The sequence below is a fragment of the Lycium barbarum genome, chromosome 6 (assembly GCF_019175385.1).
Source record: "Lycium barbarum isolate Lr01 chromosome 6, ASM1917538v2, whole genome shotgun sequence".
Classification (NCBI taxonomy): Eukaryota; Viridiplantae; Streptophyta; class Magnoliopsida; order Solanales; family Solanaceae; genus Lycium; species Lycium barbarum.
This window is the reverse complement of record NC_083342.1, coordinates 12,693,614-12,752,453: the sequence shown is the minus strand read 5'-3', so window position 1 is coordinate 12,752,453 and position 58,840 is coordinate 12,693,614. Positions and strand designations below refer to the sequence as shown.

The window sequence follows — 58,840 nt, the reverse complement described above, 5'->3', positions numbered from 1 at the left end:
GGGACTTCAATTTGAAATTCCAAACATCTTATTTTGTTTGTTCTTTTATTATTTCGAAGTCGAGTACATGAAAATTCGGGGATTCGACACTGATCGGAAAGATTGGTGATGCATGAATATTTTCTCACAAAAAGTCTTGAGTTTTCCTTTTTCTTTCAAAATCTGGTCTTGAACTTGCTAAACCAGAAAACATTTTGTTAAAACATGAATTTAGTGTCGAAAGGTGAAGGCTTTCGATCCGACTAACTTTCGTCGCTGTCGATAAAAGAACTTTAACTACGACAAAGACATTTTAATTGTCGACTCGAGTCTGTCAATACGAGAGTAGGTTCGAGGCCGCCGACACCCCATTTCACTGTACACAAAACAGGTCAGCAATCCTCTATTTTCTTCTGCCTTATTGCATTTACATTCCTCCGTGTGTTCTAGTGTTTCTATCTGCTTAATTTGGCTTTGCTGCGTCGGTTTTCTGTTGCCTGTCTAATTTAGTTGTCACGTTCTAGGGTAATATTTATCTCCTGTTTAGTTGAGTTATTGGGTTGGAATGATTTAGTCTGATTATCAGTGTTTAGTATGGTATTCATGCCCTGTCAGTTTTGATTATCACATTTAGTTCGTTTAGCTTAGTTGTCATGTAGTCTGATATCAACTGTCCATCTCTGTATTTAGTTTGGTCCTTGTCATTACATAGCACGATGCTGGCTTCCAGCTGCTTGTTCAGATTTCTTGGGATTAAGTTTGGTTCTCATTATTCGAGTAGTGGAGTTCTGCGTATCTAATACTGTGTTCAAATTGTTTGACTTCATTTTAGTTAAAGGCAACTTTACTTGATAGATGATCAGTATCTGTTGATTTATTAGCATTCCTTCGTATTGGTCTTAATATCATCATAGATGCCCTGCATTGCAACTTCATGGAATTGTTTCCCACTTTCCTTTGCGGTATGTTATATAGTCAGTCGGAAGCATGCGATGTTAGTACCGTTTAAGGTTGTGCGCTGTTTGGTACAAATGAGATTTAGTTTAACATGAATGTTAATGTATCTCACAGGATTGTTATGATTTCACGGTTGCTTCTTATTTCTTTCTCGACATCAACAAGGATAGTTAATCCCCTGCATTAATTCTGCTGCTACTGTTTGGTATACTGGTGTATCTAGAAAAGGATGTTTGTCCATTCTTAGATGTATTTCACCTATAAATATGACTCAATATAAGTATGAACAAGAAAGACTACTGTCAGAACAACATGTGAACTTTTCTTTTTTATAAACTTGGTTTGGGCTTTTTTCTGTTCACTCTAACCAGAAACTAGTAAACCTCCATGATTGTACACCTTGGATTATGGCAATATTCATTTTTAGACCACTGGAGACAAAGCTAGGATCACGTTCCCTTAAACCCATGGCTCCAGTTAATTTCTTGATGAGTATCAGTTAAAAAATGTTATCCTTTCAGTTTTATGAGCATTCTGTTTGGGTACTGGAAAACATGAGAGCAATGCATGAATGTTAAATTCACCGAAGGTTTAATGAATTCGTAAGGTTACTCATACATTTGCAACTTCACATAGAGCATGTTTCTTTGTTTATTTTGGTGTGCGAACTTGATTATTTGTACATATCTTTAAGGTCCTCAGTCACATATATGTTGTAATGGCTTTTCTTTAATTTATGGGTTGTGAATTGAACAATAGCGTTACTTTATTTCGCGTACTTATTTTGTAAAAGAATCATATCGTTACTCTAATCCTCTGTTATTTTCTTTGTTTTGACATGTACACCGGAGCCGGAGAGTTTCACTGTGAGACTCAACGACACCGCTTACGGAGTTCACACCCCTCCATCGCCTATACTCTTGTTTCGCTTGACTGAAATTGGCAGAATACCGCTGCCCTTTACGAAGGCCAAATGGCTTCATTTTTTATCATTCTATGTTCCTTTGATTTGCCCAATAGTGTGTTTAAAACTCCTTATATGACTAACCTCTTTATTTCCATTTTTTATGTCATTAATTGATTAACGTGAGGCACTATATAGTTATAGCAAAATTTTACATAAGGTCCACTATAGTTAATAATAGACCGTAGGCGTTTATTTAGAATAAAACGTTTAGAATATAAAAGGAATTGAGCAAATACTTTTAATAAAAATGGCTTTTGTTTTAAGTAAATTTCAACTATAAAATCAGCTTCTAAACAATACCTTACCAGCTAAAGTCACGTTACTAACGCTGTACATTTAGATCCTCTGCCTGGTTAGTAATATTTTCAGAAATGAATGAAGTATTACAGGTTTCATCTTAATCACTGCTTGTTGTTTCTTTCAATGTTCCGTTTTAAAAGAGACCATTGGAATATAATCAATAGACATTCATATATTTTTAAACAATCCTTTAGCATATTTTACACTTAGCCTAATTAAATTTAAGTTCGGTCGGATTAACCATTATTAATGGAATTTAGAGGATGCCTAATACCTTCCCTCTAGGTTAGTTGAACCCCGTACCTAGAATCTTTTGGTTTCGTAGACTTTAAAATAAAATCAACTTTAGATAATTACTTTAATTACCTTAGGTGTCCTAATTCACCATAAATAATTAGGTGGCGACTCCTAACCTTAAAATAAACAATAAATAGGAATCACCAATATGTTGTACTTCTAATTTAACCCGGTTAAAGTGGGGTATAACACAAAGTTCGAAAGATTTCATGTGAAACATGACATTAGTGCATTAAAGCAATATCATTAATACCAAATATTACCTATCTACAAGTTTGAGAGTAGCCAAAGCATCTTAAATTTGATAGTCAAGATGTGTCAATCTTATAAAGGTATGGTATTAATATTGCAATCAATTCATTAGGAAATTAGCCGGCCGCCAAAAGGTACGACTAATATGAGGGAATTGATTGGGGTAGAATGAAACATTTAAATATTAAGAACGAATTTTCCCAGTTGCCCAAAGGTACGGTAATGTTCGAAGGATTCTTGTATTTTGATTGTTTCAGTTCTATAGTTAGTAAATTCCGTGTGGCTTGCAAACTTCTGTCCAAAGGTGATGTTGGATTTTAGTAGTGTCAAGTTTATTTGTCTTTAGCAAAAAAATAACTTTAAATCTTTTGGCAACATTATTCTGCAAAATTTTATTTAAATTTTTGTTGTACTTTTCGGATTTTCTAAAGTAGTGTTGCATAAAGCGAATATCAATCTGCGTTTTCCCAGTGGCATCTTAGGGATGTCTTTTTTTTTTACTATTTTTCCGTTGTGCATAAAAGAAATAGTTATTTCTACTGAGAATGAAATTATACCATGTGCGCTTCTTGTTTCAACTGGAATAGATTAGTCTAATATGTTGCCAAAGTAACCTCTATTAGATAAATTTATTTATGTTGAACATTAATCGTGTTTTTTCTATGCGAAATAATTATCCCAAAGGAAGATTGTTTTGGCCAGATTATGGATAGTCATGAATATGTGATACATATAGTAATATCATGCTGGTAATGTGTCGGTCCAAAGAAAGTCGTATTACTGGGCCGTTTTGGTAGTCAATAGTTGTGAACTATATATAAGAGTACCACTTACAAATTATTATTTATGTCCAAAGACTAAATAATAATGTTGTGTTAGGTATCTTGAGATGAGCCCTTTTGGATATATATGTATTTGAATTACGTATAGCCAGAGTTCATTGAAATCAAAGCATATAGACATTAAATGTCTAATTGTGAAGAAAAAGAGTTCAGAGTCTTCTTGTGCCGATAGAACATATTAATATAAACTCCATTATTGCGACAACTCATGAAAGGTTGCAACCTAAAGTTGTTTTAATGATCATACAACTTATATGGTCTCTACGATGAGTCACTTCAGTAGGAGGTTTTATTTATGCTTTTGACATGTTTAAAAATAATTTCTGTACAAATTAAAGCTTTAAGAATTTTATGTTTATACGTTTATTGAGAACTCTGAAAATAAAGTTATTGACTTTCGACTGCGGTTTTGCATAAAGTATAAGAAAGTGGTTTTGGACTATTTAAAGTCATAAAGTAGGACTAGTTGGAAATAGGCATGATTGAGATCAATTCTACATGTAATTTCCATGCTCTGCATCCATACTTGATCTATGTCATTGATTTTGCTGATATCGTGATCATTGATGGGTTTAGTGATGAATATATGTTACGAAAACCGCTTTGATCCTATATTCGTACGATTGATGGACCAGATTGCTTAGGAATAGCAAATTGTGCGCACTATAAAGTTTTTGGTTATGTACAATTTTTTAGAAGTACAATATATGTGGTCCAAGTGGGAGATTGTTAGAAATTCTCTATCTAGTGGATCCTCATATTTAATATAATTGTACATAGATTGCTATCAAATAAAGACGCCCATTTTTCTGATATAATAAAGTGTTATTTTATTGGGCTATATATAAATCTTATGTTATAAGGTATGGATTTTATTGGGCTATATATAAATCTTCTGAAGAGGTACCTCGCTATTATATATTGGTTGTGGTCCCTAAGTCTGTTACTGATTTTCTTTTCCTCTCTGCCCCATTAAGAGAAGTGTCATAAAGAAAGTAACAAGACTTAGAAGATCATGACTTCGTTCTATCGTTTACAATGAATGGATTGAGGTAAGTGTCCTTACTATTCTTCTTCTAAATTTATGTCATTATCTAATAATTTACTTGCGATCTTGTGTGGAGTTATTAAGTTTTCCATCATGCCTTTCTAAGAATACATAACTAAAGTTTAGAATTTTCTCAAGAATGATTTTAAGCTTAACACATTTTTATTGTTTTTTTAGTCCATTTTTTTTCCCCCAGAAAGAATTCAGCATATTGCCAAAAATCTAGACTAACAAAGGGGATTGCATGGTGGCCGTGACATAGAGCTTCACGAGTATTACTTTTAAGAAAACAACATAACAACTCTCTTAAAGATAAAGAGACTCCAATTAGATGACTTATTTAAGGCAAATGAAATTAATTACTAATGTCTGAAAGTTGCAAAGTCAGTCTCTAACAATCAAAAGAATTTGAACGAATTATGGAAAGAAAATGGACAGTTGTAGGTCGCCAATCTGCAGCTTATACAGCAGTAAAGGGTAACGATCAGAAATCTTAGAAATCGTGGCCATACTGATGTTCAGCCAAATAAAATCAACTGTAGACCACATTGTTTGCTCTCAAAACACCTCTGATTTCTTTCCTTCCATACAGTCCACCATATGCATGATGGGACAATCCTCCATCTCTCCTCCTCCTTTGTTGTATTTCCATCCCTATTCCAACTGTTTAGAACTCCTTTAATGTTCCCAGGTTTCACCCACTTGATCTTCCTCAGGCTGATGAACATCTTCCATAGTTGTTTTGTCCATTTGCAGTGTAAACAGAGATGGTTGATTGTCTCATTTTGTTCCTCACATAAGAAACACCTTGAGCATAAATGGAACTCTTTTTTTCAAGTTGTCATGAGTCAGTACTGCTTCTTTTGCCAAGAGCCAGTTGAAGCAGTTCACTTTGTGTGGAACTTTTGTCCTCCAGATCATCTTCCAGGGCCAATCATCCTCCTGCATAGTGGAGGTGTTCAGGTCCTTATAAGCTGAATTAACTGAGAAAATTCCTTTGCTGTCCTTTTGCCATTCTATTGTGTCTCTTTCTCCTGTCAAATTGTTGAAAGTGGCCATTGTATTATGAAATGCTTCTATCCTCTCTATCTTCCAGTCATTCAAGTTTCTTCTCAAATTCAAGTTCCATCCCTGTCCAGTCCATATCTCAGCAACAGTGGCTTGTTGCATTTGACAGAGAACAAATAGATCAGGGTACAACTGTTTCAGGGTTGTACTATCAATCCACTTATCATTCCAGAATGAAACCTTTAACCCATTCCCAACCTTACATCTGATCCTTGCTAGCATAATAGGCCACAAGTTCCTGATTTCTCTCCAAATTGTATGGTATAGTTACCATGCTTGTTGTCCAGTCATCTTCCATTCCATATTTAACAGTGATGACATCTTTCCAGAGCATGTTCTCTTCTGTAGCAAAATTCCATAACCATTTCATCATTAGGCTTTGGTTCTGGATCTTCATGTCTCTAATGCCCACTTCTCCTACCTTCTTGCTAATTGTCAATTCTTCCCAATTGACCAGATGTATCTTTTTCTTGTCTTCAGTGCCTTGCCAGAAAAAGTTCCTTCTAAGCATGTCAATCCTTTTGACAGGTGTTGGAAAGATGGACATCATGTATGATGGTAAAGCATCTAACACACTGTTGACCATAGTCAGTCTACCCCCAAGAGAAAGGTACTGACTTTTCCAATTGGACAGTCTTTTCTCACATTTCTCTAAAATCCCATTCCATATCCCTATGGATTTGCTTTTAGCTCCCAATGGCATGCCCAAGTAAATAGTTGGGAGCTCCCCCACTTTGCCTCCAAGCTTCTCAGCTAACGTCTCCAATTTTGGCACCTCATTTATAGGATAGATGAAACTTTTCCCACAATTGATGTGTAATCCAGAAACTGCTTAAAAGATGATGAAGATAACCCTTAGCATTAGCATACCATTTTCCTCTGCATCACAAAATACTAAGGTGTCATCTACATACTGTAGATGTGTGATCTCTAAATTGTTTCCATCTCCCACCTGGAATCCCCTTATCCATCTTCTCTCTTGTGCTGTGTTTAACATGTTGCTCATCCCTTCCATTGCAAGAATGAATAGGAAAGGGGATAAAGGGTCCCCCTGTCTCAATCCCCTTTGAGAAGGAAAGAAACCACAAGGAGTTCTATTGACCAAAACTGAGAGTTTTATTGTACTGATGCATTGTTTAATCCATCTAGTACCAAAGCCCATCTGCTCCAGCATCTTGATCAGGAAGCTCCAGTTTAAATGATCATAAGCTTTTTGGATGTCAAGTTTGCATAGAATGCCTGATTTTTTGCTTCTCTGCCTGGAATCCACGCATTCATTAGCTATAAGAATTGCATCCATAATTTGTCTCCTTTTTATTTGCCGCCACCAGTTCTCAAACTTGAAATATGAACTGTTTTTCTCCCATTCCCCACATTGTAACATCAGTGGGGAGTGATCAGAAGTTACCCTGTGAAGTATAGTCTGCTTGATGTTTCTGAAACTGGCATTCCATTCTTCTAATATGAGAAACTTATCTATTCTTGATGCAATAGTATTCTGTCTCCCTTTTTCCATGTGAACTTTCCTCCAGACATCAAAGGAAGAAAGGAAGAAGGAAGTGAGATTTAAAGCTGAAACACATACCTAACAGTAATAAAATTGAGAACCAAGCAACGAAAATTGAAGCTGTACTTAACGTGACGCATGAAATATTTTGGGACTAAATGTTCTCCCAATTTTTTTTGGACTCAGATTCGCAAGAAACTCTAAAACCTTCGTGGATAAATCCCCAGGTAAATTTACCTGCAGATTTGAAAATCCCCAAGTAAAAATTTGGTAGAAATTCATAGTAGGAATGTGCTTGCGGATTTTCACGCAGATAAATCCCCATGTAATTTTGCATGAAATATTATAATTCTTATTTCCAAAGAAATCAGGAATTTCACATCACCCATCCACACTCAAAACGGCCCCCACATATTCTAATTTGTATTTCATTATTTTTTATGACTTGAAACCTCAGAAGTTACCCTGTGAAGTATAGTCTGCTTGATGTTTCTGAAACTGGCATTCCATTTCTTGATGTTTCTGAAACCTATCTATTCTTGCTGCAATAGTATGTCTGTCCCCCTTTTTCCATGTGAACTTTCCTACATTCGCAAGAAACTCCAAAACTGCGAAACTCCAAAACCTTGTGGATAAAAATCCCCAGGTGTGTGCTCACCAAGAACCAGCAAATTCCCTTTTAGGCAACCACCTCCAAATTAATTCGCCGAAGCAGCACGTTTTCCCACGCAATTCCCGCTGCTGCGCCGAGCTTTCCGTACTTTATCTCATCTTATAAAGTGTGGAACTTTTATGTTTTTAACCGATGTGGTACTATTTGTCTTCAACCCTCATTTCTCTGCTTATTTGTATTTACTCAATTTGGCCTTGAGAATTTTTGATCTTTTTCCGGAAAATTATTTTATTTTGTTTGAAAATTAGCGTTTGGCCATAAAAATTTTAACAACTAAATATTCTTTGCAAAAACTATAACCAAACACAACTCCGTTTTCAACTTCAACTCCAAAATTTCAAATAAAGTGAAAAATATTTGATTTTCATGGCCAAACGCCTACTCAATAAGTCCTATTTTGTACTCCATCAAATTAAGACTTACACAATCCACAATAAAACGAAAGAGTTCGAGTGAGAGAAAGTGGATTAAATTATGACTATGCTACTTTTATTTAACCAAAGGAACTCTCAGTTATTTTCCAATTTACATTAGCACGATAAATTCTTTTTCAATATAAAAAATATCTTAATTAAACACAACCCAGTGTTCAAAAGTGGTACACCAATTCTAATAAAGAGTACACGATCAACATTTTTATGATGTTAAAAGTTATAATTAAATGATGTTTGAAAAGAGTACGTATAAGAAGATCACTTGATACTTAAATATCAATACTAACATGTATAAACTAATATAGTTCAAGTTACATGCTATAGTTAAATCATGTCATTTTAAATACACGTGGACAATTAAAAATAGTTAAATTATTTTGATCAAGTTACTTCAATAATATTAGAAGTTAATTGAAAAGATGGGTGATAATAAAATTATTTGATCACTTGATACTTAAATCTTATCACTAATATGTCACGCCCCGAACCATGGCCTGGACGTAACACGGCACTCGGTGCCTGACTGCGTGTGACCGAGCGAACCACATGGCTTGCTGAATCATCATGATACATACATGAGCGGAAATATAACGTGAATGCATCAGCCTTTATAAAACGTAGTAAGTCATAATACTTAATAAAAACACTTGTTTAAACATGAGTGCGGAAATAACATGAATGAGCCAAAAATGGCTATACGACTCCGAATGTCTGACATAACATAACTGACTTGTCTAGTCTATGAAACCTCTATCATGAGTCTGACTGGAAAACATACTTACTGGGACAAGGCCCCCAGCGTACCTTCAGATGCATAACTAAGCATAAAACAAAAGTTGACTAAACCCCGAATGAGATGGGGCTCACCAATAAGCTGATACGAATGCTGTCTTACTGAGCAGATGTGTCGTCCTGTATATCAGTACCTGCATCGTGAAATGCAGGCCCCCGGGCAATAAAAAGGGGACGTCAGCACATTGAATGTACTGGTATGTAAAACAACTGAAAGAAATAACATGGGACATGGAATAACATGATAAGAACTGAAACTGAAAACCTGGACATGAACATGAGTGCATACATATATATATAAAACATGGTAAAAATATCATAAGTAGGGAGAGCAATAACTTATAACCGATCCATGGTATGGTGCTTGCGTCCCGCCAGCAGAACACTCAGTCTTTGCCAGGGAACATGAGATTTAATAAAATATGAAAGGATCCAGTCATTATGAGAGATCGTCCGGGACATGGGTGGAGTGATCCTCATCCTACGGTGGCTACGTAGTTTCAGGCTATCTGAAGCCCTCCTCGGTAATTAATGCAACTCCCAAAACATGAACATGAAAATAGTGGCACTTGCTGCCCATGTTATATCATGAATCGTAACTTGCTTGTACATGGTATTCATGATCATAACTTGCTTGTACATGGTTTTCATGAATCATAACTTACTTGTACATGATTTTCATAAATCATAACTTGCTTGTACATGGTTTTCATAAAAAATAACTTGTAAATATAGTTTCATAAGATAACTTGTCATAGTCTTGCAAAACATGTTTTTGATGCATGAGTAATAACAATAGTTCATAATCATATATATATACTTGACTTGAAAACATGCTTGTAACTTGCTGGATGAAATCATAAAGTTTCATATAAACATAATGAGAACACATGAGGAAGAATTCATGATTCATGGATTTAGCTAAGATTCCTAATATCCGTAATGGAAGATTAGGAATACAATAACGAACATAGATACAAAATTCATGTACATACATACATAATTACGGGCTACCAATATGTTGGGTTTAATGCCCTAGGATTTGAACTTCATATATTTTACGAAGCGAATCATGGGGAAGAACGTAGAGATTCCCACATGTGGATGGAAGTTCTACATACCTTAACTTTCCGCTTTTGAGCGTATCACAATGTCCTTCAACCCTTTCAACTTCAATCTATAGCAATACAAGTCATAGGGATCCTATATTAGCAACAATATCCATGTTTTGTTCATCTAAGCATTTTATCAAACACTTAGTGGGCATGAAGCTCTATAACCCTCATTAATGGTGTTTTCTTCACCCAATCTCCATTCTTTTACTTCTAGCTAATGCTAAAATCTCAATTAGATGTAATTAACATCATTCTTCATCACCCATATGAATACAACAATCCCAAATCAACAATCCAACAACTCTAGCATAGTTCATATAATTCTCTTCATCCAACCCAAATATTATTCTCCCAAGAATTCATCAATTCACAACTATAAATGATTAGGGATAAAAACATTACCTTTTTGAAGTCCAATCCTCTTGAATTCGGGTTCTAGGGTTTCCACATCCAACAAAAATGTTCCAATCCTAACTCTATGGATTAGAAGAGTTTTACTCAAGTTAGAAAGGGATTAGGGACTTAAATTCAACTTAGAATCATGATAAAAACTTACCTTGGAAGATCTTGAGGTTTGGGATTTGTTGTCTCTGAGTTTAGAGAGAATTTTCGTGAATGGGGTGTTGGGGAAATAAACCCCAACCCCAAATATAACAAGAAAACGCGTAAACCCGACTTTTGACCCGAAAACGTACTTAACGGACCAAACGACGAACCGTCGATCAGATTGACGGAGCGTCGATCTGCTCCGTCGAATTGGTCAAATTTCCAGTGAACAATGCACAATCGACGGTTCAAAGGACGAACCGTCGATCAGATCGACGAACCGTCGATCAGATCGACGAACCGTCGATCAGATCGACGAAACGTCGATCTTCCAGTCGAAGTCACCCATTTTCCAGCGAAGACAGGCTTCAGTAAAACGGGCATAACTCTTTGCAAAGATGCCCGTTTGACCTCCATAATATACCGTTGGAAAGCTATTTCAAAGGGCTACAACTTTAATCAAGGATGTTTTCCCAAATTCCAAATTAATAATGGGGTTATAATCGTTGGAAGTATGACCTTCTATAAACTCTCTTGCAAACATGTTCCGTAGAGTGGTTTTCATCTTTGCTTTGCCCAAAGACATTTCTTATGACTTAATTGGTTTTCAAAACACTTCCTATAATCCTCATATTGGTTCCATTATATTATCATCTTATGAGTCAAACTTTCGTCCGAAGTTACGAGGTGTTACATAATATTTACAAATTAATACTAATCGTTAAGTAATTAACATACTTTAGTCAAAATGACATCATTTTAAATACTTGTGAAGAACTACCATATAGTCCTATACAACATAGGTTTAGCTGAATGTCTGATGTAATCATATCTTTGTTTGCAATATTCTTTTACAATACAATATAAAATTTTAATTTTAAATATAATAAGATTTATGACTATTATTTTTGTTACTCCCTCCGATTTAAGTGGACTTACTTTTCTTTGAATCTGTTTAATTTAGTAAGTTTTTAATTCAAACATCCTACATGATAAGTTTAAGACAACAAACTTAAAACTAAAGAGATTTTGATAAATTACATACATTTTTAGTTTAAAATTACAAGATTCAAAAGTCTCTCTTTATTACTAATCTATGTGTTTAGGATGAAGTAATGATTTACACCCGGCCATTATGTTTAATGAAATGTAATATTCAGTATAAATAAATATAGTATTATTAACCTTTATATGGGATGAATATTTTAACTGCATCTACCGTAAATGAATTTAAAAAATATAGAAGAGATAGAATTATTAGGAAAAATAATCTTAGTATATAGAACTCTAGGTAGCTCCTCAATAAACCATTGGGAAGTCGCAGTAACAAATCTCCAATTAATTCCCTAGGTAATAAAACTCTTATATAAACCCCAAGGAAATAATCCCAGCTTTAATTGTAGCAATAAAAGCCCCATGTGATTCTCTAGGTAGTAAACTTCCTAGATAAATCCCCAAGAAATAATCCCAGTTAAAGTTGGTGAAAAAAAAAAGGTAATTTTCTAGGTAATAAAATTCCCAGATAAAGATCCAAGAAATAATTTGCAACTAAAATCGCAGCAATCAAATTCTCAAGTAATTCTCTAGGTAATAAAATACTCAAGTAAATCCCCACAAAATAATCCTTTGGCAAATCCGCAAAAACAAAATCCCGAGTAGTTCCTAGGTAATAAAATCACTAGATAAATCCACAAGAAAAAATCCCCAGCTAAAATTGCTGCAACAAATTCCGTAGGTAAGGAAATCCCCAGGTAAATCCACAAGAAAGAATCCCCGGGTAAATCGGCAGCAACAAAATTCCCAAGTAATTCCCTAGGTAACAAAATCACCTTATAAATCCCTAAGGAAAAGTTCCCAGCTAAAATCGCAGTAACAAAATCCCTAAGTAATTTTCTGGATAATAGAATTCCTAGGTAAATCCCCAAGAAATAATCCCTACATAAATTTGCAAGTATTGCTACATGGGGAATTTCTTGCGAATTCACAAAGGAAATAAATTTTTCATAGTTTTGATCTTTTACCCGCGGAATTACCTACAAAATGATACTTGGGGATTATTTTCCTCAAGTAAATCCCCATGTAAAATTTTGGCACTAAATGGCGCCAAATTTACCTGCGAATTTACCTGGGGAAATCATATCCGCAGGTAAATATAATAGAGTTTAGAAATTTTTAGATTTCCGCATGTAATTTGAGTTTTGTGAAAAAAATCCCTAGGTAAAATCCCCATGTAATTTGAGTTTTTCTGGTAGTGAGATTTTTACATAACTTTAGATAGCTTGAAACCCGAAGTTCAGAACTTTGGACCTAGAGAGAGCTTAGAGCTGCCGTGGAGGCTGGAGTTACAGGGTTTTACCTTCTCTTCTTTGTAATAATTGTTTTTGCATTTTTATTCGCATGATTTGTTATTTCTCCTCCATGTGCATGTGGAGCTAAACTCTTTAGTTCTAGGGTTTTGGCTCAAATATGAAAGTTGATGTTTGATTATTGTTTATATCTATTGATTTTTCATCTTTGGGTTATTTATTTATTCGTGATCTTAATTGTTTGACTATTTGATGAAATAGTTAGACACTATCTGTGGCGTGTGAATTGAACTAGGGATAGGGAATTTGCATGTGTAATAAGAATAAATAGAGCTTGTTCGATTAATCATTTCGCTAATGAGGATAGGAATATACCCTTTAGCCTTGTTTAGTTGAATACGGAAAAGTAAATGCATTCTTGTTACCTCTGGCGACAATAGGAATAATATAGGTGTTATAGTAGCATCTACAGGCTTGTGAGCGACTCAGAAGGTACTCATAAAGTTAACATCAACTTGTCAACTAGTAACCCATAGGTAGAACGATTTGAAGACTCAACTAGATTGTTAGTGGTCATAGCCCGAGATCTATCTCTTCTCCGATAAAAATCCTCTCTTTCTTGGTTGAAGTTCATTAGTTGCTTTCTTTTATTTTTATTTAGTTTATAAATATAACTTTGGATTTTATTTCTTGTTTAGATAATTATCATTAGTTTAATTTAGTAAATAGTTAATTATAAGTCTCTGTGGGTACGATATCTGGACTGTAATTCTATATTACTTGTACGACCACGTATACTTGCGTGTGCGTTTGGGAGCAACAACATCATCCTTCATTTTCTTGACATCCAGGGCAATGTGGGTGCACTTAGATTACTTTTTTAGGAAAGGCTAGTGAGCAATTAAGATCTCAACACAAAGATTCCTAATACTTGCTGAAGAGCTTTCTATTTTTCCCTTACTGAAGTCTGGCTGTGAATAATAATTTCAGAGCAAATTTTAGTTTCTTTTTTTCAGGGATTATTTGAGTGAGTGCATGCAAATATTGTGTTGTTTCTTTTTCAGGGATTATTTGAGTGAGTGCATGCAAATATTGTGTTTCATAGTAAATTGACAAAAGCTTACGGTAGACGGTAGTTATACCTTTATACTTTCTGGTAGCTTGACTGAAGTTTATTCTCGGTTCATAATATTGAAGATTTTGATCTCAATTAAAATACTTATTTTTCAGGACCAGCGCGAAGAGAATTTTATGGGTTACTTGCTACTTTCCACCGATTCAGTCCATCTAATTCAGATTTGCTCGGGGTATGACCCATATAGAAATAACATGAATTTTCATTCTCAGGATTCTCAATCTAAAACTTTTGGTTAAGGGTGGATGAATCTCATCTACCATACTTGTTGATGGTCAATATTACTCCCTCCGTCCCAAAATATTTGTTACTTTTAACTTTTTGAGATTCAAACTACATAATCTTTGACCAACATTTTAAGCTGTATTTTTCCACAAACAACAGGACGTTCAAACAAAGAGTTAATGAGGAGCAACAATCACTTGGTAAGAGTAATAGGAGGCTGTAAGAGACTTTTTATCCATTCATTGGTATGTCTTGTCTGTCTTTATGTTCTTTTCTGTCAACCTATTCCACCAAACATTCAAGCTAAAATAGTTGATTTCTACTATATCATAGTTGACTTAGGAAGAGTATCATAGTTGATAATTTTCAGTGGCATTCCCACATTTACCAGACTTTTCTTTTGGTTTCATTCTTCAAAGAGTCACTGGAAGCATGCACTTAATTTTATCTCACTTAAATTTACCACAATCATGTTAGTTCAATGTGCTATTCAAATATTAGCTGCAATGTAAATTATAAATTTTCTTGTGTTGATTGCAGAGAATGAAAAAGGTACATTCTAGCAGAAGAAGCATTGAGGATTGTTGAGTACGATATTGATGATGATAAATAAAATATCCTTGTCCTGATTGTGTTTTATTCATAGTTTGTCAAGAAATAATAAGGATACAAAAAAAGCAATTTAGCAATAGTTGATTGTCTGGTAGGATATATTTGTTGCTAAATTACTATGAGTAAGTATCCTATATTATTATTGAGTTTTCATCTGCAGGGATTTATCAAAAAGGAGTTGGAATTGAACAAGGAGTCAACAAGATCCGAATTAGATAAGGAAAGGAATTTGGTTTAACTTCTACTTGTTATTCCTCTTCAAGTTGGAATCTAACAAGATGGAACAAGCGTATAATCTATAAATAAGGTCTATCAACGTTCTGAAGAGTCCATACAGATACAAATATTTCAGCAGCCAGAGTTTCTTTGAATTCCAAGGAAAGAAGCCTGAAATACGAAATAGAATTGGGTCAGTGTCTATGTATGTTTAAAAGTCTGTTCCATAGGTTGAAACATATTCTCTTTTGTGTCAACTCTAGTGAATGTAATAGGTTTTGATTTGTAATCTTTTATCATCTTTATTATAAGCATTAGTTAAGGTTATAACACTTTCTAAGTTTGTTGTTTTCGTTTACAAGTTAAAGGTAGCTTGAAAGGTAGTAGCAATTTAGGATTGTTGTAAAGGGCTTAGGAGTTGGTCCTTTGGATTGTGAGGGGTAATCCAATTTGGCTTGGTGTTTTAGTGAAGTTTAGTTGAAATCCTACAGCTCGTGGTTTTTACATCCATTCGAGCCTAGATGGTTTTTCACATATAAATCTGTTGCACGATATTTCTTTTCTTTGTTGTTTTAAGTTTGAAAAACTAAGGAGGATCACACTTAAGAAACTGTGTCTATGTATGTTCATTAAAATAAGAAAATTCAGTAAAAATTTAAGTTAGATGAAAATTGTTGTAGACCCAATTCCCCCCCCCCCCCCCCCCCCCCCAACTCTTGTGTCTATTTAGGAGTCAAGTTTATTAATTGGTATGAAAGCGGGTTGCTCGTGTCTAGGTTAACCCCTTCGAAAGATCCGTAAAAATGAATTCTGAAATAGCACTACCAGAGGGACAATCCAGTGCTAGGCCTCCTTTATTCAACGACCAACACTACAATCTGTGAAAAAAGTCGTATGGAGATTTATTTGAAAGTTGAGGACTATCAGCTTTGGCAAATCACAATGAGAGGACCATTAATTCCCACCAAGACCAAAACTGATGGCGCAAAAGCTCCCAAGACCGAAAAGGAATTTGATACTATGGATTTTAGAATGATGGAAAAAATGCAAAAGCTATCAAGACTCTATATTTTGGTTTGGGAATTGACGAGTACAATAAAGTTTTAGGATGTAGTAGCGCCAAAGAAATTTGAGACTCTTTGGCACTAGCTTATGAAGGTACGTCTCAGGTAAAACAATTCAAAATTGATATGTTGATAAGAAAGTATGAATTATTTGCCATGGGTAAAAAAGAATCAATTAAGGATATGTTACTAGATTTACTCATGTTACTAATGAACTTAAATCTCTTGGAAAAGAGTCAACTACTGAAGACCATGTCAGGAAAATCTTGAGGATTTTACCTTCTTCATGAGAGCCCAAAGTCACAACAATTAAGGAAGCTAGGTAGCTGAGCACAAGGAAAATGGATGATTTGATAGTAACCTGCAAATATACAAACTCAAGAAAATTGATCAGATTAAATAGGAACCCAAGATGGAGCGTAGCTTAGTCTTAAAACCTACAAAAATAATTCTGACCTCGAAGATGTAGAAATGGCTATGTTTGTTCACAGGTTAAAAAAGCACTTCAAGAAAGAAAACTTTGGAAAAAAAAACAGAGAGACTCGCAACAAAGGAAAATCAACTGAAAAGACTCAGTTCAATGGGTGTTTAAGTGTGAAAAACTTGACCACATATTAAAGATTGTCCCTTGTTGAAGGAAGAACAAAAGAAGAAACGTTTAAATTTTAAGAAGAAAAAAAATATTGCTTCAGAGGCCTTTAAAAGAGCTATGATGGGAACTTAGGGAGAAACCTGTGATAATGAATCAAGCGATGAAAGTGAAGGTGATGGAATGATAGCTCTGTAACACCTCGTGCCTTCAGGCTAAGGTTGGTCTGTAAGATGAGGATATAATGGAACCAAGACGGGAAGTGTTTGAGACCTATAAAAGGTATAAGAAGAGTCTTCGGGAAAAGTAAAGTCAGAAGCTACTCGACGGAGCATGTTTTCAAATGTGTTTGCACCAGGACTCGCATAAAGTGAGTATTCAGAAAAGTCTATAAGGAATTTGAGAAACTTAAAACATGAAAGTTGTAGCCCTTTTAAATACCCTTCCATCCATATAAGCTGGAGCCCAAACGAATCTATGTACAAATATTTATGTACGTTTTACTAAGGAGTTGTTAGTGGTACTCGTCCACGGGCTTGCAACCGAGAAGACTGGCGTCCTAGGGCCATGTCGTGCACATCTGGGCAGCGAAATAATGCCATTGCATGTGCGAGCGCAAGCACATGCTTGCACAGGCAAGGCAGCGCATGCTGCTGGGCACGCAACGTGTCCTCCATGGTGTGTTATCCCTATAACCTTTTTAAGTGTGTTGTTTTCCTGATTTTTTATTCTATTCTTCAATTCTTCGAGCCCTACTACAAATTTTCTCTCCTCTCCCACTTCAAGGTAAGTTTTAAAAATGACTCTAAGTTGATTTCAATTCCCTAATACCTGATTAATTAACATGATTAAACCTTTCAAATCCATAGATAATCGATTGAGACTTCGTTTGGACGAAAGAACCCTAGAATCCGAATCCAAGAGAATTGAATGTCAAAAAGGTAATACCTTCATCCTCTAATCAATTATAGCTTTGTATTAGTGATTATAGACTATAAGTTCATGAGATATGAGTTGATGGGTTTGATAAAAAAGTATGAACGATTATATATTTGGGTTATTGATTAAGGGTGTTGTTTATCTTATTGGTGATTAGGGATGATGATAATTGTAGCCGAGGACACAGATTTGTGCACTTACTTTTTTGGGCTTGAGGTCACAGAATATAACTTAGTTAAAACAGGTAATTTCCCATTCAGAAGATGGAGTACTTATGATTGTACTTCTCTTGTTTAGTTCATGCATCAATATGTTTTAGTTTCAGGTTTAGTATGTTCATGTTTATTAATTTAGGCTGCCCTTCCCCGAGCACCCACAGCTATTTATTTCTTTTAGTTGGATTTACATACAAGTACAATTCAAATCTACTTGCATCCTTTTTTCCCGGGGACTGCATTTCACGATACAGGTACTGATTTATAGGACGACTGATTTGGTCGCTAGGATTCTCATATCAGTTACTTGGTGAGTCCCAGATTATATTATTTACAACCTTCAGTACATTAAATAGTCAGGTATGTTAGAGGACTTGTCCCGATAAATAATCAGTACTTCGTTATTCTTTAGAGGCTTCATAGACTAGATCATCAGTCAGTCAGTGTTTAGCAGGCTTTTATGTTTGCCAGGTTGGCTACATTTCTACACTTCAGACTTATTTCGCATTTATGATTATTCAGTTAGATTTTTTAGCAGCTCAGTGTGTTTATATATTATATTTCCCATCGGTATATGTCCCTTGTTGATTCAACCAATCATGTGGTTCGCTCGGTCACATGCAGTCAGACACCTAGTGTCGTGTTACACTCAGACCATGGTTCGAGGCGTGACAAGCTCTCATAGCTAGGAGAGACTCCGCGTCTGATGATGAATCCTCCGAGGTAAGTCTTGATCCACTTAAGGCTCAGGTTCACAACTTATAGAAGAATAAAGTAGTGAAGCTTTTACTTTCATTAATGGATGAATTTCACCTTGTGACTGTTGAAAGAAATGATCTGGCTAAAACTCTTTCAAGTTTAAAATCTGATTGCAAAGATTTTCAAAAATATAAAACTGAACTTGAAAACTCTAATGGAACACTCACAGATGAAAACATCAAATCAGATGCAACATTGTTACCCTAAGACCTTGCAGTGGAACACTGGAAAGAACAGAGTCTGCAGTGTGTTCTGTCCCAGCAGGTAAGGCTTCTCCTGAAGCAGTCCTATTTTTTCCTCTGGTCACATAATAATCAAAACCATCATAAGGAGCAAAAGAGATGAAGGATGGAATAGGAATAGAAAGTATCTCAAATACTTTGGTGAGAAGAAATCCATAAGGCAATAAATGGTCCTTGACATCCGTAGTAACTTCTTCAGTCAATGAAATCATTGGACCTGAAAGGTTAATTGATAGGCCACTATCCAGCAACTCCATAAAAGTGAGATCAAACAAGGAAGGTGCATCACGACGCTCTTAGTGAGGCACCAGATTCTGTATGACAAAGGAAAAGAGCAACTTATGATAAGTAGTCATGTGTCCCTGTTTGGATGGTGGTTTCCTGTGGTTCATTAATGCATGGTTTTGTATAAAACCATGTTTGTTTCTATTGTTCTTAAAATTATGTGGTATGGTGTTGTAAACCCGTGGTTCATCCTATGGTTATCTAACCATGAAAAATCTCAATTTTTGTAACCACGGATTTGGTGATTTTTCCGTAGTTACGTATTTTATTTCCCTATTATACCCCACTATCCATCCTACCCCACCCCCACTATACCACTCACACTCACCCCCACCCCTGCCCCACCCTCCACCATCCACCCTTCCCCACCCTGCACCATCCACCCCACCCACCCTACCCTACTACTCACCCCACCCCCAATTACCCCACTCCTCTGCCACCTATCCCCACCACGCCAACCATCACCCACTACCCCTCACCACAGCCCAACCCCACCCCACAACAACTCACCCTCACCTTACCACCCACATCACACCATCCACCCCTCCACCACCCTCACTCACTACCCCTCAACACCACCCAACCCCACAACCACTCACCCCTACCCTACCACCCACTACCCTCACCCTCATCCCACAACCCCCCACCTCACACCACCCACCCCTCCACCCACTACCTACTTATTTTTTAAAGTTCCTATTTTGTTTTATTAATATATATAAATTAATTTCTAATTAAGAGTTAAGGGTATTTTAGTAAACTTACAAGTTATTATACAGTACCATACAGTCAAACCAAACAATACAAATGTCATTAAACCACAACAAACGATACAGTCTATCCAAATATTGTGTTCATTAATACAGTATAATACAATACAACACCATACCGTACCATACTATATTGTACATTAATGAACCACGGGAAACAACCATCCAAACAGAGGGTTAAGAACTTTGGCAACCTTGGACCTGGCAGGATTACCATAAAACTTTCTGGATATGTCCAACGATGTGTATGGGCCAGGAAGTGTAAGCTAGTGATTCTTTTGGCAATCAGAAAATGCAGCCCAAGGAATTTGTAGCAAACTGCCTAATAGCTGCATATCGAACTCAATTGCGTGTCCACCCACCCAACTTTTCATACAACCAGCAGAAACATAGCAATGTGCAAATAATTCAACTACAACTTTGTGAGAGAACTTAACATTCAAATCAGCAAATCAAGTTCCCAAACCTTGCTCACTCACTTTTTAACTCAATTCAATCATCGAAAGATCAGATTAAGAACAAAGTATCTTACCTTTCAGAACCTATCGCTAGGAAAGGCATTTCATTGGAGCTTGCCGGGTTTCCTTATTGTTGCCTTCATAACATGGCTTTTTGCCTTTGTCTTTTGTTGCTGGCACAAGCACTCTTTTGTCCTTTAGGGTACCGAAATTGTTTCAATAAAGAGATTAACCTTCATTTTTCTCATTTTTAGAGTTGATAAGGGCATCAAATTTGTCGTTCTCGTTTTCACTAACACTATCACTATGCTCAAATGACAATATTTTTGACATCGGAACCAAGTGATATCGGTTGCAAGGTTTCATCATTTTAGAATCATTATCACGAATCAAATTAGTGTCTACATCTAGGGAATTTTCCCCCTCAACCGAAACCCTAGGCTGCTTCTTCCGTTGAACGGTGGGATAGGTTTTCCGACGGAGTTTTACTGGCGGTTTGGATTTGAGAGGTTTCGAACGGGTGGGAATGGGTTGGATGGCTAGTTTGGGAGTGGAAGAGGAAAGGTTAGTTGGTTTCTTCGGGGGTGGAACCGTATTGCTACGTCAGGAAAATGCACTGTACCGTCAGGAAATTGATAATCTTCGGGCTCAAATTGTTCAATTTGATGAAAATAGTGCAAAGAGGAGAAGCATACTGATAATTTTCGGGCTCAAATTGTTCAGTTTCAAGAAAATAGTGCAAAAGATGAGAAGCAAATTGATAATCTTCAGGATCAAACTGTTCAGTTTCAAGAAAATAGCGCAAAAAATAAGAAGCGATACAATGACTTTCTTGCCCTATTTCAAAGCTTCACTGTCACACCCCTACCAGGAGTATGACGGGCTCCGACCCGTAGGCCGGGAACCACCTGACTTATCCGTTACTTTGAACATTATAAACCATAACTCAAAGAACACCTGCACGCAGAAAAGGCCTAACAAAGGAATATCCGATCATTCGGTACATATGTTCATACGCGGACCGACGAGGTCACCACAACATAACGTATATCATAAAGCCGGAAATACTAACAGTAAAGTATCATTAGCGCAAAATAAGGCCGACAAGCCTACTTATATTTTATACAACAATATGAACCGGTGGAGCTATAAAACATCTAACTGTACACACACGTCTACGAGCCTCTACATAGAAGACAAATGATCATAAGGACAATACCAAAAAGACTGCGGCTCCGAATTACGTAGAGTGCTCCTGAGAATTCGTTGATAGAACACCTACGGGTCTGATCTTTCTCTCTGCCTACCTGCGGGCATGAGCGCAGCGTCCACAAGAAGGGACGTCAGTATGAATAATGTACTGAGTATGTAAGGCATGAATAACAACATAATATAGATATGGAAGGTAACATGGAATATGAGAGATAACCTGTACATCTGGATGCCTCATAAGGCGGTGTCATGCATGCTTAGCCTTTTAAAAAATATATATACATATATATAGCACCATGCCTGTCCATTAAGGCTCGGTGTCATATATATAGTATCATGCCCGACCATTAAGGCTCGGTCTTATCATATATATAGTATCATGCCCGGCTATTAAGGCTCGGTGTTATCATCATTAGCCCGCTTCCGGGTCTCCCGCATCCAAGGCAATATCATAACATGCCCACTGCAGTGGTGTGCACATCTATGTGCCATGCCCGGTCGACTATAGAGCGGCGCGGTGTGAGAAAATACATACATATATATAAGGCATGCATGAGAGCCCAATTAAAAGCCACAATTATATCGGAGTGACGTAAGGTTGGTAGCCTCTGATTGTATTATGGATTAGTCATCATCATTTATCCCACCTTGAAGGAACGATTATTATAAGGTGAGATCAACAACAATGAATAAAATCGAGAAAGTCATGAAATAAGCTCAATAATCTCATAATAGCATTAAAATCATAAACTTTGGAATTTCTAGAATTAAGATCTTCATTATCATGTTCATCATAGAAAACATCTCATCTTAAGTATCATAAGAAGTTTTTAAGAATCATAAACTTCTAACTTTTAGAAATAAGAGAGTTATGGAAACATATATGGAATCATAAAATAGGAATCATGCCTTTTGAGCAAAATCATAAGATGAGATCAATATCAACAAATATAATCAAAATCTTGAAACCAGCTCAGTAATCTCATAATGACATTAAAACCATAACTTTGGAATCTCCAGAAATGGAATCATCATAATCCTCATCATTGTCCTTATAGAAAACATTCGTCTTTAGCATCATAAGGATTTTGAGAATCATGAACTGCTAGTGTTTTCAGAAATAAGGTATTATGAAAGGCGTGTATGTGTTCATAGGAAATGAATCATGCCTTTAAAAGAAAGAGGAATAGCCTTAACATACCTTTTTGTCTCCTTAACTACTCAATGTTTATCCTTCCAAGCTCATAAATCTACATGTAAACCATTCATATTATTGTTAGGCACATCGTTATACGCTCGTCTTAAACCCTTAATTTAAATCCATTTAGAATCTGCCGAAATTCGGGCAGTATCTCCCCTGTTTATATGCCTAGCCCGAAATCATAATATCAACAACCAATCAACAACGACAATACCAACATCATCAAGACCATTATCCATACCAATATATTTCCTAAAACATCCCACACGATATTTTTCAAATTTCTCAACTAACCAACTTGTGATACTACTATTTAATAACTTTATTTCTGTAAAGAAGCCGAAATTAATACCAATAAGGAGAGATTCATACCTTGTCCTTGCTAGAACAATAATATCTCCAATATCCACCTTGAATCCAAGCTGAAATCCACCACAAAACGATACTATAACTGTAACTATGCGTTACCCGAGCCTTGATTAGCCAAAAATTACTTCAAACCCTCACTTTTTATGACATATTTGCCCCTATATGTGTGCTGGGCTTTAGGATCTGTTTTTGGAGCTGAAAAATGGGTTCTTGACCCTTTTATAGGTGGCTAAAGTCGGTGGCACTGTAGCAGTTAGTGTAGCAGTACTGTAGCACGCGTTTCTGCTTTGTCAGCCGAACTTGTAACGTCGCTAATTCTCTACTCCGATGTACTATTGATGAGCGGTGTTTTGCGTTGGAAACTAGACTCGACGAATTTTATTTTATGCTTTTAAAACAACTTAAAAATCCTCATATACCTAGAGATATATCCCTTCAAAGTTGACCCAAAATTTTGTCCTTAATTCTGCCAACCTTTTCCAAATTTTCGACAAACTTATTTTCTTTGATTTGCTTGGTCCCGGATTCTTCCAAAACTTTCCCTACATACTATTTATCATTTATTATACTTGATAATGGGCATGTTCTCATATTTCAAGGTTGTCCTTCCCGGTTACGACTTACGAGATCGCAATTCATCCTTTACTCCATTGTTATGTACTTCCCATGGCTTGTACCTTTCAAAACTTCATGGGACGTCTCCGATACTCCATTACAACGGTGAAGTATGTGGCATGCTCATGCTCTGAAAGTGCGGGGTGTAACATTCACTCCGATTTTTGCCCAGCCTCTAGCCTCATCTCCGCAGCTTCAGCCACCTACCAATCCATAACCTTGCATTTTCTTTCTACCTTGCATTTTCTTTCTACCTTGCATTTTCTTTCTAACTTGCTTCTTTTGAACAATATTAGTTCTTGGTCATCATTTTTTGGGGTGTACTGAACGGTTAACTCTAATACTTCCTTGTGATTTGTTTTTGTTTGTGTTGAACTGTTAAGGATGGCCAATATCAATAGATTGAATTTTGGAATATTCTACGACTTTTGTCTTTTGTGTTTGAAGCCCCAACGGTGGTGAGTTAGATATACCACATATTTTACCTTTACTTCAAGCAAGTTTTTTTTTTATTAATTGCTTTTTAACGATGTCAAAAGGGGGGAGAATGTGCTTGTGTTGCTTACACTTTGTTTGGATGATTGTTACATATTGTTTCATGTAATGTATCATATTGTTATGTGTTGTATAGTATCGTATTGTATTGTTTTAATTAACATAACATTTGGATAGATTGTATTGTTTCCCGTCGTTACATAATCTGACACATCAGCGATTTGAAGGATAAACCTACAAGAAAAGTAGGATACTGGATAGAGCTATTATAAAAAGGTAGGGTGATAAAATAGAATTATTAGATAATAAAAATGAGAAAAAAAATAAGGTAACAACGCGATAACACCAAATTGGTTGTTACATAAAATCGGACTTTTCGTCATTATGTAATGATGAATTTAACGATACGATACATTAAAATTTAATTAACAATCAGAATAAACACTGTATTTAAAACTAACAACACAGTACAATACAATAGGTTAACAAGTTGTTAGTGAAATCATATGAATATCTAAAGGTCTGGTTTATTTTTTAAACTTTGCAAGTGTAAAATTGGTGACAAGTGCTTGGGTGCATTTGTGCAATGTCTCGGTTTGAAAGAACAAGAAACACGACAAGCAAATTTTATTTGTCATCATCAAAAGGGAGATTTTATTGAGTATGATATTGATGATATAAGTAAAATATGCTTGTCCTGAAGTTGTGTTTTGTTCATAGTTTGTCGAGAAATAATAAGGATAGAGAAAAAAGAATTTAGCAATAATTTATTGTTTGGTAGGATATATTTGTTGCTAAATTACTATGAGTAATTATCCTATATTATTATTGAGTTTTCAGCTGCTGGGATTTATCAAAAAGGAGTTAGAATTGAACAATGAGTCAACAAGATCCCAATCGGATAAGCAAAGGAGTTTGGGTTAACTTCTACTTGTTATCCCTCTTCAAGTTGGACTCTAACAAGATGGAACAAGCGTATAATCTACAAAATAAGGTCAATCAACGTTCTGAAGAGTCCACGCATTCACAAATATTTCAGCAGCCAATGTTTCTTTGAATTCCAAGTAAAGAAGCTTAAAATACGAAATATAGCTGGATCAGTGTCTATGCATGTTCTAGAGTTTGTCCATAGGTCGAAACAGGTTCTCTTTTGTGTCAACTCTAGTAAATGCAATAGGTTTGATTTATAATCTCTTATCAACTTTCTTAGAAGCATTTGTTGTGGTTAAAAAACTTTCTACGTTGGTTGTTTTTGTTTTCAAGCTAAAGCTAGCTTGAAAGGGCAGCTGTTGAAACCCAATATTTGACCTCCCATAATTTATTTTAGTCATTTAGAGTTCTTGGATAATAAACAGAGTGAAATATATATTTTTTAGAAGTCAAAATGATTTTATAAAATTATTCAGATAATATTTTACCAGTATTATTTGGTAAAATAATTTCTATAATGTTATAAATCATTTGGAAATTAATTTGCAACAATTACGATATATTTGCTAAACATAATCAAGGAAATAGTTTAAAATAATTATTTATTTAATTGTTTGAATTATCAGAAATCAAGTAGCAAGTATTTTACTCTGTTTAAATTCAAGAAGTCTTATTAATTAAGTGAATTAATCCTCTTTACGTCTCAAGTCTTAATTTTGCATACCCAATGTGCATTTGTGGAATTTGTTATAATTAGTAAAAATGTTTAATTCCACAATTTTTTAAATATTGGCTACTTGTGGTTTTAATTGTGATAGCTAATTTGCATGGCCTAAAAGTTGAATAAGGTCACTATTGTAATATTAGCCTTTAATTGTTTCAATTATTTTTATTTTGGCCTTAATTATAATGACTAATTTCATGGCTTAAGCTAATTAAGGTCGTCATTTGACTGGAAAAAACCTAACCCACGCTCTCTCTTCTCTCTCCCTTGGGCGACGGCTCCCATGGAGCTTTGAGCTCAATTTTGCCTTTCATGGCTTCTCAAGCCATTGGACAACCTCCTCCTGAGGTTGTCCACCCTTCCCAAACCACCACGCCACCGCAAAATACCCTTGATTATTCTCAAATACTCAAACAGTCCACTAATAATCCAAGTTCGTCCAAACAGCCGACTCAAATTATTCCATTTCGTCCTTTAAAGTATCATCATGGAGAACCAATGTTGAAATTTGATATAAAGGAGATTGAGATGATGATTATACGTGAGAATCTTCAATATGCAATTGTTGGAAAATTTACCAATGGTTGGAATGATCTTAACGCTTTACGTACGACCATTCCGAAGCAATGTGAACTTAAGGGAAAACCTATTATTGGTTTTCTTTGTAATCGTCACGTTCTTATTAGGTGTAACTTGTTGGAAGATTACGTTACACTCATGTCCAAGCCTTCGATTTATAATAAAGATAAGAAGGTGTTTTATCCGATGCGAACTTTGAAGTGGGATCCGTGGTTTACCCCAGAGCAAAAACAAGCATTGCCATTGCGTGGATATCTTTCCCTACCTTAGCGCCAAATTTTTTTGTTGAAGAAGTACTGTTTTCTTTGGCTGCAGCAGTAGGCAGACCATTAACAGTCGTCGTGGCAATAAAAAACAAGACTAGGCTGAGTTGTGCTCGTGTAAATGTGGAAATAGATTTGTTAGAGGATCATCCTTCGCGAGTGAAAATTGATGTTGTGGTTGGTAAGGATGAAGATGGAAAGGATGAAATTAAATCGCGTTGGGTTAAAATTCAATACGATTATATGCCGAAGTATTGTAATGAGTGTTGTATTCAAGGGCACGATGTTGATAATTGTTGGAAGATGCATCCTGAGCTTTTTCCAGCCAAAGAAAATAATGGAGATGGGCGAAAAGGCAAAGGAAAGGCAACTGCTAGCAAGAACAATGAAAAAAAGCGAGGTAAAGTCGACAAGAATGAAAAGAAGGAAAATTCTAATCCTAACAGTGACCAAAAAGCTAATGACGAAGTTCTTAAGGTTCTATCTAGTGGTTTAACTGCTACTACTATTAAAATTGATGGTCAATGGCATACACAACAAGGGAAGAAGAATAAAAAAGGCAATGGAGATACTCAAAAGCAATTAACAGAGACGGGGAATAATAATACTACTGCTGCTACAGTGAAATCGAATGAAAATCCTATTGCTAATTCTGCTAATCCTTATGCAGCGTTGGTAGTGGATGGGGATGATGTGGTGGTGTTAAATGATGAGAATATAGGTGCAATAGTCATTCATGAAGATCCTAAGGTGATTAAGGATGTTAGGATTAAGAATAAGGGAGGAAACTTGCATGCAGTAACTGGTGATTTATAGCAGCAGTCATCATTGACACAAGATAAAATTTCTGATGGAAATAATGTGAATAATGGGAAAAATGATATTGATGCAGTACAGTCTACAGGTGTGCCTGATGAAGAGGGAATTTTGCAAGTTAATGCAGGTGGGGAATCTGGAAATTTGCAGGTTGAAGAATCAGAGAATGTTGATGCTGCAGTGGTGCCAATGGTGGAGGACAGTCTTGGGAAGCAGTTGAATGATAATTTAGCTGGTTCTTTCTCTGGGAAAACGGACAGGGCTGTTAAGCAACTGGTTAATGCACCAGCTGCTGAGAAGATTGAAAAACCAGTGGAGAACGCTACAGCTCAAGTGCAGAAAAATCAAAAAGAGGCATCAGCAGTTGGGGAGGGAATTATGCAGCTGGTTGCTGATCATCACGCTAAGGGTAATCATATGGAGGTTGTAGAAAGTACTGCTGCTTTGCAACTTGTTGCAGATGCAATTCATTTAACTGATAAGGTTGCTGAGAAGCATCTTAATGCTAATTCAAGAGAAGCTTTAGAGAAACATTTGGCTTCAGCACCAGTTGTTTCAGTTGTTCATCAGGCTGCAGAGGTAACTAAATGTGTTGAAAACCTTTGAATATTAATGCACCTGTGTACACTCCTGGAAGGAAGAAACAAGCTTCTACTGATTCAAAACCAATTGAGGAGATAGTTACTACTAATATGACATGTCAAGATGCTCCATCAACTACTTTTGCTTCAGAAAAAGGCAACAGTGGTGAGAGGAGTTTCTGGTGTGATCAGGAGGAAGAAGACATAGAGGAAGGTGAAATTTCAAGAGGGAAGGATGAAGTACTTGAGCAGTCTGATAACTCATCAAATTCATCACATGATCCAGTTGATGTCATGTTTGGCAAGGCTACCTATAGCACTGAGGCACAGATTGGTGCTAAGGAGAACATTATCGGTGCTGAATTTTGTGAGGAGGAAGAGAGAACACCTGGTACTAAGAAATTAAGCATCATGGTGCAAAGGAACAGGTTGCAGGATTGTCAACAACCGGAGGAGTAGCAGCTCAAGCAAATCTGCAGATCATCTTGCCTCAGCAACATGTGGCTCTTACTTCTAGTGTAAACATGCAGATTAAAACTCTTACTACAAAGAGTGGGAACATGCATGTGGCATTACCAAATAAAGGAGAGTCTAGAATTGACATGGACGAGGAGTCGATTGCACAAAATTTCCACAATGCGGCAAGGGATGGGGATTTATCTCATAGACAGGTGGAAAGTGTTAAAAGACACAAAACTCATGCAAGGAAGGGTAGTTGGGATGGAAAAATGACTGAAGAATTTGTCCCAAGGCAACTACCAATGAGACAAGCAAAGAAGAATGGGGCAGTTCCAACCACTTCAACAAAATCCACAAAAGAAGAAATGATAAAGTTTCATGATTTTTTGGTAAGGCAAGAATTACAAGACAAAGAAGAAAATTCAAAGAAAATAGGAGATTTTACAAGTTCAAAGACTAAGGATGTTATCTTTGTTCTTGTTTTATTTTCTCATTACTTTAATATTCTTATTTGTAATATCATCATAGAGTGTGTTATAAACTCTATGATGATCATAGAGTACTTGATTTTTGCAAGTTCATATTTTTTACATGCTTGCTAGGTAGTATAGCTTAGCCCAATAGGATTAGTCAGGTAAGGCCTAGTCCCCTGTGCTTGTACCTTTTGGGATTTTTTCTCTGCTTTCTAGAAAATTAATAAAGTTAGCCCCAAGCCTAAAAAGCCTGGTGGACTTTGCTTTAAAAAAAAAAAAGGTCGTCATTTGCAAGTTAGTCTGATTGTCTGATTAGGCTAAGGATGGCCATAATTGAAATAGCCAAATTCGTGGTTTAAATTTAATTAAGGTCATTTTTACAATTCAGTTTTTAATGGGTCGATTGTTTAATCTGGTCATAATTGAAATGGCCAAATAATGGCCACCATCGCAAATTGGGGTTATTTATCAAAGTATTGCATATTTACCCCTATACACATATATACACAGATATACACCTAGGTATACATATACACGTGTATATATGTATATGTATGATGGGCTGCCCCAATCCCTTAAAAAATTCAGACCGAGTCAGGCCCAAAGAGACATGACCCCGCCCATTTCAGCTTCTAAAGGAGTAATATCCCCTTACCCTTTCATCACAAATCCAAATGACCCCTTATGAACGAGAGAAGGGTTTCTCTTTGAGAGAAACCCTAGCCGCCCCACCCTCTTTCCTCTTTCTTGCATCATCATTGCCTGAAATGGCAACATTTCAGGCGTACGTCGCCTTTTTCAGTCTTAGCATGGTCGATTGGGGTAAGAATTAAATGCTAACCCCCTCTCTCCACTAAGTTTCAACCAAATAAGGTATTGCTTCGTTTTTTTTTCTCTGCAAATCAACGATCAAAGGACTGAATCTCCTTAACGGTTTTTGTTGTTACTCAAATCTGAATTCTCGATTATCATTGGTTCATGAGGAACCAAAAGGATTGATTAATTTTTTAATCAAATCTGACCACTTATTTGCTTGTTCACTGAGTCTCAATCGTTAAATGGATTTTGAGGGCAAGCTATTCTGAAAAATTGCATAGTACCATATCGAAATCGATATTGAGGTTTTGAGGATCTATAAATAGAACCCCCGAGTCACTTTGTTTAGAGGCCAGCAATTGAAAAACATGAGTTGCATATTAAAAAATCGAAATAGCTAGGGTTTTGGCAATTTTTCTTAGAAACCTTTAATTTTTCGATTTAGTTAAAGTTTTAAATTTTGTTCTTTGCGTGTAGCTGAGGGTGGAGAAGCAAGAACACCTTCTTAAAGTTCATTCTTGACTAGGCTGCGCATCAAAGAGGTAACCTTCCTTCCTCTAGTTATTTTAGTTCATTTAGTCATTTAGGTGTTTTACTGCTTATATGGCTTGATTATATGATTATTTGTGATGTTTTAGTTTCTATGATGCTGGTTTTATCTTATGTTAATCTTGTCTTATTTAGTTCTGTAATTATCTAGTCTTGTGTGCACTTAAGGATTAAGTATATAGAATTTAAGCACTCGTTTGTATGGCAATTGATTAGTTATGTGTTAGTTTAGATAAATAGCCTGTTAATTATGTTGATGTGTGTTCAAATTCTTCATAATCAGTCGGTCTGAGTTAGCTTGTTAGGCCATGCCCCTTTTAGTTTATGATTGCTTAAAGTATGACCTATGTGTTCAAATTTGATTAGTCATGAGTCAGTTTAATCTAAAATTTCTTAGCTTGGTTGTATCTGTTCAGCTTTGGTCAATCATGTGTGTTATAGCCTAGGGTCTGCCTAGTCATGCTTTCAGTTGCATTGTGTTACACCTTGGAAATTTCCCCGTTAGCATACTACGAATAGGCCAACGAAGGGTATGACGTATATGATATTTTGATGAGTAAGAAATAGTGTTTGATGACCCTAAAGCGAGAATTCAAAAGCGTATAAGGTAAGGAGAGAAAGTTGTTAAGGAAAGTAAGTCACATAACGTATGTCGGATAAGAATTTCGAGCAACGAGTTAATGATGGCATAATGATGTCTTGGAGACGTGTGATAACGTCCCTTAGATTGGTATTGAGGTGCTAAACAAGTGTTAAGAAGGTTCCATAAGGATCGGAGATCAAACGAGCCGACAAAAATGAAATCGCTTCAGTTGGCATTATACGGCCAAATATACGGTCCGTATAAATTATACTAGTCGTATGTTGGACCGTATAATTGGCCAAGAGTAGGATGACATTATGGACCAAACATACGGCCGTATAAATAGTATAGACCGTATGTTGGTCCGTATAACATGGTCGGGCCAGATTTCAAGTTTAAGTATAAGGACCCTTTTTCATTTCATTTTCATTCCATTCTCACTCCACACTTCAAGAAACATCTAGAACCCTCTCTACTCTTCAACTATAAGAATTCAAAGGAAATTAGTGGTCAACTACATGAAACCCACGAAATCAAGTGTAAGAATCACACTAAAGTTCATCCAAATCAAGAAAACCCAAGGGAGGTGAAGTAGGGTTTTGGTGCTAGAGGAGAAACTCCACTCAAGACTTGTTCAACCATCACCTAAGGTAAGTTTCATGACTATATCATGTTGTTTAAGGTGTTGGAAAGCTAAGATACTCGAATTGTAGAAAGACATAGCAAATGGGTCATAAATGAGTGAATAGTGCCATGGTTGAATGATAGTTAGATTGAATCATGAATGTTGGTGTGTTGTGATTATGAATACGTTATAAATGACATTTAGAACATGGAATAATAATTATGTAGGAGGAAACACGATAATGAGCTATAACCATAAATGTGAAAGAATTGGAGAGAAATGGTGGATTATGCTCAATGTATATAAATGATGATTGTTGTTTGCAATATTGTGAATGTTGTTGTGAGCGTTTGGGAGTTGATTTAGAACATGGGAAAAGTAGTATAAACAAAGGAAATGCTGCCCAATTTTCTCTAGCTTTAGAAAACCCGTTCTTATAATTGCTTAGCTAATGGCGACATGAATTCCCTTGAAGGTAGAATGTGTGCATTAAAGGAGAACAAGCAAGCGATAGATTAGTTAAACGACAAAGGTATGTAAGGCTTATCCCTTCCTTCAAAGGCATGAATCTTTCAGCTTTCCATGATCCTCCTATACGATGGAACGTATGATTCCTTAAATATACTAAATTGCATACGAGCATGATAGTGATGATGATGAGTTAAAGTATAGCGATTCGAAAGTCCATGATATGATGATACTACAACGCTAATGATGTCATTATTGTTAACACTCACCTTATGCACTATTTCCTTCGAGGTGAGGCAGGATACTCATAAATGTTCATAATATAATCGAGGGTTTATGACCTTACGTCACCCCGACATAGCTATAGTTGTCTTCAAAGTGTAATGCATGATCCTAACGCTAAATGAGAGATAATGCTAAGTCATGATATGTCTATAAGATGATCAATAATTCTAGCTTACAATATGCCTATATTATGTATGAAATTGTCGAGCTATGATAAAATTATGATACGTTCATGAGATGTGTAATAGTGATGGGTTATGATTGATTATGTGATGATATGCCTCAATGGCCGGGCATGTCACCGCTAAGGCGGGATGCGTACGATTCCACCGCGCCTAGATGGCCGGGCATGTCACCGCTAAGGCGGGCTGCTATGTTTACCCCAAGCACAAAGGGTCGGGCATGATCACCACTAGTGGGAGGCATATGATGGTTACCCGGACGCGGGTTAACGATGAGGACTATGATGTGATGATATATGTGATATGATGATATATGTGATGTGATGACATACGTACCATGATTATGTAAAATGTGATATGTGTAAGGAGTGTAATTGCCTACGATACTCATGCAGGTTATATCCTTCTCTTATGGCTTATGACCCTTCTATTAAATTTATTTCCTTCTTGCCTTACATACTCAGTACAATGTTCGTACGAACGAACGTTTTCTTTGGACGCTGTGTTCATGCCCACAGGTAGACAGGGAGGCGAGCTTGAGCCAGACTCGTAGGGGTTGTTAGCTGATAGAAAGCACTCCTTTGTTCCGGAGGTGCTTGATTATTCTTTTGTGTATATTGTATATGTTGGGCTCGACGGGATCCTGTCCCGTCTATGCGTTTTGTACTCCAGTAGAGGCTCGTAGATATACAGTGTGAGTTATGTAGTCTGACAAGGTCACTATGGTATAATTGTATATATTATTTTGATAGCCTAAAGGGCTTATGTATATGAAACTATTTATGTTTACAAATGAAACATGACTTCTTATGACTCAAGTATAAAATCGATAAAAGAGTAGTTAATGAGCATGATGAGTAGTAGAATGAGCGGTGCTCAGTGGTTAGCCCCGGGTACCCGTCGCGGCCCCTAGTTGGGACGCGACACATTATTTCTTGCTCATATTTTGTTGTAAGCTTATTAGGTGCATGTGTTTCGGTATTGATCATGCTAGCTGATATGTATGCTCATATGTTCAGAGAATGATGACTTGACCTATAGTTTTCTTTTCTATTCTATAGGAATGGGTCTGCTCTAGGTTGGAATCACTTATGAAAGCTTTGGGTATTTGACAAGTTTAAGTCATCTATATTCTGAATGAAGTAATATGACATGACTAGCCTATTATTGTCCCAATCTATGGATCCTGTTTGCTTTAATATAACTACTGAGTGCTTGCGAATATTTGTAATGTTGAATCCTAGTCACATATTAACTTTTGAGCTTGAAAAGACATGTTAGTCTGAGTCTAAGTAAATCTGAAGAGTATCATAAGTCTTTTCTAGTTCACACATATCATTTCCTCTTGTGGCTGAGTGGCATGATGGATGGTTTGCAACCCCGGGGTGCATTTTATTACAAAAAAGGTTTGATGTCTGTCACATAGTATTTAAATAAAAGTGAGGCTTATTACTTGACTAAGTGGTTAGGATAGGGCAAAATAAGCAAGTTTTGCATATGATGGTTTAAGAGTGATTGGTCATAACATGTTTACAAAGTTCAACATCCTGTCTCAATGCTTACTTGGTTTTAACTATGTTCTAATGTTTTTTGAGTCCTTGCCATGCTAAAAACAATCTGTTTTTTTATGGTTGATTCAGTTTAGACCATGTACAGTCACTATCCTCCTTGTTTGAGCCTAACTCTATGCTTTGCATAGTCCACTTATGAGTCTGTGTTGGTATGCATTCATAGGTGTTTGTTTTGCCCTTCCCATAACATATGCCAAGATTGTTATTAAGGAGTTTAGTCTATGCACACGTGTTAAAAGATTGTCTCTCACTGTCCATATGTTTGCTATGATCATTCAGTGCTCATGCCTTCATTTGAACTCTTATGTGACATTTCATTTCTGTTATCCCTTTAATTCTGCTGGTGCATGTCTCTCTTTTGAAGCATAATTACATTAAGATTTGGCTAAGTATAAGGACCTATGTGGACACATAATGATCTGATTGAAAAGGTTGTCACTTGATGAATGGTTGATCATATGTGTGACTTAACTAGGGCCAGAAGAAAAAAGGATAGGGCTTGGAGTTTTAGTCAAACTCAGCCTAGTTCTCTTTACTCTAGGTTGCTGGGGTTGCCCTATGTGAAACTATACACCACGGGATCCTTTAAGGCTAAAATAAGTAAAAATATATATACACTGCATAATCAAGTTATTTCTTGAGGATAAAATATGACAGGAAACACCTTATCTGTCAACTAATACCTGCATTTATTTGCCTTTGAATTATGTGTACTATGCATAACCAGTCTACTACATTTTATTCTTCTTCTTTTGGGAATTTGTCCTTGTACCCATTGAATGAAGCTCTAAAACACTAAGTAGAACAAAAATATGTCTTTACATGAGTTAAGTGTTAATTGCTGTTTGAATATACAAAGAGATATACCTGAATATACTAGGTAGATACAGTTTCTGTATATCTTTGGTATATAGGGACTTGTAAGCTGAAGTATACACATGGTATACTACCCATATGAACTCTGAACTATTGGTTATGCATGATAATAGTGTTGAATTGAGCCTGGTCCTTGTTTATTTGCTGCATTAGGCCTTGTCCCTTTGCATTTTTGGGCTCATTCTTTGTTTACCTTAGTTAAAGTTGTATTTGGGCATGTTATCTCTTCATTTTGTGGTTGGACTCTCCTCTATGTTTTGTGTTTTCGGTATTTAGGCCTGTCCAGTTGAGTTTTTGGCGAGATGATCCATCTGGGCTTTGATTTTTTTTTAGTTGTGATTGACTTAGGCCTGGGATTTTCCATAAAGCATTTCATATATTTCTTTTATATGTATGTGTGTTTGGTCTGTGTTTTATTTTGGTTACCCAAATATTTAATGCCCTAGTTTAAATGCTTAGACCTTTTACTAATCCCTACCTTTTTTATGTTCCATGTGATCCAACACTGGGACATTCGGGCCACTCTCTACATTTGAACCTTGTTGGGCCAGAGGCCCAACAATCCTTTCTTCATCGAGTCTGTATGGCAAGGGAAGCTACTACTGTCTTGAAGGCCCAACTATGGCTGAAAATAGTAACCGGTAGGTTTAGGTAGGCCCAGCCTAAACTCCCTTTTATTTGATTTCATCATGTGTAAAATGTATTTGTAAAAACATGTGAAATTATTGGAACCCACTATGTATGTTAGAACTTAGGAAAAATTTATAGTAATTTAGGAAAGTCACCAAAAACTGATTTTCCAACTCCGGCTAATAATCATCCTTTAACCTGATAATTTTAAGAATTGTTCTCTCTCAAAGGTCACGATAAGTATAGCAAGGAAATGGAATCTTCTTGAAGTAAATGTGTTTTCAATGGGAGTTGATTCTCTCTTTAAAAACGTTAAGTGATAAATTCAGATTGTAAAGTTGTTTGAAAATCTCACTTCGAGCCTGTTTGGATGGGCTTATGTCTATAAGCTGCAAACAGCTTATAAGCTAAAAAAAATAAGTTGGGGTAGTCTAACTTTTTTTGGCTTATAAGCTGCTTTAGATAAGCTAAGTCAAACGGGCCTAATTATTTTTTTGAGCATATTTTAAGCACAAAATGACTTTAAGCTGGCCAGCCAAACACTCAAAAAAGCTGAAAACAGCTTATAAGCAACTTATAAGCCAATCCAAACGGGCTCTTCAACTGGAAAGGAACTTCGAGACTGTTGTAAAAACAGACTAAAAATAATTTTTGCAAGGCTGGGCTGAATGAACTTGATTTAAACATATTGGGATTTAAAGAACATATGTTGAAATGAGTATTGGACTTGGACTGCTGGAAATTTGAACTTGAACATATTTTCCGAGAAAAGAGAAGATCTTTGGGATTAGAAGCCCAAAATATTGAGACCGGACTGAAAATGAGACAATTGTCTTATTGGACCAAAATTTGAGTTGGATTTTGGGTGTGGACAGTGGACTAACCTCATGGGCTTCAATGACACAGAAAAAAACTAGACTTAGATCTAACTTGTATTTTCTTATATATATACGTATACTAATCGGAGATATACTCCATATTTTTATATATATGTATAATAAAAACTCGTAAGAACTAAACTCATTTTATTAGGACTAGAATAGTAGCGATTCTACTCGGGATAAATCTCGAGTGTGTCCTAGTCCGGCAATAAAGTGAGTTGAATACTTACGCTGATTTTCTAAACCAAAACCCCTTTTTATAAGGGGATTGTTTGCCAAATTTTTCTTCAAATTATGATATGAATGAAACTACATTTTGTGAAGAAAAAAAAACTAAACACTTTTAGGCAAATAACTACAATTAATCACACATTGGAGCTCATAGGTCAACTGTATTCTATGGATCTTTAATACTAGGATGCGTAAAATCTTCCCTAGGGGATCACCAGAACCCTTACCTCAAACTTTGGTCCAAAGGCTTTTTCTCTTATTTGGAGAAATTCTTTAAACCTGGTTTTCCTAGTTTTCCATAAATAAATTAGGTGGCGACTATAAACATACTAAAATCCAATTAGAGCATCAATAACCTCGTAGTAACTTTTATGCCTTAACCCGCGTAAAAGCGAACTATAACAGCAACAACAGTTTGGGATTGCTGTAAAGGGCTTAGGGGTAGGTCCTTTGGATTGCGGGGGTAAATCACCTTGGCTCGTTGTTTTAGTGAAGTTTAGTTGAAATTCTACAGAGGTGTAGGTCGTGGTTTTTACATCCATTCGAGTCTGGATGGTTTTCCACGTATAAAATCTCTTGCACAATATTTCCTTTTCTTTGTCGTTTTAAGTCTGAAAAAACTAACAAGGAATGCACTTAAGGAACTGTGTCTACGTTTGTTCCTTAAAATCAGAAATTTTGGTAAAAGTTTAAGTTATGTGAAAATTGTTGTACGTAGACCTAATTCACCCCCTTCTTGTGTCTATTTAGGAGTTAATTCTATCAAGTATCAACTAGCTAGATGCTCACCGTTTCCTTTCTGAGTAGATTAGAGAGATTATAATATTTTCTCATCGAGATCTCTCAGAGAGAGAGAGAGAATGAGAGAGAAACAAACATAAGAGATTTCAGTATTGTCAGATGAAAGCAAAAGAGTACAAATGTAATCTTTTCCAAATGGTATTTTCAATGATTCTAGCTTCCTTATAACTTTTGTATGAACTACCTCTGAAGGAAATGGTAGTGATTTATGTGCTCATAACTGAGTCAATCTCAATTTGTGGCTAACATACCATATGACCAAATGATTGTCTTTTTTGCGCGGGTTGCCCTTCAAAGGCACCGATCTTTAATTTTTGCCTCTCAAATTGGCGGTCTTTAACTTTTGTCCTTCGCCTACTACCTCGAGGTTCTGAGTTCGAACCCTGGCTCAGTAAAAAAAAAATTCACAAGGCTGAGGTTTGTAGCAAAATTAGGCCTACTCAAGCAAAAGTTAGGCCTTAAGGAAAACGTTTACCCAAAATTAGGCCTATTCGGGCAAAATTAAGCCTTAAGGCAGAGGTTAGCAAAATTCCAGCGAAGTAATTTTTTTTTTTGCCTTATGCTAGAAGGTAAAACTCTACCTTGCCTTATGCCTTAAGGTAGAGTTTGAAACTCTGACTGAAGGTAGCAAAACTCTTTGCGATTTGTTTTTTAAATTTTTTACTGAGCGAGGGTTCGAACCCGAAATCAAGGGATTTCTGGGCTAACGTTAAAGACCACCAATTTGAGGGGCAAAAATCAAAGACCACCCTCGAATAAGGGAAATCGTGTGAATTGCCCAATGATTGTTGCAATGTACCACAAAAGATCTTCAAAAGTTTATAACATTGGGCCTGTGCTAGCACGGGCTTGGCTCATCTAGTATTGAAACCTAGTTATGCAACTAGGAACAAAAACATGTTCTGGTTTCTCTTTACAAAAATAAATAAATAAGAAATAAATATAAAAAATCTTGCAAATTACTTCATGTCCTTTTACAGGAAAAACCTTAAGTATCTCATAGCACAATACATATAGTCTACCTGAAGTATCATATCATAAAAACATTAAATATAGTAATTCAAATTACATGTGTATGGTTGTTCCATATGAAGCGGAGTCTTGGAGAAACGGTAAAGTTGTCTCCGTGTGATCTATAAGTCACGAGCAGTGAAAGCAACCACTAATTCTCTAATGTACAGTTGCTATTTTCGGGCTCTTAATGTTCCGCATATAAAGAACCCAATAGCAGAATAAATGGTAAATATAATCAAGAATGAAATAACATATTTCTAGGAGTATTAGAGCCATATACACCAGAAGAATAAATAGAAGAACAATTAGCACCCAGAAATCTTTGTTGAGGAATATTGTAACGACCCGTTTGGTCGTTATAGTCCTTTAGATATTTTCGCCCATTCCCGAGTATTGATTAGCTCACTTTTGACCCGAGGGGACCGTTGACACGCTTCCATTATTATTTTTAGTTCTCAAGTCTTCACTACTCAATGACCGGTCCTCGATAAGTAATTTTAGCACGGTCACGTTCTGATGAACAACGAGAAAATGGAGAATTGTGTCGCCGCTATTATTGATCGGCGATACAGCTTCTCCTCTCCAAAAATCGCGTAAAATTTCAATCTATTTTTTATTGTTACATTTTGCTGCTGTGTAAGCCGCGGATTCGCGATGACTTGTTGAATTGATGCAATTTTTTGCCATTATAACTAACTTATATATTTTAATATGGTTACTGACTCTGCTACTTTCAGATGAATCATGAATAAATTACTATATTTGGTTTAAACATATAAATAAGTGTTGTCATTTGGAATAAAATATTAATTCTACTGCAAGCAAGATTAATTAGGAATATTATCTACTGCAAGCAAGATTAATTAGGAATATTATCTATTTACTCCATCCGCAATCTATATGATATAATTTGACTAGGCACGAAGTTTGAGAAAAAAAATGAAGATTTTTGAAACTTTTGATCTAAAACAAATCATAGATATTTGTGTGGTTGTAAATCATTTCATTAAGGGTAAAAGGGAAAGGTTTAAGTTAAATTATTTCTAAAGGTAGAAATGTATCGATCATTCTCTGTGGAACATATAAAAAAAAAATGTATCACATAAATTGGGATAGAGCGAGTAATATTTAGTGTAAAGTTTTTTAAAATAAAATTTACATATTCATTAACTACATGAAAGTACTATAAGTTTCTTCTCGTTGAAACTTGGAATGAGATTAAGTATAGTGCAAGCAAATTCGGGACTTCTCACTCCGTGTGACCCGATTTGGAGTATATATAAGCCTAACTATTTAATATTTAGTGTGAATCCGAATAGATAATCTTTCAGTTTTTTTTTTTAAAATAAATTTAAATATTCATAAACTACATGAAATTATTATAAGTCACAATAATTAACAATTTAAAATATTTAAAAGGTATGTGAAAAAAATTATAATAAAAGAAAAACTTTTTGAGTCTCCAAATTATAGTGGGGTCACATAAAGTGAGATAGTATTATTTGCTTTGAGAGTAAGTATTAGTCTTCTCATTGGTATTACATTAATTCTCTAGCTGCAAGCACATTTCTTTACCTTTAAAGCAAAAAATTAGCTGCAAAAAATTTCTTTACCTTGAAAGACTTGCCATAAACAGGAAGGAATGAACGAGTGTTTTTAAAAAAGGTTAGTTTATACACATACATGAAGTGCATTCAAATATGTTGTTAAAGTGATCATTCACGAATTTATAATTGATTGTTTGATTTGTTGTATTAAAAATAATGTGTATTGTATAATTTCTAAGAAGAAGTTGTTTGCTTACAAAAATATCCTTCACCTTGTTTAGTAGAAAAAAGATTTGAGGGCTTCGGGGTATTTTATCTACTGCAAGCAAGATTAATTAGGAATATTATTTGCTTTAAATGTTAATGTCTTCTCGTTGAAACTCAGAATAAGATTTAAGTATAGTGCAAGCAAATTCGGGACTCCTCACTCCGTGTGACACGATTAGGATTTTGGAGTATGGTGGTTGAACTATTTACTCCATCCGCAATTTAATGATATAATTTGACTAGACACGAAGTTTAAGAAAAAAATGAAGATTTTTAAAACTTTTGATCTAAAACAAATCATAGATATTTGTGTGGTTGTAAATCATTTCATTAAGTGTAAAAGGGAAAGGTTTACGTTAAATTATTTCTAAATGTAAAAATGTATCGATCATTCTCTTTGGGACATACCAAAAAAAAAAAGTGTATCACATAAATTGGACAGAGCGAGTAATTTTTATCGTGAATTTGAATATAAAATTTTAATTTACATATTCATTAACTACATGAAAGTACTATAAGTTTCTTCTCGTTGAAACTTGGAATGAGATTAAGTGTAGTGCAAGCAAATTCGGGACTTCTCACTCCGTGTGACCCGATTTGGAGTATATATAAGGCTAACTATTTAATATTTAGTGTGAATCCGAATATATAATCTTTCAGTTTTTTTTTTTTTTTGAATAAATTTAAATATTCATAGACTACATAAAAGTATTATAAGTCATAATAATTAACAATTTAAAATATTTAAAAGGTATGCGAAAAACATTACAATAAAAGAAAAATCTTTTGACTCTCCAAATTATAATGGGGTCACAAAAAGTGAGATAGTATTATTCTCATTGGTATAACATTAATTCTCTAGCTGCAAGCACATTTCTTTACCTTTAAAGCAAAAAATTAGCTGCAAAAAAATTCTTTACATTTAAACACTTGCCATAAACAGGAAGGAATGAACGAGTGTTTTTTAAAAAGGTTAGTTTATACACTTACATGAAGTGCATTCAAATATCTTGTTAAAGTGATCATTCACGAATTTATAATTGACTGTTTGATTTGTTATATTAACAATAATGTGTATTGTATAATTTCTAAGAAAAAGTTGTTTATTTACAAAAATATCCTTCACCTTATTTAGTAGAAAAAAGATTTGAGGGCTTCGGGGTATTTTTGTCATTTTCATTGTTTTATCTAGGAATAACTAATCCTAGAACTATTATTCCACCATTTGGCACGGATAACTAGGAATAACTTATCCCAAAATTAGTAACCAAGCAAGGGATAAGGCAGTACCAAATGCATTACTAAATTTTTAGCAATCCCAAAGTTTTTTTTTTAATCCGATCAAATAAGGAAAAAATCTTTTTTTTTTCGTACTCTTTCATAACATAAATATTGTTAAGAACTCTCCGGCATGAAAACAAAAAAGTTTGTGACGCTGAACTGAACTCCTGATAGATAAGAGCTCCGACAATATTTATGCTTGTCCATCATACCAACCGGAATAACTAATCCAGCATAACTAATTTCATCATAACTTGTCTTCGAATCAAACGACCGCTAAGTGTTCGACAGACCACTGCATCACTTCTATCAGAAAAGATACCCTCTAAATTTTGTACAAATATTGGATAGAAGAAGTTAGAATTTTATGTGTTAATCTTGTATCAAAATTCTGCAACTCTAGAGTCTAGACCAATATATATGAGATAGATAAATGTATTTGCTTGCATATTAAATACTACCAGTAAATACGAGTACATGGCAGAATTCAGATTCTTTTATGTTAAACAACAAGTTCGTTGAGACATGGGCTGTTGGATTTACTTGTGCATCTCAATTGTTCGATATATTGACGCAACTACTTTAATGCTTGACATCCACTCTTAACCAAATGTCTCTGCTTCTGATACCTGGGAATGAAAAAAAATCCTATTGGGAGCGCTGCCCCCCAAAATGGACCCTGCAACACACGATCCGTATTTAGTCGGGCTCCAATGCAGGTACCAAATACCGGGTGACAAACAAAAAAAAAGTTGCATGTTTTTCATGGGAGCTGTTAGTTTGCCAACAGATTCCTGGGGTTTTTTTGTTTGGGGGGGGGGGGGGGGGGGGGGGAGGAGAGAGGGGTGCTTTGTTATTGATACAGATAGTTTAAAGATGTAGTTTATGCTTGGATTGTAGTTTAGGGATATTTCAGCATTGTGGAAATGTGAAACACATTTCCTAGTGTTCTGGTAGCTCACCTCCTGTTCCTAGTCCATTTCTTTTTTGGTTTCACAGAAACAATTCACCATATTGCCAAAAATCTAGACTAACAAAAGTGATTGGATGGGGCCAGACATAGAGCAGAGTATTACTTAAATAATTTACGTAACAACTTTCTTAAAGATAAAGGAATTAGCTTGTGGTATGTTGATTCCAATTGGAAGACTACATTAAGACAAATTAAATTAAGTACTAATATCTGAAAGTAGCAGAATCAGTCTCTAACCATACAAAGAATTTGAACAAGTTATGGAAAGACAATGGTCAATTGCAAGTCGCCAATCTGCAGCTTATACAGCAGCAAAGGGTAACGATCAGAAATCTTTAGAAATCCTACGCGATTTCTGGAGAGAAGAAATGGTAACATGCACACAATCGGGTTAAAATAGCTTACAGGAACTGGTAGCTCTCTATAGTTGGCCCAATTCGGTAATACATAGAAATTAAAGTATAAATCTTGCTATAAGAAGTTAAAGTGCACTGACAATGTAAAAATCAGTTACATGTCTATAAGTTAAATCCTATCTCGTCCAGCTAATTTTAATATAGGACGAATTTACATCATCCACGAGAAGTATTGAAATAGGATAATAATTATTGGTGGTTCATATTTTCACATTGATTATATAGTTTTGCCTAATTTTGATTCTAAACCTTAGATCATACATTTTAATAGCATTTAATTTTTGACTTCACACGACGGGCTGTTTAAAAGTATGTGAGAATTTAACTTTTGACCTTTCTTCCGATGAATTCTGTCCTTAAGATCCTCAAGCCTCCTCCACCCACTATAATCCTGCCAAAACTATAACTCCAACTGGTTAGCTATGATGGTTTTGAAGGTTTATGTCAAGTTTGTTTGGTGCCACATAGAGTTTAACTTCCCTTTTTTGAAGAAAAAATAATAATAAAACCACCATTATGTGGCTGAATTCTACTGGAATGGATTTTGTAGAAATCAGAACTTGGCTACAACATACTCTAAGATCAAAGCTGTAGCTGAACCTCGTGGCCAGGCTGAATCTTGTAGAAACTATACAATCTTGACTTGTTCCATTCATTCACCAAGAGAGAATATATATAGGATACAATCTTGAACCCTAGTGAAATAAGGAAAGTAACTAATATATGGTAATTAGTGAAACAAGGAAACTAACTAATATATGGTAATTGTCTCCCTACAAATATGCTACCAAATAATATAAAGATATTATACCGCAATACCCCCCCCCCCCCCCTGAAGTTGGAGCATGGGAATAAAAAATGCCCAACTTGGAAAGCAAGAAGTCAAAATGAGAGCCAAAATGAGAGCCAAACTGAGTGCCAATTGTGAAGATATCGGAGAAATCAAACCTTCATTAATTGCATCACGAACAAAGTGACAATCTACCTCAATGTGCTTTGTTCGTTCATGGAAAACCGAATTTTTTGCGATGTGCAAAGCGGATTGACTATCACAAAACAATTTGATCACCTTGGGATGTTGTATACCTAAACTCAACAACAGACCTCTCAACCACTTCAACTCACAAGTGACCGCAGCCATGGACCTATATTCAGCCTCTGCAGAAGATCTAGAAACTGTGTGCTACTTCTTTGTCTTCCAAGAGATGGGAGATTGACCTAGAAATACTAGCCAACTTGTCAACGAACGACGAGTAAGCAGACAAGCCGCCCAATCAGAATCACACCATCCCTGCAAAGTCAACTCACTGTCGGCACGTAACAAAATACCCTGTCCTGGTGTGCCTTTCATGTTGACACCCAATTTTGTCCCTCCTTATCTAATTTTATTCACTCGGGTTCTAAATTTATTGACAAGCTAAATACTTTATTTTCACTATTTTATTTTTTATTGCTACTACTACCAATATCGCTACTTTTATTTTCAACATTACGAACATTACTTTATCACATATTTTAAATGTCGTCATCATTTCATTTTCGGGTTCAGACTCGTTAAATTAATTACCAGACAATACTTTGTTAAATTCTTATTTTTTCTACATATTAATTATTAATTGTCTCCACATAGTATATATTGTACTAGTTATTAAATTAGAAAATAGAGGAGGAAGGATCAACAATTTCAGCCAAATAAATGGCCCAAATAATCAGCCCACACATTTTAATCCAACCAGTCCATGTCTTCAACGGACCAGCCCACATTATTCCCCTACCCAAAACAGTTCAGCCCACATGTTAATTTCGGATCAGCCCACTATTTTATACCCGACCCGGTCCAATCTTTACCCCCTAAAACCAAAACCTAATCTTTTCTTTTCTTTCTCTTCTTCAGCCGCCTCTTCTTTCTCCTCTCTTCACTCTCTCGCTCGACCTCATCTCTCCTCTCACTCACGTTCTCCCCACTTCGTTCTGCCATCTCCACCATCACTGCTCCTCACGTTCTCTTGTCCCCCCCACGCTCCTGTCGCCTTTGTTCCCCACGCCACACGTTCCTCTCCACCTCCACCTCTGCCTTCCACTCACCCTTGTTCCCCACTCGCTACACCCCGCTCCTCTTCTTCTTCCATTTAAAACCCTAAGCACAATCCTATAAAAGGGGGAAGGAAAGCCACTGATAGGGGGACAGGATTTTGGTTACAAACAAAAAAAACAACACTGTTGATAGCAATCCTTACTTTCTACTTTCTAGCATTTTCATTCAATTCGCCCAAAAGTGAATACAAAACTTTAGTTCACAAAAAATCCGCAGTACTTTCATTCGAACTCGTTTGGCTCAAGGTTCGGGTCTATTCATAACGAGAGAGTAGATTCGACGCCGTCGACGCCTCACTTCACTGCACTCGCCAGAGGTAAACTTCGATACATTTATTACTCATGGTCTTTAGTTTCTGTTTTGGTTAAGATTTTAGTTTATTCTGCTGTATGTTTAGTGATTATGTAGTTTCTTTGTCGTCGCGTTATTTGTTTGATGTTTGGGAGCTGTTAGGATAGGATATTAATCGTTAATTGAATTTGAAAGGTGTCTATTGTAGTTCGAATGCTTAAGACTGAATTTCCAGGACTTAGGACGTATGTAAAACCGAATATACATAGGATATACAGTGGGTTATCAAGATAAGAAGAAGATATACATTCAATATACATCTGATATACACACCATGGTGTGTATATTTTAGGTATATTGATTATATGATTAAAACAGACCGACACTGAATCATCTCTATAATTGTCCTTCATCTGTAGGTTTAAATTTTCTGTTTTGGTTAATGCTAATATAAAAACAGTAGCAGTGACATTATTACTGTTAGTGGAGTGCGTAATGTGACCAAATCCAGTTCTGGTTTAGTCGATTAGTTCGCTATTTGGATCTGACTATGTGTTTAGTTTATTAAGTGTCGGATTAGTATGTCCATTAGTTAATTTCCAGCCAAGTATATGTCTGTCTGTTGCTTGAACACTAGGCTTAGTATTTAAATACCTGTTACACGGTCTAAATAGGATTGAGATACAGCCTATAATAAAACTTATGCACGAGTGACAGCCCTGCTTTTTAAGTTATCTGGATTTATCCGCATGTTTGATTAATCTAGTAATGTTAATGAACTAAACATAACATACATAGCTGTTAAGTGTGTGGATTTGTATGTGTACAAGCTCAGAAATATGTGAAAAAGTATGTTGTATCTGTTTCTTCATAAGCACTGTCCATTTGGAGATGACTTAATTATGTAAATGAGTGATTTGATGAATACTGTGCCAATCTTAATATCTTGTTTAGTTGCAAATGCTGAAAATATTTAGATATCTAAATGACATGTTGGACGATTCACGTGACCCGTATGTGATTGAGAGTCCGCTATTTAGAAACATAAACTCATATCTAAGTACATGTACATTTGGTTTTTGGTCAATAGAGCTGGGATTTCAAAACGATGTTTGTTTTGAAGTGTTTAATTGTCTTTGTATGCCTATGATTTTCTAAGCACGATTCATTTGTCGGCAGTGATTGACCACATTACTTAAGGTTTGTGATAAGCTTGCTTGCATTATATGCCTACTAGCATTATTTGCGTGTAGAAATTTTGAGAATTTGAACCTATCGTTGATCTCTGTTTCACCTCCAGCAGTGTTAAATATGCATACATTATGTTCCATTAAACAGTTTCTGGGTTCCTAAAATTTACAAATGATCTCGTGGAAAATGCTATATACTACATTTGTCTTACCTAGAATGAAGTTAAGAATCCTAGTATGCCAGGTTTAGCTCATTTCCTTCTCCTGTACCTGTACATGTTTCTTCCTCATAAAATACTTGCATGTTGTCTTATTTGTCATGAAGTGGTTTGGTAATACTGGAAATTAGTTCTATAAGCATATTTGTTGGATAATTGGGTATAATTTTGTCAAACAAGCATCTGTATACTAATTTGAGTTCTCTATGTGATCAATGATGCATTAATAAAGGATTAAACTGTTCAGATTTTTCACATGTGTTGTTTGATAAAAAGTGTAAGGGCTATTAAGGCTTAATGGAGTCAGTTTTCACCTAACTTGGATTAAAATACTGCCTGCTTGAATTGCCTGTAGTTTGTTTCATTATTTGAAAGATAAGACAAAAGGAGAAATTCTAGGTGGAATAGCATACGTACCCTTTAAAGTCGTCGCGTATTAACCTGCTCTTTATTGAATTTATTGAACTAAAGGGAATTAACAAAGACAACATTCTTCCTTTAAAGATTTGGGTTGTAACTTGCTTTGACTGGATTATTGATACTAACACTTCAGCCATCATGATTATACATGCATATGCAGCCCAACAAAATGAACATATGTCCCACTTGATAAAAGAGTGCGGCTGTTGCTATATATAGCTGCCTGTTACTGTCGTTGTTTACTACCACAAACCATCGAATAGTTCGTTGTTTATATGACAGAATTACTGCCGTATATCACTTTAACTAGACATTGTTGACTAGTGTCGTTTGTTGCTTAACTGTTATGGACTGATGTTCAGTCGCTCGTGTAGCCATTAAAATTCTTGATGTACACCTAATCCGAGCATAGATCCATTATGTTGGTTTAACTGTTTTTCTCATTACATGTTTAATATACCCTGTTTCAGTTGAAGGCCATTGGCCTGCTTTGAATTCGCATTATATATGTCTAATGTTATTCATTGGGTTGTATACTAATCCTTTTTTTCTTTTGTTTTTATGCATGATCATCGCATACGAGTTCGAGGGACTCGTTTTTCCTCCGTACTTGGCGTTGGGCTAAAGCCCAACAAACCTCCTCTCGAGTCAGCCCGCATCACAAATAGAACACAGAATCTGGGCCAAAGCCCAATAAATGTGAACAACAACAGTAGCGGACAACAGCATTCCTTAATGGGCTGAGCCCATTTACATAATACCTATTCCTGTATTTTTATTTCTTGTATGCATTTAATGTGTGTTGTATGACTAACATTTTTTCTTGTTTGTCAATTTAGATAAATCTTAGCGACATTAAGGTTTTTTTTAGTTTTAGTAATGGGTAGTTAATTCAAAGAAAACTAACAATTAGCTCCATGGGTTTCATTTCCCTTTTACGTTAAAATTATTTATGGTACCTATAATATTTTTTTTTAGAATAATCGATTTTCAAAATAGCATGATCACATATTTTGGCTAAAGGAATCATAATTTATGCTTACTATCTTAGAAGTTTAAAACGTCACAAATTTTACATATTAATGTTAGCTTGTTGTGAGAAATAAAAGGCCTACTAGTTTCAACGGATAACTTCTTCACTTTAGTTTCTTTTCAACACTTGAAATACATTTTTTGTTTGAAACAACCTTTGCACAATATACATTAAACTATTAGTCTTTCTATGAAACTTTTAAAATTTATTTAACATTAATCTTGCAATAACTCTTTTAATTTGTGAGTCGGCATAACTCACTCTTCTCCAAATACATATAAACATTACACATCTCGTTTCTTTTAGTTTATTTGTAACTAAACTCTTTTATGCAACTATTACTTTTCTGCAAGTTTTATTTTGAATAACATTCTATTTCTATTTATAACTTTAGCAATACTTACAAAACTATTTTCTTTCCTATAATACTATATTTACACTTAGCCTAACTAGTCATAAGTCCGGTCGGTCAACCATTGTTAATGGGTCTTAAAGGGTGCCTAATACCTTCCCTTTAGACTAATTGAACCCTTATATAGAATCTTAAGTTTCGCAGACTTTTAAAACAGAGTTAACTTTAAATAACTTTAATAAACTTTAGGTGTCCTAATTCATCATAAATAATTAGGTGGCGACTCCTTAAAATAAACAAAAAACAGGAATCACCAATATGTTGTACTCTACTTTAACCCGGTTAAAATGGGGTATGACATTTCAAATAACGGACCACTCGTAAGGTCGCTTCCCAATGTTCAATCTGGGGTTCTTGCATGAATTGAGACAAAATATGAACAGAATATGCCAAGTCCGGTCGAGTGACCCCCTAAATAAATCAAACGCCGACTAATCTACGGTAGACCTTCAGATCCGACAACAAATCTCCATTTGCAAGGCCAAGTTTATGATTTTGCTCAATAGGGAACCCACTTAGCTTTGTACCTAACAATCCTGCTTCAGAGATAATATCAAGAGTATACTTGCGTTGACACAAAAACAACCCTGATGAACTACGAGCTACTTCAATACCCAAAAAATATTTGAGAGACCCAAGGTCTTTCATTTTGAAACAATCACTCAAATAGGCTTTGAAAGTTGCAAGTGCAACGGAATCATTCCCAGAAATAATAAGATCATCAACATAAACCAAGATATTAATCTGAATATTCCCTCTAGTAAATGTAAAAAGAGAATAATCAGAATAAGATTGAAGGAAACCGTACCCTTTTAAAGCAGTTACCAATTTTGCAAACCAACATCTAGGGGCATGTTTCAACCCATACAACGATTTGCGCAAACGACACACCAACGTAGGATCTGGACTTTCAAACCCGGGAGGGAGCTTCATATACACCTCCTCATCAAGGTCACCATGTAAAAAGGCATTATGAACATCCATTTGGTGAAGTTCCCAATTTTTGGATGCTGCAATGGCTAGGAAGGCTCGAACAGTAGTCATCTTGGCGACCGGAGCAAAAGTTTCATTGTAGTCAATCCCCGCTTGTTGATGATTTCCCAACACAACCAAGCGCGATTTGAGCCGTTCCACATCTCCATTTGACAAAAACTTGGTCTTGTACACCCATTGATTACCAAGTGCTTTCTTACCCGGAGGAAGATGTTCCAAAGTCCATGTACCATTGTCTTCCAATGCACGTATCTCTTCTTTCATTGAATGTCTCCAACCTTCGTGTTTCATGGCTTCTTTGAAGGTCTTAGGATCCTTACCGGAAATAATAGCTACAATAAACTTACGATAATTTACAGAAAAATTGTCACAATTAATATGGTGTGCCAAAGGATAGGGAGTACCTGAGGATTGATTGGTAACAGGAGTTGTAGGGGACGGACTATTAGCAAAAACTGAGTGTGTCACATAATCACGAAGCACAACAGAGGGAAATTTCTCCCGAAAACCACGCCCCAAGCCACCTTCCACATTCGTGACTGGGGTATGGTGTTGCTGCCCCCCCCCCTCGCTGCCAGCTGGCGTTGGGTTCCCAGGGAGTTGTGCAGTGGATGTTGGCAGCTGCTCAGCCTCGCTGCTAGCTGGCGCTGGGTTCCCAGCGGGCTGGACAGTGGCCGCTGGCTGCAGCGAGGCCTGGCTGTCAGCAGACGCTTGTTGGGCAGTGGTTTGCGGCTGCTGCTCGGCAGCCTCCGAACTATCAACTTCGCCCCCTAATTCATCCCCGTACACCATAAAATCACGATCAATTTCAGCACCCTCATCAAAAAAATTAGACGAAATATTAACATCTTCCTGACAAGCAAAAGGAAACACATCCTCCACAAACTTTACATCACGAGAGACAAAAAATTCCTTCGTATCAAGATCAAACAACCGCCACCCCTTCTTACCAAATGGATATCCCACAAACAAACACTGCTCCGACTAGCAAATTTGTCACCCTGAGTTTTTTTATTATGAGCAAAGCACAAACACCCAAAAGTACGAATAGCATCAAAAGAAGGAGGTTTATTGAATAAAATTTCAAAAGGTGTTTTATTTTCCAATTTGGGTGTGGGGGTACGATTTATGAGATGAGATGCAGTAAGAACACATTCACCCTAGAAAAAAATAGGCAAATTAGCCTGAAATCTGAGAGTCCTCGCAACATTCAACACATGTTTATGCTTCCTCTCTACCCTCCCATTCTGTTGCGGAGTACCCACACAAGAGGTTTGAAACAAAATACCAGTGACGGAAAAATAATCGATGAAACAATTAAATTCTGTACCATTATCACTTTGTACAACTTTAATTGTTTGATTAAATTGTCGATCAACCATAGAAACAAAAGCCATAAACATCGAAAACACTTCTGTTTTATCAACCAACAAGTAAATCCAAACAGCTCGGGAAAAATCATCAACAATTGTTAAAAAATAACGAGCTCCACACGACAAAACATGGCGATATGGGCCCCATAAATCACAATGTATTTTCTCAAATATTCTAGATGCATTATTATCACTTAAAGGAAATTTGTCTCTAGGATGCTTAGCACGTAAACACACTTCACAATCCTTTGCTAAACTACTCTTATCACTACTGACATGAGGAAGCAACTTAACTACTCTCTCGGAAGGATGCCCCAATTGTCGATGCCACAATTCCAATGCGGACGTTGCCACGACAGTAGACACATGTTGCACCACGTCTGGTTTGCTAAAATAGTATAGTCCGTCCCTCCTAACTCCCGTTCCAATCAGCTCCTTCAGTGGGTCATGAATAGCACACATATAAGAATTAAAAGAGACAATAGTATGTAAATTATCAGTAAGTTGGGGGACGGAGAGTAAGTTGCAACGTAAATAAGGTACATAAAGGACATGATGTAAGGTGATTTTATCTGACAATCGAACAGAACCTTCCAAAGAAGCAAGCACCTTTTCACCATTAGGCAAACTAATAGGACAATCAACAGTATGGACATCAAACAACCAAGATTTCTCACCGGTAACATGATGAGTAGCACCAGTGTCAATAATCCAAGAAAAAACATCAAACTTACCATTCAAGCGATTTTCGGGAATTGTAGCATTACCAAAAAATCCCGTAATAGCCTTCCATTGTTCGGCTGTAAAGTGCTGACCGATGGCAGCGTTATTTGATGCGCCCTTGAAACGAGTAGGCGTGATATAGTCCCCGGGTCGGTCTTGAGGACTGAAAAAATAGGGAGAATTAGACTCAATTTTGGGTGGTGGTGGAGGAGGTACGGCGTCACCGGCCATGGAAATTTACGATGAAGAGAAGAAAAAAAACGTGTGGCCCGATACCATGTAGAAACTATACAATCTTGACTTGTTCCATTCATTCACCAAGAGAGAATATATATAGGATACAATCTTGAACCTTAGTGAAACAAGAAAACTAAGATTCTAGTGAAACAAGGAAACTAACTAATATATGGTAATTAGTGAAACAAGGAAACTAACTAATATACAGTAATTATCTCCCTACAAATATGCTACCAAATAATATCAAATAATATAAAGATATTATACCGCAATAAATATTTATGAAGGGCCTTCCTTTTTTTTCGCATGAAACGGGAACCAGACTTCGCATTATATTTGCTGAATCTATATCCTGAACTAGCCAGCAAGCATGATGGAACGGGTACAACTGCATTGAACATATTGGCTACGAAGCCCTTCTCTTTCAGAAGTGGATCATCATACATGTTTGGTCAAGCAGGCACTACGCCTTTTGTTCCTAAGCAGATGGTTGAAACATATATCTACTTATGTAAGTGTTCCCCGAGATCAATATTCTTTTTCAAATATTTGAATAACAACAAAAGAGCATTTATTAAATGCTTTATAGAAGGCTTACAATTGCTGATTCTGATCGACTAGCAGTTTTAACTTTGATTTAAACCAAAAATATGACCGGTTTCTCATATTGGGGATCTCGTGCCATGGAACAGGAATACCAGCAACGTATGTGGAATCAAGAACTAATGCAGCTGTCTTCTCTAAGAGAGAAAGGTTTTCATTGATCGGCCTTTTACTAGGTAGGGTATTTCTCCAATAGAGATACACATACATCCCCCAGACTCCTCTTGTGGGACCACACAAGGTATGTTGTTGTTGGTATACATAAAGGTTAATTACAGTATAACCTCGTTGATGCAAGTCTCAATGTTATCTCCTTCTATTTAGCTGAGTATGTATTACCTAGTAATTGAGTTGATCAGCATCTGAAAATTGAACGGATCGTGTTAATTACTTTGTCCTGTTGTTAATTTCATTCTCTCTTCTTGCTTTTTGGCTGCATTTTCCTTTTATAAGTAATGCATGGTTAGGAGAGATTGATGATGCAAAGCAAAAGCATATCCTTGCGTTAAAATTAGCACAAAGATTGATAGAGGAAGGAGATTGGAGCTACTATGCAGATAGTGTAACCAATCCGTTAATACAGGCAACAAAACTTGGTATTGATGGGTTAGTCGTGGAAATTATACAAAAATACCCTCAAGCTGTAGAAACCTTGGATGAAGATGGAAAGAATATATTGCATATAGCAGCAGAGAGGAAAAACAGGTTCCTATTTGATCACTTTCTGAAAAAAGTAGCTCATAAGGATAGGATGCTTGCAGATATCGATCAACAAGGAAAGCCCGTTTTGCATTTTGCAGCAAGTGTTGGGTCCCCATATAGATTTTCTATGGGGGAACCAAGTGAAATGACAGGGGGTATAAAAGCAGTACTGCTCATGATGTGGGGCGTGCTTTGGTTTAAGGTACTTCTCCTACTTCTGTTTCCCTTTATAACAATTACATACCCTCTAATTGATTTCATAGAAAAAAACTTTCTTAATATTTTCCAATTATAGATTTGCCGCTTATCTCTTATTCAGATGAATTTGTTTTTGAAGCGCGTAAAGTACTGTGTTCATCCACGTTTGTGGAGTCTGAAGAATTCTGAAGGCCTGACTGCAAAAGAGTTATTCGAGAGAAACCATTCAGGCCTACGTAAAGAAGCAGAGAAAACAATCAGAGACTTAGGGAATTCAGTGTTCATACTGGCTACTCTTCTCAGTACAATAAACTTTGCTGCAGTTTTTACAGTCCCCGGAGGATTTGATGAGAAAACTGGCCTACCTATTCTCTTCAACTCTGATGGTACTAAGTCAGAGTTGTCGATGTTGATGTTTTTCTTAGCTGCAGCTCTTTTCGATTCAGTATTCACCATGGGCGCTTTGCTTTCGTTTCTTCTCTCCGAGTTTGACTCAGATGACTTTTAAATTGACATTCCATTGAAGATCTGTGGTGTCTATACTTTTGTGTATTACTCTGCAGCATTCACAGTTTTGGCCGGCATTCAAGCCCTTAATCTTGAGAATATGTTCATGAACAAAGATATCTGGTGGCTAAGTTTTTTTATACTTTGTCTTGCATTTCTTGTGGCCTTAATATTTGTAGACATGTCTTATCTCGTTTTTGATTATATGTACCATTTCCTTCGTTATTCACTTTCTTACAAGAGGCAATATATGTAATGTGAAATACCATTTGTCATATCATGCTGCAGATAGCCTTTTTGTTTTTCTGCATATCCCATATGGATTGTTCTTGTTCTTGACATTAATTCGTCATTTTCTTGTACAAATTTGGCACAGGCATAGGCCGCCTAGAACTCTGAGATGTTGTAGGGTTGGTTTCCTTCCTTGTGGTCTCCTATAGGGAGACTTATTCTCTATTACTGAACTAGGCATTCTGTCTATGATATATACTGCTGCTGATACTCACAAACCCCCGAACCCCATTGATATTTCTACTTTGAAATTTGATGGCTATACCGACCTGGAATATGCCTATGCTTCCTTTCAGCTACCCCATTTTGTTGAGGAGTGCGAGTACAAGTTTTTTTGATGAATAATGCCTAGATTTCTAAATAGATCACTACAGATTGAGTTTACATCTAGTGATTTTGGTAGTCTTGTTAAATTGAGTCCTCGCAAGACATAAACTGGTGTAAGACCATGCAGATTGAGTCCACAAACTCAGTGCAATTATCTATCCTTATGATTTTTATAGTCTGGTCAAGCTGAGTCCTTACAAGATTTTTAAACTGTTGTAAGACCACACACACATCAGGTTTTAACTTTTAATAGAAAAACCCAAATAATTCTGGAGTCAAGAAGTATTTATTTCCTTCAAAAGCAGTCACTTTATAAGGTCTCAATACATGCGTCCATATGAACCAAGTCAAAACAAGTAAACGACTTAATACTGTAAATGACATTCTAGTGTGTTTTGCACAAGGACAGACCATTTTTCCGTCACGATAGGAAGGCTCGCGACCCCGAAGAGAAGTCAAGCAATCCTCTTTCACGAACATGACCTAGCCCACGCTACCGCGATGCACAACACACTTTCCTTATGCGATCGCGAAGCACTGTTGTTGCACCAGAGAAAAATAAAATTGGTGTAGCTCATTAGGTGGTTTTGGTTTCAAAACCCACTTGAATTCCTCGGGTCCCTATCACCCCTCAAACAAGTCTCAAATAGTAAATATGACCTGTTAAAGTTTTGAACCCTAAAATGAAATGTTAAAACATTTAACGTCGATTGTTGCATAAATAAACGTAAGAACATAAGAAAAGGTTATTCAACGTCGACCATACCATTTTTTTTTCAACGTAATTCGATTCCTCTTCATAATGCTTCTTGATTAATTAGAAGCATAAATTATTAGTAACTTTTGATATTAGCCACACTTTCACATCGAATCTTGTTTTTCCACTAATTCATCCATGTAAACTTGTAAAGTACAGAAAGTATCATGGAAGGAATTTCAATTATATTACATTATTCAAATAAAGAAATGATTTATATAAGTTATTTAAAATTTTAGTTGATTGTAAGGTCCTGAATATTAAGGGCCTGTTTGGAAAGCCACCTGGTAATTGGAATTGGTGTAATTACTAGGTTAGTAATTACACAGCCTAGTAATTATACAGTAGTGTAATTACAAAGACCTGTTTGTTTGTCATAACGTAATTACAAGCATGTTGTTTGGTTGCACAAGTGTAATTACATAGTTAGTTTAATTTAAAAATAAAATTTAATTATAAAAAAACTAAAATTAATATTTAAAAAATATTTTGCCTTTATAAATGATATTAAATTAGTTATTTAATAACACATTGGTTCTTGAATATATATTAATCAATAATCTTATATTTGTAACTAATATTGTAAAAAATAATTGATATATATTTTTCAAATTAATAATATTTAATTTTAATTAATTATAAAACTTAAAAGAAGACGTTTTTTTGTGAGAATGTCATGGATTTGAAAAAAATATATTTATAAATATAATGCCATAACATTATTCAAATTTGACACAAAAAATCCATCAAATGTAAGTGAAAAATAAACATACAATGTGAAAGCAAATAACTTAAAATTGAAAATATAACCTAAATTCAAAATCCAAAAGAAAAGTTTAACTTAATAGTCTTATGTCAAATTTCAAAATTACATAAGTAAGTTGTAACGTAACTTAAGTAAATAATTCAAAAGAAAGGGAAAATATAATCCTATAATCTCCTTTACAACAAAATTCTACTTTAATAACTCACTCGTTATATGTCAAGTTTGTTAATGTCTCATTCTTTCCAATATTAAGATGTGTAGTTTCAAAAATTAGAATAATAACAGGGTTATATATGCTAAATATTTTTTTTAAAAGTGCAATTAAATAGAACCACAAGAAGTAAAGGTTGAAATGAGAAGAAAAGAAATGAAAAATAAATAATATGAAAAAAAAATACATTTTAAAAAATAAAAAATAAAAAATAAAAAAATAATAGAAATATAAAAATAAAAAAATTAAAAGAAACAAAAAATAAACAAACTAAAAAGTAACTCTGTAATTACAGGGTGTAATTACCCTCAATTCTCAATCCCCCCTTGATAATTGGAGAGTGTAATTACACTATCTCAATTACACCCAATTCCACCTAATGTGTAATTATTTGATCAAATAAATAGGTCAAACTGTGTAATTACACTCAATTCCAATTACCTGGGTGGCTTTCCAAACAAGCCCTAAAACTTTCTCCTAGTAATTCAAATAAGAAAAGATTTAAAATATAGATTTGAAGTTGATTTCAAAGTCTAGTTATTTTAGAAAACGAAAAAGGGCCAAATATACCCCAGTACTATTAGAAAAGGGTCAAATATACCCTTCGTTCTACTTTGGATTCAAATATGACCCTACCATTATGGGTATGCGGAGAAGAAGAAGAAGGGGCGAGCAAAGCTTTGTTCCACTATTACTTATATAATTCATAAGTCAAATTTGAAAGCTTAAACTCAACCGCCAATCAAATTATGTAAAAAAGAATGGGACTGAGGAATACAATTTTTTAGAATCAATTGGACTGAGATGATGCCGTTGTTGTTATTGGTTTCTATTTTATTTGCTTGTAAGCATTTTGAAGTAGTACTCTGTTCATAGATTATTTTGCAGTTTAGCAAAGGCATGTTAGTGAAGTGACTAGAGGATTCTACTTTGCCATGGCTATGGAAGCTACCCTTCTATCCGATCTATCTCCAGTAATGGGGATTAAGAATCTTTCGAAACTCTGAATGGAGTCGGAGTGGCTTTCAGTTTTATCTTCATTTCAAGAACGTCAAATGTCTTTGATTTTATCAAGCAGCTGGTGTCATTATTCCTCTTTGTTTTTGTTATCATTATGGGTTGGATAAATTAATTAAGGGATATTTAAAATAAACCAATAGGATAGTGACACGTTTACCACCATTGAAATGAGGGGTATATCTGAACCACAGTATAACGGTAGGGGTATATTTGGATCAAAGTATAGCGACAGGGGTATATTTGAACTCAAAGTATAACGAAGGGTACATTTGGCCCTTTTCCAATAGTACAGGGGTATATTTGGCCCTTTTCTGTTGAAAAGTTTTTTTTTTTTTTTGATAATATTAATCATAATTTTCTCATTACTCTTTAAATTATCACGTTTAAGTAATTGTGCACTTATGCTACGTGATGTATAGTAACATTATATTAACAGAAGCGAGCATCCCCGAGCCGATTTATCCATATGCTCTTTAAATATTTTAAAATTTTAAAAATACATTAGCTTTGTTTAAAAAAAAAGGCGGGTATGTATGTCGTCTTCAAACCAGTGACCAGATAGTGCGAAATGTAGTGGACAGGTTGAGTTATGACCCGTTATTTGACCCAAGCAAACTTTGGACATGTTAGATAATGACCAGTTTATTGTTTTGATCTGTTTTGACCTATCCAAATTTAACTAAATCCACCAAATTATCGCCTCTAATTCTGAAACAATAAACAAGAAAAGATAGATTAAGAATAGTGTGTGAATTTCAAAATTAACATAGAGGGGTTAATTACCTAAAGCTTCTTGAAGGTGAAATGGACATTATTTGATCAACATTTGCATGTGGTCCAAATACCAGTTCTCTTATGAAATTTTAAGTTTCCTTTTGAGAATGGTTGCCACTTGCCACAATCACACGAGCCAAACAACTAAATCGAATAAAATTAGCAACTTTCCAGCTGACAATGTCTTCAAAAATGGCTGAAAAGAATTTAATAAAGGAAGAGGTTTCCGTTGGGGGATTAAATTTTTGCTGAGTTGGACTGCCACATGGATATTTTTTAATGTTGGGGTGTTTTTGTTATGGCTTAACGCTTCCAAGCAGTGTAGTCACCTTCTTGGGCAGGTTAGCTTTTAAGGGTGAGTATATTCCAATGACCAGAGGGGTCATAAAATTGG

At 35.7% G+C, this 58,840-nt stretch overlaps 1 protein-coding gene and 1 long non-coding RNA gene across 2 annotated transcripts; both read left to right on the top strand.

The window, feature by feature from the left end:
* Positions 1 to 13,305: 13,305 nt before the first annotated feature.
* Positions 13,306 to 15,737, top strand: LOC132600813 (uncharacterized). The gene is made up of 3 exons (XR_009567319.1): positions 13,306 to 14,390; positions 14,603 to 14,688; positions 14,984 to 15,737. It is a non-coding gene; the product is annotated as an uncharacterized LOC132600813 (long non-coding RNA).
* Positions 15,738 to 52,990: 37,253 nt separating this feature from the next.
* Positions 52,991 to 54,611, top strand: LOC132599568 (uncharacterized). The gene is made up of 2 exons (XM_060312898.1): positions 52,991 to 53,797; positions 53,933 to 54,611. The coding sequence occupies exons 1-2, from the start codon at positions 53,645 to 53,647 to the stop codon at positions 54,299 to 54,301; spliced, it is 522 nt and encodes a 173-aa protein (XP_060168881.1). The 5' UTR covers positions 52,991 to 53,644; the 3' UTR covers positions 54,302 to 54,611.
* The last annotated feature ends 4,229 nt before the right edge of the window (positions 54,612 to 58,840 follow it).

What these genes read in the sequence shown, in the direction of transcription:
- LOC132599568 (XM_060312898.1), top strand. Translation starts at nt 53,645, where the DNA reads ATGCTTGCAGATATCGATCAACAAGGAAAGCCCGTTTTGCATTTTGCA. An exon ending in GGGGCGTGCTTTGGTTTAAG is followed by an intron (nt 53,798 to 53,932) that starts GTACTTCTCCTA and finishes TTGTTTTTGAAG; the next exon opens with CGCGTAAAGTACTGTGTTCA.